Source organism: Glycine max, chromosome 12, assembly GCF_000004515.6.
Source record: "Glycine max cultivar Williams 82 chromosome 12, Glycine_max_v4.0, whole genome shotgun sequence".
Lineage (NCBI taxonomy): Eukaryota > Viridiplantae > Streptophyta > Magnoliopsida > Fabales > Fabaceae > Glycine > Glycine max.
In genome coordinates, this window is record NC_038248.2 from 37,099,260 (window position 1) to 37,170,394 (window position 71,135).

The following is a 71,135-nucleotide window of genomic DNA, read 5'->3' on the forward strand; positions in this document are numbered from 1 at the left end:
ATAGACATCGTATTAGATCGTACGTGGACAGTAGTTTACATAACAGTACTGCAAAACATTAAAGAAAATGCAATCATGTCACATTCATAAATAAAAATAATTCCATCGATTAAGCATTTGTTGTTTAGTAATTAAAGAAATTTCATTCGTACTAATTAGCATTTTTCTAATTTCTAAAAGTATGTAATGTGTCAATCATGGGAGGTACATTAGAAAAATATAAAAAGTTAGCTAGTTTATAAAATGTCAAATATAACATCACCTTTCCTTTATGTTAGTATATGAAAAAATATCCTAATTATTACTTTTTAAATTACATAAACTCTTCTCATATATTTGAGAGAATCGCTATCTATTAATCATAATATGTGATTCTTTTGATGAATTGATTAACAGCTGCAAAAAAAAAAAAATTATGCATGGTACACTATTACTATTACACATGTGACATTTAGTAATATTTTTATATAACACTTAACAAAAAATTATTAAATTTTTTTGACAACATTTAAAAAATAACATCAAATATAAATAGATGTTACTAATATATTTTTTTTGATATTTCATCAAATATTATATATAATTTATGTTGTTAAAGAAAATTTAAATGTCGTAAAACATATCAATAATATTTATTTATATTTAACAATATTTTATAAATGCTAACAAAAGTGTTTAGTAACATTTTTATTAAATATTAGATAAAAAAATGTTATTAAAGATCACAAGCATAACAACAGTAAATCACATGCATTTATTTTAAAAAATCATTTAAATTAAATTTAATAATAAAGATAAAAGAGAGTAAATGAAAAGATATAGTCAATTAAGAAAATCAAGTATATAATAAAAGATAAAAAGAGGATAATAAGTTGATATTGTTAAGAGATGTATTTTTTGGCTAGTTACGAAAGCAATGTGTCAAATACATATTTAAAAGAAAATAAATTAAAATAAAAAATATTAAGAATGTTTGATAAAAAAAAGAGAATGGAAAGAGCAAGAGTCTTATTTTCAAGTTTTATATTCTAATTTATAACAAAGAAATAGATTCTTTGAAGTTTAAACAATACATAGAAAATGTACATAAAAATATACACGCCCGTATATACGTGTGTGATAGCAAATTAAGCATGAATGTTACATATATCCTATGAATTTGCTGTCTGATTATCCCTGGAACATTAGTGTCCTTTTGAGGCTTTCGTATCATTTTTTAATTGAAAAGCTCAAGGCAAACAATTAATATATTTGTATGGCAAATAAACTAATTATTGAGATAATACTTTATTGTTTAGTAATTAATATGGTATGATACCTACTATAGCAGAGAAGAAAATCAGAACACTGAACCACGAAAGATAGATATGCAGGCTTCCTTGAACCCTCGAAAGTCTTTAAATTATAGTATATAACATATCAAAATGATTCAAATGGAAAAACAATTAGATGGATAGATTTAAAAATATATCTAGTTTCGTCTCCTACCTCATTTAATAAAGAATATTCTGAAACGGCTGCAACAAAAGACCCCGCCATGTGCTCTAGCATTTAGAACAGGTAAGCACGGAGGATCACAGAACTTCTTTAAAACATTTACTAAAAACAACACTCCATAATATAATGATAATACTGTCTTAATTAATTTCACCCCCTCTAGCATTAATTGTTCTTTTACGTAAACTATTTTTTTTTTAAAGATAGCGCAAGTTATATATACTTGAAGGTATTTTTTTTATTATACATTTGATAATAGTAAAACTCAATGGAAAATTAATTTGAACTTCACAGCTATGTAGGTTGATACAATCATAAACGCTTAAGTATTTGTTTTTTAATTTACACCTCTTTTACCCCATGCCATAATAATGACCAAGCTTTTTGTTGATTAGTACATGTAGAAATAAAATTGAATATAATTTGCATGAGCAACACTTCTAATTTATAGTTAACCTATGCACACGGCAATATTAATGATGCTTATGCCAGGAATTCTCTCTCTCGGGTCGAAAATAATTGTAGCCTTGTACCAAAAACAAAAATGTTGCCAATTTGGTCAAATCAAGTTCCGGTTCAAAGCTTCCAAATGAATCAATGTATGTGCTATTCAATGCTGAAGCTCAATTCAACCGATTCATATATATATGCTTTGTACATAAGCTTTGCATGTCGCCATCACAAAGCAATAATACAAATGGGCAAAACTGTTGACAACGATCTCTGTATAATTGCATGCCATGGCAAGATCAAAGTTTTGCCCATCGACAAGGTAGGATTGGACTGATGCTGGATAAAGAAAAAGAGAAACAAAGAGCATTTATGTCAGATAGTGCATAAGATTAACTTTTTTTATACAATTTATTTTGGATAAACTTTCTGCTAGTTTTGTTTTATTATTGTCATAAATGTAAAATATTTAGTGAATTAGTCGATAATTAATTTCTGGCCAAAAATTTAATTAATCAGTAGAATTTCTTTTTTTAATCACATTTTTCTATCAGAAGCTTAAGTTTAAAAAATTTAAGCTCAATTATACTCATACCGATTAAAGTAATTAACGTTGGTACTACCGCTGGTTTGAAAAGATAATTAGTTGTTTAACCTTAACAAAAACTGGTTTACATCACTGATTTGGTAAACAGTCAAATACTTAACTGCCACTAATGATGTGATTTATGTTATGGGATGGTAGATCAAATGTCCAACTCAGCCAAAACCTGACAATTATAGGATTCATCTTCACCTTTTATAACATATACATTCTACAATAATCGATCAGTTAGGAGCACTAATGGCGATCAATTATCATTCCCATCTATGTCTTCACTGCAGTACTCGACATTACAATATAATGCTTTTTTGTTGCAATGTATCTCTATGCACACTAGCTTGCGTGATTTGAAGTGTAATGATTTAGAGCTTGTTTCAGTAGTGGCTGTACCTAATTAATTACCATGGTACGTATAAAAATAGAATTGAAAGCATGAATCACATCATATTCTTTTAATTTTCTTTTGGTTTAATTATACATTGGAATAAAGTCTGAGGTGAGATCTCACGTGTAGGAATGAGATAGTTAAACACCATATAAATAAATAAAAAATTATCATAAACTTGAACTTTAAAGTTTTGAGTTATAGTGTGGTATCAAATTCACGTTTATTTTTTCTCATACATACAATAATTGGTATATCCTATTATTTGATTTGGTGATTAATTCGGACGAGTAAGATGACGACAATAACTCATAACTCATTGATGTAAATCTCTCTCTACTTAATGAATAACAACATGCATTAATTCAACAAGTGAATTGAATATGGAAATCGTTTCAACTTGTTCTACGTACCCTACAGGCTACAACCTGATGAAGACCTATTTATTTGTAGGGCCGGGGAGGGAAGAGGGCTCTTAGGCCACAAGAGATATACGGACGATAACTAGGTCAACAAAATTCTGTTTCAAGATGGTCAGGTAGATATAGTAAACATCTTAGATTTTTATTTGATTGGGTAGAATTAATATAAAAGAATATATAATGACTTAAGCTGTTAACCGTCTCTAATGAAAACAAAATAAGTGTGTTAATATAGGATATTTAATATTTTAATTACACAAGCATTTTTTTTCTCCTTTTCGTCCAAAATAAATGGATTAAAAAAGTAGTGAATTACGATTCCTTCCTTCCATAGATAGTGTAAAAAACAAATGGAAGAAGGGTTTGTTTTTTGTTTTTTTTTTCGTCCGTCTATTTCCATATTCTTCTTTATTTATTTTAGTGGTTCCAAATTGTGTGTTAAGGAAGTTTAATAAAAAAAAATTTAAAATGCATAAATATAGGTATATGAATCCTAGGAAGCCATTTCCCACATTAATTTACCCCGAAAATTTTCAACAAACTAGCAAGTATGTTAGAAAACGATACTTTCTTGTCAAAAATAGCAAAATTATACTAGTATATATACCTTGTGTTGGACCCGTAGTTACTTAATTTAATTTGCCCGCTAAATATATATAGAGCATTGGTTATTTTTCTCTGACCCTCAAAAACGAATAAAATATTTACAACTCACGTCTTTATTTCTTCTTTTTTTAAAAAAAAAAAATGATACAACTCACGTCTTGGATTGCTTATTTGTGTAATATATGTGTCTTTCACAAAAATCAATGTATAAGCAACCTCCAAGTTACCCCCAAGGCCACAACAAGTTGACCTTATAATTTAAGCATTCTAGTATTCTACTAATTTTTTTCTTCTTGTTTTTATATGTATATCCATGGTTCTTCATTTGCTATATTCGGAAAGTTATAATATCTTCGTGATTTTCGGTCTATATGGTCATCCAAGTGCTTAGAAAGCCAAATTAAACAAGTGAATGAACCATTTAGCTACCCAAAAAAAGAAACATATTCGTCTTCAAATTATGGTCCCCCCACCAAGTAACTGGACAATAATTAGCATCATGTGTTATCCTCTCACATACTTAACCTAGTCACATTCGCTTGTGTAAATGTAGTTTTGTATTGCTTGGTGATGTGTACTGTATTGACTTTTGTAGAAACATGGTTTTCATGTGCCTCCACACGACAAGAATAAAGTCATAGTGATTTAGGCCCCGTGAATTGAAGCAGAGTGAGAAGCAGGTTGGTACAAACTGACAAGTTTATATGCTTCTTACGTTGAACTTTCTCTAGAATACAATTTTGGAAGAACTAATATATGACAAATGGTACTCAAATGTCATCATTTGATTTATCAGCCTAGCTCATATCATATGACAGTTTTCAGTTGATTTATTTATATTTGTTGGCAACATATAGTAACATTTGTTGATTGTATAGGACCATATGCGCATAATTCATGCATACTAAAATTTAATAAACGGATTTGTTTGTGAGCACAGTTTATAATAGATTTAGAAAAGGTCATCTAATATTTCATTGACGATAAACAAATTTACTATATGGGATGAAAAAGTGAGAAATGAAGATATATAGATGAAATAGGATGGAAAGAGAGAGTAGAAAGTGAAGTTATTTGATTAATTGAGATGAAAAGAAGTGTAAAAGAGATTAAATATTTAAATTAAAGTAGTATATAAATAATAAAAGGAAAGTGTAAAAGAATTGAGATTGAGCAGATGCCCATTTTACCCCTATAAAAATGTTTCCTAATTAGCTGAGACGAAAAAATAATTTTTTTAGCACATAACTGATTATACATTGCACATAATTGATTATGGTTCAGACATGCAACCTGAGGCATGCCCCTTTGATCACCTAATTGGTTATGGTAAAGACATAATTTATTATGTTAGGAGAAGTGAACGGCAATAGTAGAGAAGATACCAAAAGAAAATGAACCATACACAAGGGTCGCAACAGATAGAGATGGTAAGCACTCTTATGTTGTATTATGCAACCTCGTCATCCGCGTGCTTTCACTCTCTTTCATCTCATTTTGGGATGAGAGTTTTAAGCCATGGGTTCCACATTCTTTTCAAAAAATGTAGTTGCAATATATTTCCACTGAACATTCCTTCTCACAAATTTCATTCCAAAGCAATTAAAATCAATTGCACTCAACATTCATCCCCTTGAACCAAACACTATTTGATAATTATGGGTATTTTTGTTCAAATAGCATGCTGTATTACTTGACAATTAAGCGATAAAAAAAAAAGCAACAAGAAATAAGACTCTCTTTGACACTATATTTGGTAGAAGAGAAACAACCAGGAAGGAGCAGGAGAGGAAGGAGAAATTGTAAAATCATGTTCTCTTCCTTCCTTATGAAAGAATAAAAAATAAGTGATCATCAACCCGACTTCAAGAATAAAGTAACTAAAGTTTAAGTTTTAGACTTATTAGTAAAAATTATTTTCTATTATATTTTGTATAAAAAAATTACATATATTGAAAAAAAATTAATATATAACTATCTCGTTTAAAGTAAAAAAATGTTTTTTTTTTTAATTTTCTTTTTAAACCTTACTCATAATTAGGTCGGGGAAAACTCACCAAATATTATAAAGAAATATCTGAATAAATAAATTAAGTATTCCTAAATTATTATTATAAACCGGTTTATTTAAACTCTTTTCAAATGAAATTCTCCCATTGAAAGATATATTTAAGCATTTACAGTAATTATATATTTTATATATAAAAAAACTCCAAAAAATTAATACTTTATAAAATTTGAAAATAACAACCTTTAAAAAATTCTAAAAAATCTGTATCACAGAATTACCATTGTTTATTATTTATTAAAGCCTAAATAAACGGGTCTCGTATCATTTGTCCAAGTCATGAACTCACAACAGTCGGAGCTTATTCAACAAATATGTAAAATAATGTTTTTTGTCTTATCTAAATTTCATGTAGGTAAAGAACATTATTCTTTTCTCTTGTTACTTGCATCACTCACTTTTTTTTATAAAAAAAATAGTCTTTACTACTTTCATAATTTGGAGGACAAGGAATGTTATTCATGTATTTTTGTTCCTGCTGCTGATATTCTCTGTGATTGTATATGAAAATGGCTGGCAACTAACAACCTCTGCATAAACTTAACAACTTTTTAGGAATATTATGAGAACAATATTCAATCTAACTTATCACGTATCTCTCTGGACGGCGAAAGGGGAGCTTAAGCTTCGGGATTTGGACCACATGTCCTCTTTTGGGTTTGCTTATTTCTTCATTGCATATGTCACAAAGCTAACACTAATATTTTAATCTTAAGTATCTAGTGTATCCATCTTATTAATGTTTGTAACCGTGGTAGGTAATTGAAGACAACAAAGTGGGGAAGGTTCTATGAATCAACATTTGGATCCTGTCTTAGGCTAGCCATGTGCAACATTCTCCATGCTTCTGCACCCAAATTGTAGCCTATGATTAGTGCCGTCATTCTTCACAAGTGTTAAAGTGCCCTAGTTAATATATAGGCTAGGAATTCTTGTGAAATTATCAAGAATAATGCAATATATATTATAGATACCAAATTGAAAGGTGAGAAATTAATTTTTTTTTAGCTTAATTTGTAAATAATTCATGTAATTGTCTCTTGTAGTTTGTGTAACTAAAGATTACAAACAAAATAACCTGAAATTTGTGTTAATGTTCTCTTAAAAGACTTATTTGTGTGATATGTGTAAGTCTTCCAAAATATAACAACTGAGAAATAAAAAAGTTAGTAAGATGGTAACCAAAGAATTTAGAAAGAGAAAGAAGAAAAATTATTGAAAATTATAAAAGTATATAAGAGAGTTATTAAATGAGTTGTGAGATCTATTAAAATTTATAATTTTTTTTATAAATTTCAGTCAATAATAAAAAATTTATTTAAAAGGATGTGTTATAAAGTGTCTTAACGACATTTCTCTTTGACTGGACAAATCATGCTATATATAAGATTAGTGAACATTGAGGTCCTACTAACTCATATTTACGAATAAGACTTGGTCAAAAAATTCTTGCGAAATAATTTATTAAACCTTGAAACAAAAATTCTTTGAAGCCCAATATTAAAGGAATTGCGTTGCCTTAGGCCCAGTTACGAACCCACTTTCTTTACTTGCTTGTTTGAAAACTCTTTAAAACAAGATAATACATAAACACTAAAAAAATGTTAAGCAATATAAGACATGTGACTTTTAAAATATCCAAAAAAAAAAAACATCTCTTGAAACTGTAAATTTTTCACTACTTGTACAAGATACTGCCATATTCTTTAATGCCAAAGAAGACATATATATACTCCAATAGAAATATACTTCCTGTAAACATAGCAACAACATAAACAAAACACCAGTTATCAATCAATTAAAAAGAATAATAAGGCTACTAGTACATGTGCTGAAAATCCTGGCTCGAAACAATTAAAGCTTGATTTTGTAATTGCAATTGGTATCAACTTTCCTAGAGCTTATATTAACAGAGATGTCACATGAGCTATAAGACGTGGCCTTCAATTTGATAATGTTGAACATACGGGCTTTCCCAGGAAGTGCAGTTGTTGATGTGAAATTCAAAGTTCCACCTAGAACATCTGACAAAAAATTAGGATCATTGATTAACTTTTCTACCATAAAATCTGCTGAAGTGTTCACATTAATCTGGCCACGTGCTGGAACTAACTCTGCTTCTATTGGAACTTCGGCTACCACGGTATCATGAAAATTCACATAACCAGTGGAGTTTTTGTACTCGAAGCTTCCATAGTTTGGATTCCTTATAGTAATTATCATGCCTAGAGTCACATTTATGGTCAAATTGGGTGAAAGGGAAAATTGAAAGTCTTCTAGACCAACAGGGTGGACAGTGATTTCAGGATTTTTGGGCTTAAAGATGGTCATAAATAAAGTCACAATCATAATTGTAACGATGACCAAGAAGAGTAGAGACACAGCCAAGCAAATTTTGAGGCCTCTATTAGCCATGGTTTCTGGTTCCGGGTATTGGGCGGGTAAAAAAATTGAAGATATGGGAAATTCAACTATAATCAAAGTTTGAGATATATTTAGTGTATGAAATGATATTAATGAGGCTAATATTTGTTGACCAAAACCCTGTGATTCTGCCGGATTAAATTTGCTCCTTGTGACTTGTGAGTACTTGAATATTGATATATATAGATTTGATACAGGGAGATTTTGGAATTGAATTTTTCTTGACTCAGTATTGGCATGAAACAGAACAAATATTAACTCAAAACAATAGTACTTGACTCCTAATTTGAGAATCACGGCGCACGAACAAATGAAAATTCGTGCTATGGGTACATGATCCTTGTTTGATATCTAATTTGGCCACTAGTTACTTTCCACGCCAATTCAAAATTAAGCATAACACAAAAATTCATTTATTTGACCATTATATGACCACAAACGGTGGCTGAAGCAAAGCAACAGCAATTAAAATCCTCAAACTTTTTATTTTATTTTTGAGGATCCAAAAATCCACTAATTTGCGCTGGAAAAAAATGGCAGCATTAAATTGATTTTATAAGTTGTTGGATTTTGGAATCACTGGCATTAATGCTTTCCATTTTTTTTATAGCCATTTTTATTTGAATTAGGTATGAGCTGGTAAGTTACTTTAATACTACTGGGGACTTTTGTTTTACGGCATACTTTCAATCTATCACAAAAGAGAATGTTGAAAAAAATAATTATCGCTAGTATTTCTCTTCTTGAAAATGTTATGCTTAGGAATATTATTCTCATAAACATGTTTGTTTGGTATATATGGAACTTTTGTTTCATGAAATGATATTATATTCCCACAAATTATATTTCCAAGAATCATATGACTAGGAACATTATTTTTGGGTATATTTAAAAATATATTTGTTACATTTTAAATATTTTTAGGATTATTTTTTAAAATTCAAAAACAATTTAAATAAAAAAGTAAAAAATGAACTTTTTTTGTTCAAATTTTTTTTTAAAAATGAATGATATATGTATAGCTTCTCATATTTCCATGGGAATGTGGCATTCCCATTCCTTTTCATGGGAATAAAACATAAAAAAAAAAAACATAATAAAAAAAGGAAGATATGAAATTCATAGGAATCAACCATATCCAAGAATATTATTTTTTTAACTTGTAAAAAATGTGAGAATATTTGTTTACATTTCTAGGAAGAGACTATTAATATATGAAACAAACACACTCTTAGTATTTGTAGAAAATTTTAAAATTTATTTAATTAATTTTTAAAAAAAGTAAAAGTAAAAAATAGTAAAATGTTATGGGAATAGGTAATTAGTATAGAAAATAACTTCTATTTTCATGATAATATAATATACTCATCCTCCGGTTGGAAATAAAATTTACTTTAAACAGGAAAATATAACATTTCTAAAAATACAACACACTCGAGAATAAATTTTCATGAACCAGTAAACATGAATATATATAAACTTTCATTTTACAAAAATTTCAAAATTCATTTTAATTAATAAAACTATTTTAATAAAGATTCACAAATAATCTCTATATAAACATGTAAGACTATTTGTTTCTTCAAGTCTTCTCTCTCCTCACTCTCTTTCACATTAACATTTGAATACTTTTATTTCATAAAGTGATGATGGACTTCACTCTCCTTATATTTTTTTTTGGAAAGAATGTAAATTATATTAAACCCAAAATGATACAATAATAAATGGGGCATACCCCACAGTTAAAAAAAAATCAAAAGTCTCCCTAATACAAGAAGACCTATATCAAGATGCTAAAACAAATGCAACAGGTGCGTTTGTCTATACATAAGAAACTTAATCTTGCTAATAACCTCTACTAGAGAAAATTGATAATCTTAAAAAATCAGCTTGTTCCTAGACAGCCAAATGCAGTAATTGCTATAGCCAGACAACGTAATTTTACTTGAACACCTGATGTGGATCTGCTCCTAATTAAAGAGTCAGTAATGCGCTGTAAAGAAGTGAAACGCCTGCCGAAAGGAGCCAAATCACGAATGTGAGCCCAAACTTGGAGAGATTTCCTGCAAGAAAAGAACAAATGAACATTTGACTCAAGCTCATTTTAACATAAAGGGCAGAGAGAACCCTTATTCAAAAAAACAACTTTGTCAAGAGTAAGCAGCCGATTCCTTTTAGCAAGCCACAAAATGAAAAACATCTTAGGGGAAATTGCTGAGTTCCATATAACAGAACACCAACTAACAGTAGGCTTGACACCTCTAATGTATTCATAGACTTTGATTGAATGGTTTAAAACTGTATCCGAATATTAAACTGCAAAACATGTGACCTAATTTATCGAGAGGTCTCGGGTCCAAGTCTGTTGTGTTAAATATTTATCGTATTTGATAAATGATACATGTGATCTAAAAATAATAATTTTAATGTGAAACTGAATACTAAATCTTAAAATACTATTTCCTTATCCAACAAATTGCCCATGATTCGTGCCACAATATTACAAGTGTCAAAGTAACGTAATTAATATAGCCAATAATTCCCACGGAATTATCAAGAACAACGCAACATACACATATATATACCTGATTGAATGGTAAGAAAATTTCCAGCTTAATTTGTAAATAACTCATAAATTTAAACGTTTTTTTCTCCTCCTTGTAGCATAATTTCCAATGCCAAAGAAAACATATATGCCCATCATAATTACGGTAAAAAAAAACATTTATCAATCAATTAAAATGAACAAGGTTACTAAGAAATCTCCCGACCTAGAAACTATCAAATCTTGATCTTGGATATGCAATTGGAATCAACATTGCGAGAGGTTATATTAATAGAGATGTCACATAAGCTATAAACTGTGGCCTTGAATTTGATAATCTTTAGCATATGCGCTTTCCCGGGCAGTGAAGCTGTTGATGTGAAATTCACAATTCCACTAAGAAAATCTGACAGAAAATTGGGATCATTGATTAACTTTGATACCATAAAATTTGCCGAAGTGTTCACATTAATCTGGCTACGTGGTGGGACCAACTCTCCCACAATTGGAACTTGGCCCACAACGGTGTCAAGAAATTTGACATAACCAGTGGCGTTTGGGTACTCAAAGTTTTCATAGTTTGGATTCTCTATAGTGATAAGCATGCCTAGACTCACATTCCCAGTCACATTGGTTAAAAGGGCAAAGTTTTCGAGGCCAACAGGGTGCACAATGATGTTAGGTTCCTAGGGTTTGAAGATGGTGAAAAACAAGATCACAATCACAATGGCAACAATGATCAAGAATAGAAGAGATATGGCCAAGCAACTTAATTTTGAGGCCTTTAGAAGCCATGGTTTCTGATTGTGGCTGGGTATTGAGGGATGAAAAAAATTCAATGTTGATTATCTTGGTTCAGTTTGGTTACATTATCCGTGCCTAAAAAAAGTTGAATTGTCCGTTTTTAAATCTCATTTGGCCACTAGTTACATTGCACGCCAAAACAAAATTAAGCATAACACAACAATGCATTTAATTATTTGGCTATTACTACTGTGATAACCACAAGCGGTGGCGGAAGCAAAAATACGAAAAATCGACAAACATGCACTGGAAAAACAAAATATAGCAGCATTATATTAATTTTACCAAATATTAGCTCGAACGCACTTGACTCTTAATTTTGAGAAACAGTGTACTAACAAATAAAAATCCGTATTTATGGTTATCAAGTTACGTGATCAGATTCTGTAAAAAAATAAAAATAAAGTTACATTATCAGATCCTTGTTTGACACCTAATTTGGCCACTATTTCTTTGCACGCTAGTACAAAATCAAGCATTACACAAAAAATCATTTATTTGACTATTCCTATATATTATGATGACCACAAACGGTTGCGGAAGTAATTAAAGACAAGAAAAATCCACAAACATGCACGGAGAAAACAAAAAATAGCAGTACTCTTTCTTTTTTTTTTTTGGTTTTTTATCTACCAATTTCGCTCTCACCAACAACTTGTTAGCATTTAAAGGAATCATTTTATAAAAGTCACTTATATATTATTTTCTCTTTCCCAAAATAATTGTTGTCATATGTTATTTTACATAGACAAAAAAATTAATTGATAGATAAAAGAGAGAGGTAATTGTATAAAATTAATCTTATATTATCATTAATTCATTTATAGATTTTGTATATATCATTAATTTATAAGGAGTATAAGTGAAAAAATAAATAATAATTATTTTAAAACTTATTTTTTCTTCTTATACAGCTGACTAACAATACATGTATTTAAATAAAATATTAGGTATGGGGCAAACAATTAAGTACTCATTCCTATTCTCATTTAAAGAATAAGATAATATTTATAATTTGTCATTCATAATAATATTGAACATTATTGTTTTCCATAAATGATATTTGTGATCTTTACCTTAATTAAAAATATATGATTAAGAAATACTTTTTTTTGAAACATAACACCCAATTGGTCTCTCAATTCACACCTCAATCAAAGTTGTTTGAAATTAGAAGTATTTGAGAAGAAAAAAAAAATCTTAAAAATGGTTAGCTGTCAAAATTTAAATTTAAAGATAGGTTAATGATGTAATTTTGATAGTAGATTATTTTATTATTTAGAGATTAGATAGAAAGAAGATAGAAGAAGATAATAAATACCCTTTACTACTCAAATATATTTCTCTAATGATATCAATATAGCACACGCCAAACCTTTGAAAAACATACTCACAAGTCAAAAGTCAAATAAAATATGTTGTTGATTTTTGTGATATAAAATATTGAATGTCCAAAAAAGGAAGAAAGAAAAAGAAACCATGGAAACAATGGAGCCAAGGTCATTTTTGTTTTAAACAATTCTAGCTGGATACATAGAATCTGGACAAATAGAAAAGTGAGGCTCCTTACATTGCAGAGCTTTAAGGGTAGTCCAAAAGCCACGATGGGCCTAAGTCCATATCTATTGGTCACTCTATTTCGTACTCCAAGTCGCAACTGTCGCTAGTGTAGCTTTTTACATGCGTCTTCTGATACCTCTTTTCCTAATAACCTAAAGCAAATTAATTACTACATTTCAAAATAAAACCAATTGCTAATTTGTAATTATATATGCAGTCATTCTTTCTTTAAAGTACTTTAACAATGGCCCAAAGCTAGAAAGCCAGAAACCATTTTGGGAAAAATTGCTCGAATAAAAATATTCAACTTATTCTTCGAAATTACAAGGACGGAGCATTTTTAATATCTAAAATTTTATAAATATTTGCTAATTTTTAATTTTATAAAACAGTATTGGCTTTAAATTTTAGTATAAAATCATAATAGAATAGTGAAATATTTACAAAATTAATACTAATAAATAATGATTTTAATTTTCATGAGATATTAATATATATTTTTTATATTATCAATCAATTAAAAATTATTTTAAATAACTTTTAAAATAATTATTATAAGAGTTAACACACTTACGAAAGTTTTCCTAAACAACATTGATGATTCATGTAATAATAAACATTAAAAAAAATAAATAACGGACAATCTCAACAATGAAATGGAAGCATTTAATATTTTTGTAGAATTTATTGGAAACATAAAAACAAGACAAAGAACAAAAACAAAAAGCATTTTGAGAGTTTGTGGGTTGCCTTGCCTTGCTTCGCTGTGGTTTCGCCGGCCGAAGATACAACAATTGTTGCCGTTTTAGTGTCTGCTTTGGACACCTCTCTCTCTCTCTCTCTCTCTCTCTCTCTCTCTCTGTCTCTCTCTCTCTCTCTCAGTTTGATTTGATAATTCGAGATGAACGACCTTCTCACTGTAAGTTGATATCTGCAATTCCCTCTTTCGATGCCAAAATTCTATTTTGATCACTGGGCCTTGTAGTTCTGTTGCTGTACTTTCTGTTTTTTCTTCCAATTTTATGCCATCTTAGTGTCAGATTCATACTCTGTTTTGTTTTTTAAAATAGAAAAAAAAATAAGCATTAAGAGGTGACCAATTTTTATCCTTGATTTGTAGTGGGTTACGAATTGGACTCATCGTGTTCTGATATTTTAAGCCTTAAAATTCAGTTCATCGCTGAATCGCAATTGATACTGGAAAATTTCCTAAAGGCGGTGTCTTGCTTTAACTCAGATCACAGTTAATCCCCAGTTAGATTTCAGGTTGTTGTTATGTTTGTGGCATAATTTTTGGTGTTTGGATTTTTTCTGATAGTGATTTTGGTGTTTGGATTTTTTCTGATAGTGATTTTGGTGTTTTTCTTTTGTTTTGTAACTGTTAATTTGACCGGGGTTAAGTTTAGTACAATGTTGTTATCTTATAAGATCAAAGTGTAAGGATAGTTTATTTTTCTGTTGTTTTTCTTTTTTATTAGTTTGAAATTCTTTCTCGCAGGATTCATTTGTTGGTGAGGCTAGTAATGGCCAGCCTGCAAGACAAAGTGATGTTGAAATGGGACAAGTTCCTAGAAGCAACTCTGATATGGGAATGGAAGCTTTTAATAAGCAGGTACACAATGTGCTTGCAATTTAAAAAAATTAAATCATTTGATTTTTTAAAATGTGAATTTTAGTATTTTACCCTAGGTGTTTTATTGTTTGTGATTGTGTGGATATTATTTTAGAATAGGATGGAAGTCAAAAGATATTGTTAAGTCTAAGGGGATAATAGAACTGATAAGTTTAGTTGTTTTCATCGTCAACTCTTTTTCATGTAGTTTGTTCAATACTATTTCAGTTGATATCCTACATTTACTGATAGTCTTTGTTTCATTATTAGATACATGAGGCTGATAAACAAATCGATAAGCTGTCTGTGCTACTTCAAAAGCTAAAGGTAACCATTATCTTCATCATTTGTTACTTTTTAGCAGCAAGGTCTAGTTTATAAGCTAAGTGTACTTTTTGCAGGAAGCTAATGAGGAATCGAAAGCTGTCACAAAAGCATCTGCCATGAAAGGTGTGTTAGAATGCTGTGTTATGTTTTAATCAAAGTCATCTGTTTTGAATTTGGTTGCAACATTTTCTGATATAGGCACTGACGATGTATTAAACCGGGTGTGTTGGGCAGTTATAGCCTGACATGACAATGGTCTTGTTGCTGGCAACAATGATGAGATATAAATATTTATGCTTCACATTTAATTTTTATTAATACACTGCACTGCATTTAATACTGACATTATATGAGTAAAATTTAATACTCTTTAAAACAAGGAATCAAATCTGTTGCTAAAGCATCTGCCATAAAAGGTGTGTTACAATGCAATGTTATGTTTTAGTTGAAATCATCCATTTTGAATTTGGTTGTAAGATTTTCTGGTATAGTTTCTGACAATGTATTAACTTGGGTGTGTCAGGCTGTTATAGCCAGACAGGCACATGACAATTCTGTTGCTAGCAACAATGATGAGTTATATAAATATATAGCTTCATCTATTTTTTTTTAATATACTGCCTTTGGTTCTGACATTATACGTGAGCAAACTTAATGCTCTTTATAAGACTAATAAACCTGTAACATTACTTTCAGCTATCAAGAAGAGGATGGAAAAAGATATTGATGAAGTTGGAAAGATTGCACATGGTGTCAAAACAAAAATAGAGGCTATAAGCAGAGATGTATTGAGCTACTGGCTGAATATTGTTTTTAGTAGATGACAATTTGTTGTAAAATTTCTGACGAATATGAAAATTATTTAATCAGGACATGTTTTGTGCAGAACCTATCCAATAGACAAAAGCCTGGATGTGAGAAGGGAACAGGTATTGACAGAGCAAGAATGAATATGACAAAGTAAGTTGGTAGTACATGTCTTTATTATTGTACTTGATAAAATGATCCAGGAAGCTTAATATATACTATTCCTTGAAACCACAGTGCCTTGACTAAAAAATTCAAGGATCTCATGACAGAGTTCCAGGTATGTTTAGTTTTTAACACCTAAAACCAGAAGCTGTTTTTCCAAGTTTATGTCTATCTTCTCATCAATGTGTTATGTTTTAGACTCTTAGACAAAGAATACAAGACGAATATCGTGAGGTTGTGGAGAGAAGAGTTATTACAGGTTTGAACACTTCAGCCCCGTGATAGAGTTAACTGTGTTGTACTGTGGCAGTACTACAGTTTCTTTTTATTACTTTAAATTTATCTATTAGAAAGTATAAGTTGGATCATGTTCACTTTGTGATTACTTGATTTGATTTTACAGTTACGGGAACTAGGCCAGATGATGAGGTGAGCTTAACTCATGAGTTTGTGACTTGAGATGAGATATCCACAACATATAAATTTTGTTGTAATTGGCCATTTAATGACTGTGTTAGACAATTGATCGCCTGATAGAAACTGGAAACAGTGAGCAAATCTTCCAGAGAGCAATTCTAGAAGCAGGCCGAGGACAGGTACTTGGTTTGTGATTTTTTACCGGAACTTATTTTTTCCTTTTGAAAAATTAACAACACATTATCTAATTTTTTCTGTCTATCTGTCTTCCTCTTTTCCTGAAAAGAAGGGGGAAACAGAGGCTTAGTCACACATTAATCATTGATTATGGTAGTTATGATTTGTCATTATGCTTGTGTGGAGAATTGGACTTTTCTTCCTGCAAAAGTTTATTAAGAAAATCTGGGTATTTGCAGGTAGTAAACACAGTAGAAGAAATTCAGGAGAGACATGATGCTGTAAAAGAAATTGAGAAAAAACTTCTTGATTTACACCAGGTTTGTTTGCACAAAGATCTTAGTCTTGAATATTTAATTCAGTTGATAATTATAGCAGGTCTAATCCTATTTTATTATTTCAGATTTACCTTGACATGGCAGTCTTAGTTGATGCTCAAGGAGAAATCTTAGACAACATTGAAAGTCAGGTTTGTTCACTCTCACTCACACACCCTTGATTTTCTGTTTGTATGCATGTGTATGTAGAATGCAGGGCACATTTAGTTTGATTTGCGTTAATGAGAGGCTTGTTCAGGTCAACAATGCAGTCGATCATGTCCAGAGAGGGACATCTGCACTTCAAAATGCTAAGAAACTCCAGAAGAACTCTCGAAAATGGATGTGCATTGCCATCATTATACTGTTGATAATAGTAGCTATCATAGTTGTGGGTGTTCTCAAACCTTGGAAGAGTAGCTAGGGTGCTTGAGTGTGGCCCTTTACCTTTTGTCCTTATATAAGAGTTGACTTGGTTGGGAAAGCATATGCAATTATGCATGTGTGTCAAAGGGACATCTTAGAGAAGGATTTTTAAGCTTTTATGTTGTGTGATTGAGATGCTTGTTTTGTGTGGTGTGACTGATTTCTGGCTATACATTGGTGTGTCTCACAATATAAATTCATATTCTTTGTAGCCTTCGAAAGTTTCAGGGTCTCATATTTCCTTGTACTATTTTATTATATTCTATGAAACTGTTTTTTCTGTCATTTGCTTGTTGCAAATCTTGCATTGATGTTCTTGGAAAGAAAGTACCTTCTTCTCCATTTTTCTAAATTTACTGTTTTAGGCCCAGGTTGTGGTGGGCTTTGGGCCGACACATCCTTAGAGAACATCCATTCTCACCTTCTAGTTCTCATTTTTTCATTCTTGATTTAATCTATTGGTCGGTAGATTACCAAAAATATAAGGTTGTCCAAACAATCTTATTAGCATACATAACCTTTGTATAAAACATGAGTAGTGATGAACAATTCCAATTTACCATGAACCGTGTAATATCGTTGGTTAGACCCTAGAATTTAGATGCATATAAATCTGTTCATCCCTATGGAAATATTTGTGGTGATCTTTTAGTACACATAATGTCAGTCTAACATCCATAGGTATTTGAAACATAAAGGTTAGAAAGTTTTACTTTTTATTTTTTTTAACTTCTATAATTCCAAACATTCAAACGCCGCCATCTTATTCCTCACCCCAATTCCTTGTAAAATGCCATGTTTATGTTCATCATCATCTTATTATTATTATTATTATTTAGGCATTGACGTGCTTATCAGTGTACTTTTCAATTCCAAAAGAAAATGCATCTATTATAATGCATTTATTCAAAGATTTATTAATTTGAGAAAGTATTAGCATGATTATTTTAGTATTTTGTCCCCTTTTTTAGATGCTTTTGAATAAAATATATTGACGTTTTGAGAATAACCAAAATCTTTATTTATATAAGGATAAGATAGACCTTGTTTTATCCTACTTAGAGAAGGAGAAAGAACCAAGACATGGGTTGAACAGCTGTCTACACTCACAAGTAGAAGGTGAAATGGGGTATTTTCCCAAGATATCGAGCTTTCTGTCTTATTATGTTTATGTTTGGATTAAAGTTTCTAAATTTTAAGACATACGAGGGTAATCAAACAGAATTTCAAGTCTTCGCTTCTCCAAAACTGAGTTTTTTTAAGAAAAAATATATTTTTAAATATACTTTTAGACTGTAACTAAATATAATTTCAAACTAATTTTATTTTCAAATATATTATTTTGATCCTCCCACTAGCAATCTAAACATACCCTGTATGTTTTGGCTAGGGTAGGGAGAGGTTTGTGTAAGGATGGGGGAAGGGAGGGAAGAGTGGGATGGGCATTACTTGGTTAAAAACATCCCCACAATGTGAGGGGAATATAATGAGGAATCGTTGTTTTTATTTTATATAATATAAAAAAATTAAAACAAACTTTTAATTTTGAAAAACATTATAACTAAAAAGTTTGAAACTTTATTAAATTAATTTATTATTTATTGTAAAATTTTCTTATACAATCTACCTTCTCTCTTATCTACTTATCAAAACGAGAAAACTTTTTTTTTTCACTTCATTTTGTCTTAACTTTATTTAGAGTAAATTACTAACTTAAGTTTTGTATCAATTTTCTCTTGATACCTCTTTTCTTCATCCTTACACTAATTTCTTAATTGTTTGGAAAATATTACATTAACATTATTTATGCATTACATTAATATTCTTTAATTGTTTGAAAATATTACCCTACATTTTTATAAGAGAAATTGTTGTAAACGTTAAAGTATGGGGATGTACGAAATCTCAATAAATTTCACAAGTTAGTATAATTAACTCATTTATTAAAAAAAACATATTTTCACCATGTTTTTGCTCGATTTTTGACTCATGTTTTTTCTTCTATTTTTTATAATTCCATTTCATGTCTATTTTTTTATTATTTCATTTCATGTCTAATCGAATGTTAGTCGCATTTAAGCATTAAAAGGTTATAAAAAAATATATTTAGAAAATAAAAAAGCTTAAATTATCATCAATTTTTGCTTTAGATATATTCTTTTTTTCTCAGCAAAATTAAACATAGCCTAAATTTTACATTGGTACCTCAAGATTTTACCATGGGTATACAAAACTCATTAGTTATATAACCTTGCAAATTCATTATATTTGTCATACATTTTCGAGATTATACTCTAGTCGTCTACTGTTTCCTCTGAAGTAGGATAAGATTTCTATTATCTGAACATCAATTTTCAAACATTTGTATTTGATACTGTTTGTATAAGTCCATTTATTAATGTTATATTTTTTCAAATACATGCATCTCAAAAATATTTCATAAAAATCAACGCAATAGCATATTTCCTTAAATTGTCGTACGAAAAACTTTGCTTTAGGATAATGACTAGGTCATATATGTTTAGTATGAATAATAATTTAAATAAATAGAAGAAAAATCTAAAATTTATTCAGTTGCTTAAAAGAATTATGCCTATTTAAGAGTACCGATCCTCTTGGCTTGACTACTTATGACCAACTCCTTTTACTTGTTTAGAAAATCATTCCTCCCATTATTATCTATAAATTATGCATAAAGTGTGAATAACCCACTTCCATCATGTCAGTATTTGATTATTATGAAAAGAAAAATAATTTTCAGAAGTTGTTTCAAGGTGCCTTTTTAATATTACTATTTTTTTTTATCATGATGTTGATAAGAATAGAGTCTTTCCTCCCAACTACCTTTTGAAGCTCTTTTGAATATAAAATAGTTAATTTATACATTTTATTTTAATTTTTTTAACAGATTTACTTAAGAACTTTAAAAACATTATTTTGCAAGTATATATGTGGAAGTAATTAACACCTGAAATCTTTTCAATTACTTCGCAAGTATATTTGTGGAAATAATTTGTGCTAGTATCATCTGTATGTTTGTTCAAGTTGTTTGGGCAAAAAGTGCTTTTGAGAACTTCTATGCTGGAAACATAGGACTTTTTCCAGCAGAGAAGCTCCCAAGAACACTTGTAGCCTTCTATGCAAATATTTACCACTTCAGACAACTAACCATCTTGTCTTTTTAAAATGGCATTCTGTAATGAACAGGTGACAAACGCAACTGATCATGTGAGACAGGGTAACGATGCTCTCCAAACTGCAAAAAGTTTGCAAAAGAAGTCAAGGAAATGCATGATGATTTCCATTATATTGGTCCTCGTCATTGCCATCATTATCGTACTCTCTGTTTTGAAACCATGGAAGAAGTGACCAGAAGAGGAAAGTGATTTACATCTATAAAGAACAAAAGAAATATAGATATTTCACATTTAATTTAATTTTTTTATATGCATGAACACTTTCAGTTGTTACAGTAGCGTGACTTTGATCCTAGTACTTCCACATTGTCAAACTAGCATTTAGTGTGCGTTTGCACGGCTAATGCATAATAAGTTGTCCACTATTTTTTTTACTCTCTGCATCATGAAAGGAAATATTTACTTTTTTAACTATGGCTATCATATACTCTAGAGCTTTTTGTCCATGAATTTTTCCGTGAATATTGCTACTCACACAATGTTAAAGGGATTGTACCAAGAATCGTCATTAAGACATTAACTACAGTTAGTCAGGTGGTTGAGTATATTATTGGCTAAATAGGTTTGTTAGTTGCTCAATTATAAGTAATTGAGGTGATGTGTGAGAAGTGTATATCACTAGCATTCTTCTTCCTGTGTAAGCAATTTATTGATATGATTTCAGGAGAATTAAAGCATGGGTAATGCATTCAAAAGTTGAGTATGCAAACATTTGAGGTAAGCTTGCTGTCAAATTAGTAATTGTATAAACAACAAATGGTTCAGAATGATAAAGTTGAATACATGGCAAAAATTCATACTACATAGATAATATACAACAACTTACAAGTTGATTGAAGAAATCTTATGGTCATTATTTACTGTTTAGAAACACATGGCTCAGTGGTGGAGCTTCTTTAGGTTAGAGGGGGGAAACTCTGTTATACCATCATTGCTCCTAACTTGTCACCTCTTTCATATTGATGTTAACTAGTTATGTCATAGTATACACAATCTCATTGCCAATTGGGGTAACTGATGTCAGAGATCGAATAGCCTCATGGCCTTGAACATAAGTTAGCTTAGAGATAAGTGCAAAGCCAGAACAACAGATAATAATCCCCTACTTTCGTACTGGCAGTTTCTTTTTTATAGTTTGCTAAGACCAACTTAAGAACTTCCCATGGACTCCATGTTTCTGTCATCGAAAGATGAAGAAAGCCTTTCCTATCTTTGAAATCTCTGCAGCTTCATTACAGTAGAACCCCCTCTAAAGTTTGTCTCTAAATGAACAACTAAGGATGTACACACCCTTAAATTTAAGTAGATAAAGTTCATGATGCACTTTAAATTAAGTAAATGAAGACATCCTTACCTATTCAGTTTAGAGACAAGCTCAATTTAAAAGAGCCTTATCTCCTACTTAAATATCAAACTTTGACGAGTTATCCAAACCAGGAAATATATGTTCTTATGACTTCTAAAGCTCAGAATTGTTCTCTGTCTTGCAATTGAACCTGCCTTCTTCTAACAGTTTAAGTTATTTTTCTTTTATATATGTACCCATCCACAGTTCATCATTCCCCCAAAATATTCTGCCACCTTTTACTTTCATCATGTTATTTGTCCTCATTAAATATTTAGAAATTTTGACATCTTGGGGTCACTATGACCTCCTAGGTTGGATTTTTCACAGTATACAGTTCATTTGCTAAGATGGCATTTACTAGACGTCGAGTACATGAAGCTACATGAATAGGACTAATTTCATGACAGCAGTATGACTGTATGAGTATCATCAAACTACGAATACCATAAAAGCCAATAAGCCATGTCAAGTAGATATTCCTTTTGATTGTTAGGGGACAGGAAGATAGCATGCAACTTCACACAAACATATGTCAAAGATCAAGCAACCAATATCCAATATTTGAATTTACTCACATTAAAATCATAAAGATCCACAATTTCTCTTAATAACAAACATGGGGGCAATAAAAATTCAATGTTTGGCATCTGAAGAAGTTGAAATACCTGCAATCCAGCACAGCAAGAGCAATCCAACATAGTAAGAAAAAACTCAAACATCTGACATGTTTGGATCTATGATTGCATAGCTAAAAAATTCCCGTATGCTAAACAGAAATGGGATTTTGCCAAAAAAACTGTTCAACTTAAAAACTGTTGGCATTGGATTGAAAATTTCATACTAAGTTTGATTACAAACTTACATTTAAGAAACAAAATTTGAAACAAAAACTTTACTACAAATAGACTTTTAAGCAAAACCATTTCTTTCTGCAGCCAAAGTAAAATTTGCATACGCTAACCCAAAATCGACGCCTTTGGGTTCTCCAGTGAACTTGTTTGCTCTTACAACTTTCTCTTCTTTTATGGACGAAATAGTTCTTATGAAGTTAATTCACATGAAAATAATCGAAGCCTAATAAACCCAAAGACGGAAAAAAGGGATGCAAAAGCATATTTTACAGTTAGATAGTTAGATTTCTGAAATATTGGAGAATCCATAGCAAGGCAAACATTGCATATAATCTCGAGAGAGGGAAAAAAAAGGATAATTGAAAGATTATAAAAAGTTAAAACGAAAAATAAAAAGGAAGGAAATAAAGTTTCATACCTAAAAAAACATGGAATTTGAAGATTGGTTAGAAACAAGGGGAGGAAGAAGGCGATGGTGATCAGCTGCGAAGTTTCACATCTCATCCACTCAGATCGCCCTTGCGTGTGATTTGTGAAACACTGAAACAGAGAGAGAGAGAGAGAGAGAGAGACAGTGGATGTTGTGTTGTCGAAAGAGAAAGAAGAGAAACGGGACAGGTGTGCGTGCCACAGCATACTTTAATTAACGCCTCTCAATATTTAATGCCTATTTTTACTTGATCTCACAATCTTAAACTGTGATAGTTTTTTTTTTTATAAAAAAAAACAGCTGAGATGCTAATAAATTGATCTGTAAAAGATTAAAAAATTTAAATTTAATTTTTAATTTAAAAATGTGATAAATTAATTTCACATATAATTTAATGATAAATTAATTCTTAAATTTTTATAATTTAATATTAAATTAATCATTAAATATTATAATTTAATAATAGAATGATCTCTCGAATTTATGAGTAAAATTAAATTGTATCTTTTACGTATTAAATAATTAAATTTATTTTTTATTCTTCAAAAATCAATATATAAACACATCACACTTTTGGAATCAAATTTAATCATTTTTCTTTTATTTATAAGAAAATTTATAATAACTTATATATTTTTACTCAATTAATTGAGTTATACTCTTAAACGTAAACTAGAATATATATATATATATATATATATATATATATATATATATATATATATATATATTATGATTTATGGACATAAAATATGAAATGATTTTTATCTAACTAATATAATTGAGTTTGAATCTGAGTCCATGTCTGGAACATGTTAGACCATCTGATTGTTGGATGATTTGTTAATTGATTCAAGTTTAAATAAATAAGAGGTTAAAGGTCCTTATCTTTCTTCTAGAAAAAAAATCAGATTAATTTTTTTATATATTTTTAAATGGTTTAGAATGTTCCTTCTGTCAATAAAGATTTAATGTTATTAATAATTTTAAAATATTTTAACCGCCACAAGACGCAACTTTTTTCTTAAATATTCCATACTATAATTAACACTAATTCTAGCTACCGTGTTTTGGAATCATGTGACTTAGAACATAGTAGTATATACCAACTCATCCGTGTTATTGTCTTTTTTGGTCCTATATACGTGATTAAACAAAGAATGACATACTGAATCTGTCTCTAATTAATTCTCATTTCCATAGTTGGACTCTTCCAATACAGATTGCAGACACAAGATAAAAACCCAAAATGGTAAATGAATAAGAAAAATACACGAAGGTGAACATCAATAAGTACAATTCAGATAAGACCAACCACCAAGTAACATTTCAAGATGGAAAATATCACACCAGGCAACATTTCAAGATGGAAAATATTACACAAACCAGCTTCTATAGTTGCTGCCCCACTTTTTTTTTTTATAGCCAATACAAATACAAATACCTATAAAATAAGGCCAACTTTAATTCAGTTTTTATGTCCCACAAAATCACACTAATCTTGCACCCAAAATCTTCTTGCTCATCCTAGACTGAACACCAATCGTAGTAGAACTCTTGGCACCTCATTCACTAGAACCTGAGAATCTTGAAGTCCAATACTTCTCTATTTCCTCTGCTGTTCTTCCAGGAATCCTTCCAGCAATTAAAGACCACCTAATTGAAAAATAACATTGTTTTACAAGCTTGGTCTACACACTGTTTAAAAGGGTTATAAGAGCTAAGCATTAAAAAGAAAAAATTCTCACCTCTCCCCTACCAGTTTATACATCCTGATGATAAGAGTTTCCTCATCTTCAGAAAATTCAACTTTGGAAGACCCTCGCTTCCCTGAATCTAAATAAAGTGTTATGATTGATTAAAACACCATGTAAAAAAGTAGCTAACTCCAAAGTTATTACTCAGGCATAATTTATCATGTCAATTCTAAAAGACTCAAATTATTACTATTTGACACGTGTAAAAAACTTTTTTTTACCGGAAGCATATTTTTATATCTGATCATTTCCACTTTCATCAGCCATAAATACGCATGTCAAATAGTAATAAGTTAAACTAATAATTTGAGTGTTTACCATAAACTCTAGAGTGTGCTTAAGTGTTCCTATTCCCCGTGATTACATTTCATAATATGTGTGCAACACAAATAAAAACCTTACAATAAAAGCAAGTTAGCAATAAAAGAAGGGCCACAAAGAATAAGATTAAGAAATTAAACTACGAATTCCAAAAGTATTGTTCCATAAGAAAAGACTGAAAGAGTGACCCACAACAAGCATTAGAGTAGATAGAACTGCAAAAATTAGTGGTTGTGTATTACTCTCAAGTTTTTCCGGTGTATATCCTTTTAATTATTCTACCAAAGCAAAGAAACTTTTAAATGAAAAACTAACTATGTTGAATATCTTATAAATATATAAATGTATAAAAAATTCAAATATTTTTCTTGTATAGTAAGTAAAATTTCAAAATATTGATAGATATAAAGAAGGAATAGAGTATACCAGTAGAATGTGTAGAAACTTCACTAGAAGAGCGATCCGAGTCAGCCATTGCAAGGAGCTAGAAGAGTGTGGTGTATTGAAGGCGTGGAAAAATTAAGTGTGTTTGAAGACAAAGGTTATTTGGGTGGTATTAATAGAAGCAGGTCATTGCTATTTGCTCGTGAAAATTGGGTGGCAGGCATGGAGTTGAAACAGAGAAGAATGGTTGTTGAAATTAAGATTGAAATTTAAGTTCATCTTTGCTAGGTAGTTGGAGAATTTATTGTTAGTTGAGTTGTACTTTCGTACTCCACCATATCGGCTAACTGTAAAATTCTCTCACACCTTTTTTTTAGCATATTTTTTTATTATTAACTAAAGTTTATTAAATTTATAGAATTTTATGGATCCACTTTTTTATTTATTGAGATTTACTCGTGTTTTTGTAATTTATATTAATTATAATCAATAATTGAGAAAAATGTAGAAAAAGTGTGCTAGAGAATGTATTGTTAGCATTATTCTTAGAGAAAATAGTATAATGTCAATAGTATAAAGTTTTTGTATATACCGTGGTTTAGATACAAATTATTGTCTGTGATAAGTTTGATAGTTCTGTATAATGCTATCTTAAAATTTATATAAATAGTGGTTTCTAATTAGTTAATGAATTAAAAACTTTTGTATTATGAGTATATGTCGATTAAACTCCTATTAATATGTATAAAAAATTCAAAAGAAGAAAAAAATGCTAATAATATATTTTTATTATTAGTTGAAATTTATTAAAAATTATAAAATTGTATGAGTCTATCCCCACTTATGATTTTATAATTTCTAATCAATTTTAGTTAATAATAAAAAGTGTATTATTAGCCCTCCAAGAAAAAAAAACTAATCCATTCTTTAAATTCTGAAATAAATGTAGTTTTAAAGTGTTTTATAAAGATTAAGAACTTTTTAAACTTCGAAAAATTGTGAGACTAGAGTATATGCATTTTTTTTTATGAATAATAGTGAATTGAATCGAGTATAGGAAAATTTTAGATCAGAGCCGATCAAGAATGATGGCATCAAGTCTAGTTTATTCAGTTTGAAAGCACCAATTAAACTGATAACAATAGGATTGAAGTGGATCATCAATCTAAATATTAAATATAATTAAAATGAAAAAATGGAAGAAAAGATAAAAGAGGGGGGAGTTCAAAATTAAAAAACTTGAAATAAAAATAATATATTATTTCAAAAGTTTTTTTTTTTACAGCAATCTTATTTCAAAAGTTAAGTTTATAAAAGAATAAATAAATATATAAAATATCAGACTAAAGGTAATTAAATATTAAGTAGCTTTTATATTTTATTTTGACCAGTCGGCGTGTAAAATTCTCAATATTAATTATTTTCAAGTTCATTCATCCTTAAACTAATTATAGTGTGTTTGAATTGATAATAGGAATCCAAATTGAAAAAATAAATTGTGGTATGATTACCACAAAACAACTATTTGTTACTGATCACGATCAATTCAATGTCTTATCAAACATGCAATTAATATATCAAGTTATCAACTTGCTATTGAAAAAGATGATATAGAGTAGAAAGTTTACTTTTGGCCTATGGTTGCGGGCATCTCCATTGAAAAACAGTGGTTTCTGCGTCAACACTATGGTTTCTTCCTTTTTATGTAACTATTTTAATAGCTATATATGTTTTTAAATAAGTTAATAATCGAATTCATTTTTATAGAATATTTAAATAGTTACATAAAATATAAATTTAATAGCCATTTTATACCACCGTATTAAAGATTAATTTAATAATAAAAAATATTTAAAAACAAATATTGTGACATTCATATTACAATATTAAAATAAGGTTTTATTTATATTTAGATTAAAAAAAGACCTTGTTACGGAATATTTTAAAAAAACTAGTTAAGTATTAGTTTTTTATGAATTGAAAATTTTAATTTATTGTTTTGTAAACAAGTTTTTTTAAATAACTTCTTATTGTTTTTTAATATTTTTTTAAATGCTACTTAATGTTTTTAAATATTAATTTTTAACTTCTAACTTTTCATATATATATATTTTTATTTTTATCCTCTATATTTATCCAATTTTTTATTTATCATTTTTAAATAAATCATAATTTTATTATTTTTTGTCATTTTTTATTTTTCAACTATTTCAACAACTAATTTTAAAACACTTATAATTTAATAAACTAATTTTTTAACTATTAATCAACTTTTTAACTTGTACCTAATTTTTCAGTTTTTAACAAAAAAAAAATTAATCTAATTTTACCCAAGATTGCTTATTATGTTTTGCCTTGTATTTAAACTTTATTTTCTCTTCTATAATCAATAATCTTAGGCCAATCAAAACTCAAAAGCAAATTCTTTACTTGGTAACATTTTTCTTAATATTTCTTATGTGAGACACCAGTTTTCGGAACAAATTACACTTAACTCTGTTATTTTTTGTGAGTGTAACGAATTATGCTTCAAAATTAGTAAAATATAATTGCTTGACTTATTAATTCAATTATGCTATTTCACTTAACTCATTTACTGCATAGTTATTTTATTCAACAAAAAAGAGGAAAATGTCATTAAACGCATCTGAAATCGATTTTAAGAAAAAAAAAACACACACACACACACATTTGAAATCTCATCTGTCTATTTATCTTCTGTAAAGTAAAAAACACCTAAAATAAATTATTTGAACTCACTTTGTACCTTACAAATACAAATGTTGTAATAAAATATGGTCATATACAATAGAATTGAATCACTATAATTTCTGTAAAATGATAATTTGAACATTTATTGTGTAAGGCTAATTATTTTAAATTGTGTTATCCATAAACTATTCATATTAGAACACTTTTTATTTTTATTTTCTTCATCATATTCATATCATTTATCACATTTTATATCTTTCTCTCTTTTCTCTCTTTCTATCTCATTGTTGCAAATTTTTTTTATAATATACAAATAGTATTATTCAATTATTTTCAGTAAAAAAACCATTGTTCAATTATTTTGGACATAAAGCGAAACGAACTTTTCACAGGGGATGTCTTCAGTTAAAACCTTTGTCCTCCTATTGGCTATTTGAAGTATATTAAAACTTGTTAGTTTAAAAAAAAGTATTAAAACTTGTTTGCTAATATGTAGCTAACAAGAATTTAACTCGGAAAGTTAGAATGTTCGATGGCGGGTTAGATTGGGTTTAACTTAATTTAAACCGGGTTAAACACAGTTAATTTTTAACCTATGATAATTTTGTAACTTTAGATTGAATTCATAGATCATTTATAGGTGGTTTATATACATGTAGAGAGTGTATTAAGTGAATGTACCGCTTGTAAAAAAAGAAGTGAATGTACCAAAAAAAATAGCGTATTAAGTGAGATATTTTTTTCCTTTAAAAACAAGAATTATAAATTTAAATCACAATTGTATATTCCTTTAAAAAAAATCACAATTATATATGAATAATGACGATTAAAAATTAACTAGACCAATGGACCCGCTCTGCATGGCTGCAGAAAAAAAAAGTTACTTGTATTTAAAATATGTAAAAGAATGCAAACGAAAAGGGTTAGAATATAACTACACGTGTAGTTATATTTAGTGGTTGACCAGTTTTATATATACTATTGCTTAATGATTACATATACATTTTTCTTTAATTATAACTATTCAAATATAATATACTAATGATATACTAATATATATTTATATTTTTCGTTTTTACAAAAAAATCATAAATTTCCACATTAGATTTTTTTATTATTAAAAATCATATTAGAAATGCATTAAAAGTTATGATAAAAAATACATTAATAACATTTTTGAATAAAAAATATATTTTCAATTCTTTAATACTTAAAGACATTAATTAACATTTAGACATTTGTCTAAATGTTGAGAGTTGAGACATTAATAAAGTAATAACAGTTTTGTCTTAAGAAAAAATCTATAAATTTAAAAAATATATTCATGTCAAATATTTTTTTAAAAATTATTCAAACATCGAATAATTTACACTATATCTAATATTATATGAAATTATTTTTTCTTTTATTTTTTTTTCTTCATATGTATATGTTTCAAAAATATTTATCCTAATTCCTAAGATGAAATAAAGATGTTTCATAGTCTTATTGTCAAATGTTTTGTAGCCTGCAAAACATTTTCCTATGCGTATGCTACAGCTACACACCTCTGATATAAAGCAGCACATAAAGAAAGAAGCATCGATCCGCAATACGGCTACTCCATCTGGTTCAATCCACAGACAAAGAAGAAACGATCCGCAATACGAAATTGAATTGGGGCTTTTGATTCCTCGTATCTGGTCTGTGTCGTAAGAGGTTGGTCCCAACTTGCACTGGTTTCGGTGATGACATCCAAGTGTTCGATGAAATGATTTGTGTTTTATCATTGTAGATTGAATGGAGGGTCTAAGAAAGATGATGCGGTATGGTGTCGTGTGCTCCCGGCACCCTCGGCGTTTGTACGCCACGAAAATGGACCTGAGAAAGCCCCGGCCAATGATTCTGAAGAGAATCGAGAAACGGGCACAGACTTACCCGGTTCGCGGCATGGTTCCGGTTGCCAATGAGGTCCTCCAAGCCAGGAATGATCTCATCCATGGCGTTTCCACCCTTCTTAACTTCCTTCCTCTTATGGCTTGCTAGTGAGTTCTTTATTCTTTTTTTGTTTGGGGGGGAGGGAGTGGTTGTAAATATATTTTGATTTACATTAGCGAGGCACTTTTTTGTCGAGTAAAATTTGCAAGTGTAAAGATTTTTACATTGTCGACTAGTTAAATACTCAGAGGGAGAGGGAGGCTTTGCTGTCTATAGTTATCCTACCTTGGTCGAGCAGGATTCTCTTCCATGAAAGAAACCTGTGGTCTATACCAAAAAAATGATCTCAAATATGACTTTTATAGTAATCTTACGAGACATAGTAATTCATGTTAACATTTGATGATGCTGAACAAAATCTTTACATTGTTTGTGTATTTTAGTGAAATTATTTTTTCATTAAGTATTGATACTAGTAAAATGTTTTGAATTTATGCTTATGTCCATAACCATTTTCAATTTGTTGGTTTTATTTGATTTTAAGTTGAATTTGAGTGTCACAAATAAAACCAAACAAAATAGAACAGAAAGAAGTTTCTTGGTTTCTTACTCGTGATGGTTATTATTTAATTTGGTACAATGGTACTTATAATTTATAGCAACTCCATACTGATTTTACTGAGTTATAATGGCGAAAACGGGGTTAATGAATTTAAAAACAATTTTATATGTATAGGTATTAAATTAAAAGCTTTTGTCATGTAAAGATGATATTGAGCATATATATTAAGAACAGGGACCAAAAGTTTATATGTTTTTTAATTTTAGTAGTAGTATTTGGGATAGTTGCTCTAAATTTGACGTGGGTGCTTTTGCATTAGGAAGCTTCTTCTGCATTGACATTATATAAATTTGTAATCTTGTTGATACTTGGTTTAAATGTCCATTTAGATAGTAAAAGGATGGAAAAGAAAGGCTTAGGTTTTCTTGGTGAAAGAACTGAAGATTGACAACATTAGCTTGCTATAATACATGTGAGAAAACACTTGTATTTGTTGCTGGCGCTTATAAATGATAAATGCTGTCATTAATGATGAGCTGCACATTTCTACTTAAAAAGCTAAGGTTGTTTTCTTAAGTATTTTTCAAGCCTTTGATCTTTAAAATTTATTATCATTCAATCACTGTCAGTCATTAATCTAACTTATCAGGAACAAACCAGTGCAGTTGTATTTTACTTGGGCTTGTTTTCCTTTCCACATGTTGTAAGCTCAAGTTGTTGAAAAAACTACATTCATCTTCTTATTTATGCATTTACAGATTCTGTCCAGAGGTATATATTGGTGAGCAGGGGCATTTGATTCAAACTTGCTGGGGTTACAAGCATTGTGCCAAGAACTGGGTTCATGAGTGGGTCAAAGGTGGTTTGAATGATATACTCGTCCCTGTTGAATCATTTCACCTGGACAAGATGTTTCAAAGTGTTATTAGGCACGATGAAAGGTTTGACTTTGATCACATCCCTGCTGTTGTTGAGCTATGCTGGCAAGCAAGGGATGATCTCCATGAAGAAAACCTTAATTCAAGTAGTTGGAACTTGGAAGTTGCCAATGGAAGTGTTCCAGGAGCTGAGTCTTTGTCACCAAACAATCTTACCTCTATAGCTAATAAAACATTAACTGCTTGGGAGACTCTTAGGTCTGGGGTGGAGAAGTTGTTGTTGGTTTATCCAGTAAAAGTTTGTAAATATTGTTCCGAGGTTCATGCTGGGCCATCTGGCCATAAAGCTAGGTTCTGTGGGGTGTTCAAGTATGAGAGCTGGAAAAGTGCTCACTTTTGGATGAAAGCTAATGTGGATAATTTAGTGCCCCCAAAGATTGTGTGGAGACGAAGGCCTCAAGATCCTCCTGTCCTTTTGAATGAAGGGAGAGGCTTTTATGGGGGTGTTCCAGCTGTATTGGATCAGTGCTCAAAAGCTGGTGCCGTTGTGCCTGCAAAGTATAATTGTATGATGAAGGTGCAAGGTTTGTCTGGTCAGGTCAATAATAATTTTTTTGGGATCACTAGAGAATCAAACTCTTGAGAGCAACAGTAAGTTGAATTGCAGGTCTGATCGGAATGAGGCACCCAATCAGGGACAGTTTTGGGGGAAAATCAGACAACATGTCCTTACTTTAGGCTGCAATTTTTTGCATAATTATAAGGTTGTCTGGCATATCTGATTATGGATCCATGCGCCTGTTCTTGTCATGCTGTAATCTTCTGTGGCGTACAGCAAACTAGAAATTTGGCTCCTGTATCTCATATCTCCCAAAATGTTTCTGCGGAGCAAATCACTACAAATGTGTGGCAGGACATAATGGACCTGCTCCTGAGGTTAGCAGATAAGGTAATTTTTGTTTTTGGTGAAGGAAGTAAAGGTAATTTGTTGTCTACTTCTCCGATCAAAGATCCCATTCATTATTCTCTTTTGATTAATTTTGTCCCATGAGGAATCATAAGTCCAGAATTGCTGGAAATATTCACTCGGGAAATACTGCATTATTGTAAATGTTTTAACAGTTCATTGCTGTTAAAAATTGAAAGAGCAGTTTTTTTTTTTATCACTATGACATTAGTATGAACTATCCACCAGTTTTGCTGATGACTAATTTTTGTCGAAAAACTTGATTGACCACCTTTAATGAGATCTCCCCTCTCAAACATATTTTTTTCCATCCACAAGACTCAAATTTGAGACCTTGCTTTAAAGTATTGAGTCTAGAACCACTTAGACCAATGATTTTTCGGCATTGAAAGAGCAGTTTATGACTGAAATCCCAGTTTTCTTTAGATATCAAAAGGAAGGATTGCTTTCTTGACAAAAGAGTTCATTTCCTATCCAGTATCAATTATCCCCTAGAGTCTAGTTTTCAGTTATAATTGCTGATTGAAAAATCAAGGAATAAGATCGTGATGAAATATGTATGCATGCCTAACAAATAATGTTGAAATCTATTCCCTTGATTTTTTAATCAATAGTAATATAACTATACTTTTTTCCCCCTAAAGTTCACCCTTTAGAAGTGTCAAATCAATAGTTTTTTGGTATGTTTCTGGGTCTTGTGGATGATGTGCATGCATAAGTTCTTTTTTATAAATAAATTGCTTGAATTCTAAACGAAATATTTGCGACAGGAACGATAAATATTTGGCAATTGGCTATTTGGCTTGACTTTTTATTATTGCCCAAGTATAATGTGATTATCCTCGTTGTTTGCGTTGTCTAATGTAATAAAGTGTTTGGAGAAAGAAAAAAGTGACTATAAGTTAATGAAAAATCTGTGGCTAGTGTACCCGCCAGTTTTTCATGTTATTCTTAGCTTCTGTTTGTTTTGGTTTTTGAAACTAAACTTTTGTATCTCTTTATTTTAACCAAAAAACACATTCTAATTAATATATATATATATATATATATATATATATATATATATATATATATGTTTAGATACACATCTTAAATAGCCAAGGTTTATCTCACTATTCACTTCCTGTTAATCAGTTGCCAATTTTTATTGTAGTATACACTGATGAGTTACAATTATGAAAAATAGCTGGTAATAAGTTTAATGAATTAGAAATATGGAAAAGAAAAGAAAAATTGAATTATTTCATCTTCTTTACTATTGAATGCTAGATGCATGTTATTTTGGACATCGTGGAAGAATAATGATATCTAAAGATGAACTCAAGAGACAAGAGGTGTATTAGAGTTCTGAAATTTTAAAAAATAAAAAATATATTAATGTTTTATATTGTTATTAAAGTATCACATCAACGAAATATTCTGAGTGAGTGTTAAATTTAACTATTTTATCTTCATTTTTATTATTCTTAATTATAGTTATTATTATTTTTTTGCATTAATGATATCTCTTTACCGATACTAATTTCTTTTAAGGTGTAAAGATCAATGAAGTGTGTTTTGTCTCATCTAACAAAGTCTTTTTAGTTATGGTTATTATTTGTTACATCCAACCAAATGAGAAAAGAAATCTAGCCTTCATTCCGATTCTTCTTTAGTTTGTTCTCAAACATAATTAGGTAAAAGAGAAGCCTATAAATTGTTGAAAAACATGGTACAAGTTACTTTGGAATTTTAGTTTATACAATTCTCAAATGAATCACTTGCATTAACTTTGATGTGTGGTTTACGTGCTTGGTTTCACTTTTCAGATGTGATTTTCAAAAGTTGATAATTACAACTTTCACATTTCAAAGTGATGTATCCATTTTCAATGAGTTTTCAAATACGGTTCAAGTCATTTAGGATTCAATTGAATGGAAGAGATTCCCACCAAATTACATTATTTGTCATATCTTAAAAAAAAAAGAAGAAGAATATTGCAGTTCAAGCTCGCTACTATTCTGAGGGTGTGTGTCAGCCATGACTTATCATCTATTTCATCAATCTCAAAAGGAAAATTTGAATTCTGAAATTGCAAATTTGATTAAACATCTAATGAATTAGGACTTTCAACCGATTAAGTTCTTGGTGTTATTTTTTCCTTGGGGGTATTGATGCTAATTAAGCTTTTGATTGCTGTTAATAAAGTATGGTAAACCAAGTGAATATCATTTAATTTTTTTTTTTTATTTGCCAAGAGAGTCTTAAATTGATAAAAGTAGCAAATGGCAGATTGTTTCAAAAACATACTAAGCACACAAGTAAAACAAGATTTCTGTCGAATGTTGTTTCATCGTTTAATTCTAAACGTAACAAACAATAACAACGTAAAAAAAAAATGTTAAAACAATTCATAGTTATTATACCAAGAATTAAGCTCATGCATAACCACTGCGACTAACTGTCCCCTTAAACACATAGAGACAGTCTCCATTTTCAATTCCATGCCACCTGAGGCTACAGCTATCACGCATGATCCTCTGCTTGTGTATGAACAAATAGTCATCAACTGGAAGAATTTTTCTGCTTATCAGTAACTGCTTCAGGTCTCCGACTGTGCTTGCATCTCTCATCTCCAGTGGAATGGTGGCAGCATTAAGCAAACTAGAGGAAGTTTGTACTACCAAGCTTAACTTCCTTGTGGGAGGTTCTTCTCTTGATCGATTCAAGGGCTTAGGAATACAGCAATTTCCGAAAATCCGCGTATGCCATACTCACTCAAGATTCTAAAATCTTCATCCAATTCTCTCCCTGAAAAGTATAGTGTCATTCTTTTGATGAGGGTACTATCAATGATGTGAATTTTTTCTTTCAAGCTGCGAACAGTGTCTGTTCTGTCCACCTCAATGTCAAACTTTCTAGCTGAAAATTTTTCCGTGATTTGCATTTTGTTAGGGTGTGGCTCCACTGGTTTGATGGTTAGGTCAACTTTTGTACCTTCAGTCACTATTGGGTAATCTTCCATGCCTAATCCATCCAATAGTTCCCACCCAGAAACTGTTAGGATTTGTGAGGGCACTGGAATCCCATGGATTTTGTTCTATTTTCCTCTTGATTGCTGCAACTGTTTCTTGGGTTCCTACTTCAATGAAAAATTGGTTCTCATCGTGGAACTTTCTTGTGGAGCCTGATGTTTTTGGACAGGAAAAAGGGAAACAAAAGCAGAAAGTTTGAGCAGTTTTAATTTCCACAAACAGTACGTCCAATGTGCCAGTAACAAACTATGAGGGCAATTAAAATGATTAGTTAGCCTCATGGGATTCTGCATGCAAATGGAATAATGGATGTATATTGTTAAAATCATGTTAAAGATATGTGAGCATTTCACATGTTTACGAAATGTGGGGCTCAAGCTCGATTCAGGCAAAATGTCTCTGTATCTTTGAAACTCCATTTTCTGAAATTGACTAGTAAGTAGTAAATGTGTCGTTTTAATCTACAATAACAGCATCAGAAAAAAGCAAGGAAACTAGAATTGGGATTAATTTTATCGCATGTTTGCAATTTTAGAATCTGTTTATCACTTTGGGATAAACACATGGTTGTAGACTTGTTTGTAGCATGTATTGAGATTTTTGCACAATATATAGTATATTAATCATTCTGCAATATTTTACAATTTAGAACTTCCAAGCCAATCAATAATCCCTAAATACTATATACATCCTTATCCGACCTATGCTTACACAGTCCAATTAAGTCATAATTGATTTTGAAGTCAATTATAATACCATAATAATGGCATAGGTCCTAATTCTGTTATAAAAATACTTGGGTCATACTTTAATTTTTACCTGTGTCAAGTACTCAAGTGCAAATTAAGATCCAAAAAAGGGGAAAAGAAAGAGAATATAACTTAAAGGTTTAGACAAGTGAAAATAATGGGGTTGTTAGTATATGTCTGCAAGTGAAAATTGCAAGAAAACTGCATAATAAATATAAGATTTCATAGCACCGAAAAAAAAAAAAACATTTTGCACGAACTCGGGGTTAATGATCATGTTGCTGTTAGCTGTGAGAGAGTTATTAAGGAGTTTTTTAAAACATAGTAAGTATAATAGAAAATGAGTACAACAAGTGTGTCACATGCTAGTGTTGTCACACACACACACACAGATTTATGAAAAAATGAGTTTTAAGTCACGATAAGGGTCAGTAGGCCTCCAACAAAAAAAAAAAAGACAGTTTATAGTGGAGGAAAAAACAAAACATAACAGGGTATTGTGATGATGCCTATGACCTTGCTGCCACTCTGTAGTTTAATCTCCATTCAATTGTCTTAACTCTCTTGTTTTCATGTAACTTACTTAAGTTTGTTTCCATGTTTTTGCCCCACATAATAATGTAGCATGCATGCTCCACTTCAAAGTTCAAACCACTCAATTTGAGGGCCAACATATACATTACAAGTAAAATAGGGTTCATGTATGCTCAAGACATGACAATATATTTATTGCAAGTGTTGGAAAATTTGATTGCTTTAGTCTTGCCGAAATTTTTAGGTTACGGTTAAGCATTTATATGAGATAAGATTTTACAGCTTGTAAGAGGTAAGATTTGTTCATTAACAAATTGATCTCCCAGCTGAAATTGGAATTGTGGGCACGTAATATTTTAGCCAAAAATTGAATAGTTGTGTTGTGGCCAATTTGGAGCCCAATACTTACCTTACACTTGTTATAATATTATTGCATAGTGTTAGAGAAATATTAGTAACATACTTATTAATATAATTTTTAAAACACACTATTTTTAGTGAATTTCAGTATCAATGTACTAGGTACAGAAAAGTTGTGCATCTAAGAAGTAAGAACCAATCATGCAAGTGGCTGTTTATCGTCCAGCTCAACATATTTGAGAAATATGGAGTTTTGATGCATTAATGTTACTTTAGGAAATTTCTCAAGCGACCGATTTTTTGGGTATCATTCACTCGTAATAATTGAACTCTTAATTTACACCTACCTAACACTTATTTGACTCTTCATAACGATACTTATTATGAAGCTCGTCTTAGAAAAGATCTTAAATCTGATCCGATATTACTAAGCTTTTATTACAAAATAGGAAAATGTTACATCATTTCTAATAATAAATAATAATTATGATATTTTACTTTTAAGAAAAGTTTATTCTTTTGTTTTATTGGTCTTCATTTCTGTGGGACTTCAATATTAAAATGATCATTTGAATATGATTTAAATACTTTTTTATTGTAATTTAATGTTTTTTATTTTTTTCTTGGAAAATTATTTTTTTGCTAAAATATATAAATAATTCTTTAACTTATTTTTTGATTCTAAATTGGTCTATTGTGTTTTAAAAGTTCTAAAATGACCCTTACTTATTTAATTCATGACAATTTCTTTCAAAAAAACTATTTGTTTTCAATTTTTGGATACAAGTTTGAACCTTTTTTTTTTATAGATTCAAGATGTTAAATTTATCTATTAGATTTATCTAGATGAAAATTATGAAAATCAACTAATGTTCAAACTAAAAAGAGACATAAACAAGGTGAAAAAATACATGAAAAATGAGTCTCATGAAAGGACTAATTTGTCATGAATTAAATAAGTCATGAAACCATTTTAAAACTTTTAAAAATTCGGAGATCAATTCAGAACAAAAAAAGAAGATAAAGGGACTATTCTTATATTTTAACCTTATTTTTTTTTTAATTTTTGTAAATTATGTTTGTTTTGTTTGTTGTTCGTATAATATTTTAGATAATATTTTTTTATCGTTCAAAGGATTGTCTAAAGTACTTTACGGTCTAAAAATAAAACAAACATAATTTATAAGGAATAAAAAATAATTTAAAAAAGACAAAAATAAAAATTTTTAAATTCAGGACTAAAAATATAATTATATTTAAACATTTGAATATTGAAGTTGCCTTCTTCGTGAGTTTTTTTTTTTACAGGTACAAACTCCTCATTAGTCATTTACTTAACTATTGAACTCAAACTTGACAAAAAAATCAACCAATTTTATAAAGACATCCTCATATGATAAACTTATAATGTAGTCATTTTTAAAGTAAATCACTGGTAGAAATTATCAATAACAAAATAAAAGGTTTCTTAATATTGAAAGCACTATAAGACTATACAAAAAAGAAAAAAGAAAAAAGAGCACGGCGCCATCCAAATTAAGCTACGCAACCCCTCATCAAGATGTAGTTAAATTTAATTTGAGTTTGTGTAGTATCCGAGTTTTCTTGGACGAAACGCTCTTCTAAGCGAGGATTATATTTCGCAAAGAATATATATACGTGCATGGTCATCCTAAAAAATTTATACTCCTATTATTCTGAGTTGTATTAATATCTATCTTAGTTGGAGGACAATCCTTTATGTTCCATCCAACACTTTGGCTGTCAAAGTGACCCTTGTCAGACTTTACAGCCAGAATCAGTTTGAGAAAATCATGCAAGTAAGCACAAAAATATCAGACTTATTGGGCAAGACGGAGCAAAATATATGGATTTTATTTCATAGTTGATGAATTTTGAAGATGAAACAGAATAAAGAAAAAAGAGTGTACTAAAAAACGATTTGTTGATCTGCTCATAAGTACTTAATCGCCACTTAAGTGTCTAAAGTTGCTGTTTGCCAAAGGAGTAAGTTTTATTTTATCCTGTTGGTAAATAGAAAATTATTCTAAATATGCAATTTGTTAATTTATACATAGTTTAAGTATTGATTTTTTAATCAATTAAATTATGATAAAATAGTTAACATGGTGTGATATAATTAACAAATAATCTTATCCTTTAAAAATATAATTAAGATTTCAATCTTTGATATACACATATGAAAAAAATATTTATTTAAAAATATCAATTTCTTAAAAGGATTTATGTATCTCGAGAGATTAGTTTCAACTCTCGAATGAGAAATATTCCCGTTCACCCAAGTTATGATAAAATAAAAGTACAACTAAGAATTTATTAATGTATCAGATGATGAAAATACATTATACTACCTCCCTCCATATTTATAAAACATAGTTTTGGTTTTTTCCCCTTTTTATAATACTTCAATTTAATGTCTTGTGTATTGATTATTTTTTTATTAAAATATTATGTATTATCTCTCCTATAGAGATCGGAGAAAATAGATAGATTTCCAATGAAATTAAAAATAAATTTTAAAAAATATTATAATTATAAATAAATTCAATACTGATAATTAAATTAACTAATTTTCTTAATAAACATAAATTAATCAACTATATCTTACCATTAGAAACCAACGGAGTATGATATTTATGCATTGGTTAAAAAACCAGGACATTTACTCATAATTGAGTAATGATAGACGGATCACAATTTATTTTAAATATCTCAGTAACATTTTTTTATATATTTTTCTCTTTCTATCACATTATAAATTCTATTATATTTATATATTTTTTTTCTTTTATCTTTCTCTCTAGGTATATGATAACATATGAGGTGTTTGTCAAACTTTTTTCTTACAAATATACATTTCCATGTACTCTCTTAAGAAGAAGAAAAAAACTCCTTGCAAACTCATGATGCCGTTACCTTGTGTCTGGTGCTTGAAATGGAAAGAATCATAATTCTAACTTTCAAGGCAGGTGATCTAATATAAATAGCTGCCTTGAAAGATATGCGCATTATATGATTGGTTGAAATGGATATGTTTTTAATATATACTTGTGAATTTAGCAATAATAATATGCCATAAATCTAAATAGCTGCCTTGAAAGAAAATTCGTCTGCCAAATTCCCATTCTTTAGCATTTTCATTAAAGCCCTATGTGCGTCTTTACTTTACATTCTACACATGGGGACGAGCACTCCTTTAATTTGCCTAAATGTCATTGCTATATTATGAAACAACTGTTTACCTTATGCTATTGCTATTCCTTTTATTGGACCTATATGCTCTTTATGTAGTATGTACTTTTGACTTTTCAAAGTGCCAAGCTGGAAATTATGTCTCTAAACGAGGACAAAGAATCATTGCAATAAGTCGTAGTATCACTTTCCTTACATGAAATATGGAATGGAGTATTTGAAGGGTCTCCTTATTACTTGACATAATGGTCCCCCAATCTGGCAGTTACTGTAAAAACTTTGCCCAAGGAAGCAATGCTTTTCATTTTTCAATTGCTATTTCTTTTATAAAATTGCTGAGGTTTGCTGGCAATCATCTTCTTCTGGTCTTCAAAGATTCATTCTCATCAACAATGTTGAAGGAAGCACTTGAAGTATCGAATGTGAGAGGCTATTACATTTCTGAAAATATATAAACGGGTAAACTAGAGATTGTGAAAGAAAAAAAATAACACATTAGAAATAAAAATGAGAAGAAAACATTTTCAACTAAGAGATAAGAAGATGGAACACTACTTAGAGATTGTTTATACAAATTTTTTAGCTAGTAAAATAATTTTTCATGTAGTTAAAAAAGTATTACCAAATATGCTTTCCACGCTTTCAACTGAAAGCTTACACTTACAAATTAATTAAATTAAAAGTATTTGATATAATTAATTTTTGAAGTAATGGACAAGAGTAAAATAACACAAAAGAACATATTTACATCACTTTCCTTCATATAACTTCATAAGTTATGGTGAAACTTAATGGTGTGTCAAAAATTGAACATAATCTCAATAATCTTAAGGTGAGATGAATCATGAGAATTTTTTTTTTGTTTTTTTATATATTCTCTCAATCTCTTTTCCTATATTTTTTTTTAACTTTGTGTTTCAAATATTCCTTTCTTTTGGTTTCACAAATAGTTTTGATAAGAGTTGTTAAAACATAGTTTGTCTTGACATTTTTAACCGTCTTACGAACAAACAATATAAATCTTTTGAAAAGATTTGCGAAAATCATTTGAACTACAATTCAACATCCCTTTTTGTATTTCACTGTGTTCTATAAATAATTTTTTAGGTAAACATAGTTTTCAATTTTTTTATTTTCAAATTATTATTAAATTTTATAAAACATTAAATGCTGTATTAAAAATTAAAATAATAAAAAATGTATTAAAAAAGATAGAAATGGTTAAAAATAATTAAAAAGAAAATAAAATAAAAATGAATAAAAGTTCTTCCATAAATTAAAATTAAAGCTGGAAAAATTAGTCCGCCCTGATATTATTTACTTATTTATCTTTTAAAATTTATAAAAAAAATAATAAAAAAAAAGTAATGCCCATTTTGACACTTATAACTAAAATCAATTTATATGTCCAATTTTTTAAGAAATTAGATTAGAGACATTTATAAAAGTCGAAGGACATAAATTAATTTTAACTTAAGAGAGTAATTTAATTTGTTTTATTTATAAGTATTTATTGAGAAATTTATTTAAATAAAACCTTTATCAAATATCATAATTTAGTCGAATGAACTTGTAAAATAATTAAGGAAAATTAGAACTCATTTGATATATATAACACTTAGTTGACTCCTTGAAAGAAGATGTGTATTATTAAAGTACATAGGATTTTTTTTTTCCTATGGTGTTGGTGATTCAGAAAACGATGGTCCTTTTATTTACTATATAAAATTTTTCTCAGTCTTTACTTCTAATATTATAGAATTTGAAGGATAATTTTGCATACAATATTGGAGCACATGACAAGCATTGCACAACAGCACAAGGACATAATTGGTGGCTTCATCCTGCTGCCGACAGCTTTATACCCTAATAAAAAAAAACATGAAAAACAATGGAATATAATAGGCTTCAGCTCTCCCAATAAAACAAGGTATACAAAAAAGCAATTATTCCTTTTGCTATTAATTAAGGATTTATTGTTAACAGACTCAGTTTACATCCAACTCGTGTTATGAACTGATGGTAATAAAACTTTTGTATTGGCCTTTTAAAAAAAGATTAAGGATTTATAAATTTATTTCGTGTTAATTTAGATCAAGAGGTTGTCTTCTTAAGTTTGAAATTTAGATGATTAGATATATAATAGTTCACTAGGCCAAACAATAATAATCAAAATTGACTCTAATATTATTTTAAAATTTGAATTTAGACTTAACATCAAAAAGTTAATTCATGATACGAAGGTTATTTTTTTTTTATTAATATATACTATTTTAATCTTATTAGTAGTCGATGTAAAATCCTTAACATTATTAACTAGAGAAAAAAAATTAATAATTAGGATATAAGGCTAAAGGAAAACTATAGCTTGTAAAGGAAAATTTACAATGTTATTTAACAACTCTTGCTTGTATTTTTTCATTGTTATGATATTATTAAATAGATGACATATTTTACGAGAAGAAATATCTTATATAATAAAATTAATTTCAATTGTTTATACTTAATTATAAAATTCAGATTTAATTATCTTATTCTCTTATAAAATATGTTCCTCTCATATGATATTTCATCTTGTTAAATAATACTGTAAAATCCAAAACCTTGAATTAATATCGTGGGATATTATAAGACTAAAGGAAAATTAAATTAGAAGCTAAATAATATCGACCACCTACTCATTGAAAAACCTGGCTTAACGAATTAATCTTTCTTTTTCTTCCTTTTCCTGATTTCATGTCATCACGTTCCTGCATTTGAAACCGGGTCATTTTTTATCTACAAAGACCAATCATTGATTTACATGAAAGTAATCAAAATGTTGTTGATCCAAAACCTTGCATGAATTAGGGGTTTTCTGAGCTTTACTTTTTCAACAAAGCACAGCCTCCGCGTTCGATAGGCACATGATTTGGAATCTGCTTTGAATTAACTAACATGCATGCTTTATGGCTTTATGCAATATGGGACAGAAAAGACATGAAACTGGGCCTACTACACTTTGGTTACGTTGGTTACGTGCAGTGATTTCCACAAAATTTCACATCAATTTAAATGCACTCAGCTCTTCATTATTTTTATCCGTTTGAAATTTGACCAAGTCACTCTTTAACACATCTATGCAAGTTTTGTTAGCCATGTGTTCCATTATCCATATATTCTTCTAACTATTTCCCCAACAATTTTGACTTTTAAGGCTTATTATAGTAATTTTATTTTGGGTCACTAGCTACAATAATAAGAATAGTACTGATAGTTAATTAACTACTTAACTTCACTTACACTTGCCGTAAGATAACACCAATGTAAAGTTCTCAATATTAACGGCGAAATGTAAATTAAACGAGTGTTTCTATTTTTTATATATATACTTTCTTTTACCTTACAACACCAAAATAAGAAATGAAAACCAATTCGTTAAGCATTTCCTGACTAGTTTATTGTTATACTACCCGAAAGTAGCATGTGGGAACCACTCTGACCTTTCTATACATAAAAGGATTTACCAAAATGTTTGTCTCTATCTTTATATCATTAACACTTTAATTTATGATTATATTCATGATGAGATTTACATCATATCAACTTTTTGGTAAATGTTTACATATGTTCTTGGAACATTAATTAAGAAATGAAAAAAAAATTATTGAGCGACAAAATATTACATTTTCTTTTCCTTTTTTTTTGTTTTTTCCTATAAATTTCACAATAAATATTTTTTTTTATTTTTAATTCCTTAAATAATATCCTTAAAACGCTATTTAACAAAGTAGAACTCTTTTCTACCAACTATAATTCACTTGCACGTCATTGGTCCATAGTTGGCAGCAGGTAGCCACCCTTAATTTATTTTGATCGATGGCTGGCTCAATGTACAAAGCGACTAAAGTAATGGACTCATAGTATATAGGAGCAGGTAATTAGTCTATTGTTTATTCTTAAATCACTCTTTGAGACTAGATTAAAATTGAAATTACGAGATATTCAAGGAATACTTTATATATAGAGTTAAGCCACCGCATATGTTCAATGCATGTATTTATAGTTTATATACATTGTTTTTACAACAAGATTTGACTATTTTACCATATAATCCTATTCATCTAACACATGACGACAAGGTAAATTTCTATTACATGTTTATGCAAAAATATTTTTTATAAATTAAACTCGTGTTTAAAATGGTACTAGTATATATATAAGCAGATTAAAGCTATAAACATATGGCGTATGGCTTCCTATGGTTGAACAACGTATCAACATTCAGTATCCTGTAATTAAATTGCAAGCAAAAATCAATTGACGTGTGCTAAAGCATTCACAAATTCAGCTATTTTGAACTCACTATATTTGTCCTATAAGGGCACTGCCAACTAATTATTATTTTTTATTATACAGGACACAATTATTATATGCAAATGGATGGTAAAGCAGAAGGTATAGCATCACCTCATCGCACGTGTTAGTTAGCTGCATGGACCATCTCTATGATTTGTCATGTTACTTTTAGCTCAACCTTAGGACTATAAATCACTGACCACTGTTGTGGAAACAGCAAAGAGAAATGAAATTGCCTCTTTCAAGAAGCATCTGAGTGCTTATTATTTGTAATATATATAGTCACTCAAGCTTCTAGGATTTGTGCCAGCTACATGAAAATGGGAAGCAACTTCAGGTTTTTGAGTCTTTGCCTCTTGGCATTGATTGCATCAACCCATGCTCAACTTCAGCTTGGTTTTTATGCCAAGAGTTGCCCAAACGCTGAGCAAATCGTTTTGAAATTTGTCCATGACCATATCCACAATGCTCCATCACTAGCAGCTGCATTGATAAGAATGCACTTCCATGACTGTTTTGTAAGGGTATGTGCTACAATCTTTAAGCTCCTTCCATTTTTACTTAACAAGTACAATGTTAGATTAAAGTTAAGGAGCTAATAAGATGAAGCATTTCAGGGATGTGATGCATCAGTCCTTCTGAACTCAACAACCAATCAAGCTGAAAAGAATGCTCCTCCAAATCTCACAGTAAGAGGCTTTGACTTCATTGACAGAATAAAGAGCCTTGTTGAGGCAGAATGCCCTGGTGTGGTCTCTTGTGCTGATATCCTCACTTTGTCTGCCAGAGACACTATTGTAGCCACAGTAAGTGCTCAATTTCTATCTAGAAAAGCTTAAATATTAGTACAACTTCTGCTTCATCTTTATCTTAAATCTTAACACTTTCTTTTTGAGAACATAAATGACCAATTTGTATGTTTATGCCATTACTGACATTGGCTTACAGGGTGGACCATTTTGGAAAGTTCCAACAGGTCGAAGAGATGGGGTCATCTCTAACTTGACGGAAGCCAGAGATAACATTCCTGCTCCATCTTCTAACTTTACCACCCTACAAACACTCTTTGCCAACCAAGGACTTGATTTGAAGGACTTGGTCCTGCTCTCTGGTACTATTTATCAAACAATTTTCCAAGTTGAAAATAAATAATTTAATTTTTAGGATTTTATTAATTATATTTCAAATCTTCAGGATGGTTGATTTGATAAATATAATCATCTAGTTCTTATCATTTAGACTTTAGGACACTATCCGTTTGTTTAATTTTAAGGTTAAAATGTGTTATTACTTGAATTTTGTTGCACTTTTTTCTTTGAAAAAATATATCAACAAATTGGTGTGAATTATGCATTGTTCTTGTCCTTGTAATCACCAAGAGTTCAAATTGTTTCAGGTGCTCACACAATTGGTATCGCTCATTGCTCATCATTGTCAAACCGCTTGTTCAATTTCACTGGCAAGGGTGATCAAGACCCGTCATTAGACAGTGAATATGCTGCAAATCTGAAAGCCTTCAAGTGCACGGACCTCAATAAGTTGAACACCACAAAAATTGAGATGGACCCTGGAAGTCGCAAGACATTTGATCTTAGCTACTATAGTCATGTGATTAAGAGAAGGGGTCTATTTGAGTCAGATGCTGCATTGTTGACAAACTCAGTTACAAAGGCTCAAATCATTGAATTGCTTGAAGGGTCAGTTGAAAATTTCTTTGCTGAGTTTGCAACCTCCATGGAGAAAATGGGAAGAATTAATGTAAAGACAGGGACAGAAGGAGAGATCAGGAAGCATTGTGCATTTGTAAATAGCTAAGAATCTTGTCTTGTTCATGGATGAATCTTGTATCATTTATTTTTTGGGTTTGGTTATTTATGCTATGCCATGTTTTTTTATTAGTTATGCTATGCCATGTGGTGTCTGTCTACATATGAGTGATCCCGTATGGTATGGTTGTTGTATGTGCGATGGAATAAGTGGGTTCCATTGTTATTCTTATAATTTCCAACTTTGCTGGTAGATCTTGTAATAAGAAGCAGAATTTCTTGTGCTACCCACAGCTGAGTTAATTTATGTTTAGTTTTTTATTTATTGATGTACTTTTTCACTGATATTCTCAATTTAATTTCTTTTTTGGTTTAATTGAAGCTGAATGCTTGTTCATTATTTTTAAACTATACAAACAGAGAATGTGAAGAAAGTATCCAAGGCAAAAGCAACACAATCCAATATAGGCAAAGTTGTACTTGTGAGGTTGTGTTCTATAAAATTATTTCTTCTAGATCAGAAATTTTACTTGGTTATTGATAAATTGATTATTGATTAATAGCATCTATCATTTGGGAATGAACTGATATGTTTTTTAAGCAAAAAAGAAAAACTTTGTTAACTGAACAACAAACTTTGTTGACCAATAATTATTTCTCGTGTTACTGGATGTGGATGCAGGGTCCAGTATTAAATTTAAGATAAAAGAAAAGGGAGGTGTGAACATTACTTTTATATTTTTTTTAACCATGTTAACATTACCTTTATATAAATATAAATTAACTATTTATCTGTTTATAATATATAAATCTTAGAGATACAAAATATATTGTCACATCAGATTATTTATCTGTGTTAATATATGAAATCATATGTGTTAATATATGAAAATTTTTATTGTCTATTATATCTCTCCTTTATTAAAAGATATATAAATATACCTATTCCACTGTCCATCTAAATTTAGATTAAGTTGTCAAATGTAATATTTATTTTCTTCTCTCCTAAATCCTCTGCATTTCCCAATGCTATAATTTTCACAAGAAATCAAATACAAGTGATATTTATAATTCTTTCTGTTATATTATTCTTTATAAGTGTTTTCGTTATCGGTAATTGAAACACCTTTTTGAAAAAAAAGTCTTTTTTATTAAAATTCTCTTCATTTTTCACTCTGAGTTTAAGTATTGTGAATTTCTCTTTTAATGATTTGGGTTTTGTTGGATTTTAGATGATTCAAAGATCATTGGAGAATGGTGCTAAATGAGTTATAACAATAAACCAATTAAAAAAACTACAACAAGATTTGGGAGATGTTGAGATCATCAAATTTGGGATACATCCAACTAAGGAGCTATTCATTACTAATGTAAGTTTTAATTTTGTTTTCCTATGATAATGTTGAAATGTTGATTTTTCCTTATTCACATTAAGTTTTTCATATTTGCTTATGTGAATCCTCTTCTTAATTTTCACATAATCAACTAATAAAAGGTTATAAATTTGAACAAAAAAATGCCTTCTTTTTTTTTTTCCTGGGCTAAGAGTGTTCGCTTACATATATAAGGTCGGTTAAGTTTTCTACAAGCATAAAACCACAATGAAGCTTTGCTTTGAATGGAAAGGAATGTGCATTAGCATGCTTTTTTTTTTTTTTTCATTTTATTATTACAATTTAAAACTATTAGTTGCTGGTTATAAATTATAACATTACCATTTATTATTAATATTTTGAAATATCACTTACTCAATACAAATTCTAATATAATTATTACGTTTTGTTATGATACAAATGTCTAAATTAATTTTAATTAATAAAATGTTTATATTTATTACAAATTTTAATATATGATATTATAGAAATATTTAAATTTACTTAAATCATTATTGTATTAAAAGTTATAAATTCAAATTAAAATGACATGACAATGAGGACAGTTACATAAAAGAGTTATAACATATCTATGTCTATATTACAATGATATATGTCTTTTAAATAAATATTGTACATTATATATATATATATATATTATTTATTATTTTTTAACTTTTATGTTTCATATTAGTATTGCATTAATATTATTACTTGAAAAAAAATTATAGTAAAATTCAACGGTTTCAAGAAAAAATATGTTCATTAAAAATATAATATTTAACATTATTTTTCAATTTTAATATTTATATATTTTTTTCATTACTAAAATTCTTTAAAATGGATAATTTTAGTTACATACATTTATTTTTCAAAAGATATCGCATCACCATTGTTATCTGGATGAACAAAAAATTGCAATAAGTTTTCATATACTTAATTTTTAAGATAAAATAAATTTAATTAAAAATATAATTAATTAACTTTCTCATTAATAATATAATTATGTTTAACATAATATTAAATATTTAAAAATTGTTGTTTTTATATATATAATTTAAAAAAACCCGTGCCACGCACGATTCGAAAGTCTAATTCTTGTATTATTAATTTGAATTTCTATTTTAAAACGTGAAAATGTTTTTAATATTTTTTATGATACATGATTTTATCATTATTTAACACTTATTTTTTACTTTTAAAAACTCCCACTTTATAAATTTTCTTTTCACATCAAGATCTTAGTTTTAATTACCTTTAAGTTTCTACATTAAAAATTTCTTTTTACACCAGAAACTTCTGCTTTTAAGTAGACAAAAGCCAAATAGTTAAGCTAAAGGTTTAAAATTAGATATATTAATTAACCCCAGCTGAAGAGTTAGTCAAAGGAAGTAAGACTGAGCCTCACTTCCAACCACTCACAGTTTGAACTCTTAATATTTTTTTAGAATAAGATAAATGTAAGTCTTGGAGGCGCCATCCACCTCACAACAATTTTAGTCACACACAGAAAAAAGAAGAATTGGGTATATTAAGGCTTAACTTTTCTAAGAAAAGTAAAAATTCTTATAATTAGTTTAAATAAAACAGTGAAACTGGACCAAACGGCTGAGTGATTAAGTAAAGGCAAGTAGAATTCAACTTTTAATTTAGACCTCTGCAATTAGGCATGGCAATGTAACTTTGGAGAAAGACAAATTAGTCACTTATAAAATATGTTGCAATGTTACCTGATTTTCCCTGCTATCCAAAACTGGTAACCCCCCTTTTGTTTCTCTTTTATCTAATATGCTGCAATGTTACCTGTAAGTAATGTAACCCAAATCGATTCACTTATGAAATTAGTCACTTCTTGTTGAACTTTGATACCGAGTGAAATATAATTGTTTTCAAAAGTTTTTTTCTCGATTAGTTTTTAAGTCATAATTAGCTAAAATAATATTCAGATAATCCGTGTTTAAATAATATTTTTCATTAACAAATAGGGAGAAGTGAGGTTAGTATTTAAAATAGTAGTTTGATTGAGAAATATAAATTGTTTTCAAGCACAAAAATGTGCATGATGACGTTAGAGTAGTTACATCTTCAAGTGTAAAATAATAAAAAAAATGTATAAAGGAGTTATTTAACGGTTGGATATGCCCTCTCTTCTCCGTGTGTGATTGCATTTATATTTGTTAATTAAGGACATAATGGTCTAATAAAAGTAAACACTAAAAGTAGTTAACAAAAGTAATATTTCCTTTATTATCTATTGTTGTAAATATTGATAGGCAATGACAGTTGATGGAACGTGAACTAGATTTTCTCAGCTAGTCAGCCATGTAAGTTTTATGACTATATAAGCTATATTTTTTTATATATATATATATATTCCCTTGGTCCCTGTTAGTGAAGCAAATGCAAGAGAAGCCAGTGAAAAAAAATCATTGTTTAACCTTGTGATCGAGACATGATTTGTTAAAAACAATTTGTGAACCAGTATCTATATCTATATCTATATTCTTAATAAATAATTCGCTGCAAAAGAATTTTTTTAGTGTGCATATCACAATTAATTACTTTTTTTTTTAAAGACGAAGAAGCCATTTTTATGTATAGGCTCTTGAACTAATTTTTTAAAAATTAGAACCCTAAACTAAAAAATAGGTCCCTAGGTTAGTTTATGATAGCTTGAAACTACCACAAAATGATAATTTATACCGATTTAAAAATCTTAGAGACTCAATTAAATTTCTTTTATATAGATTTGGATTGCGCTGCAAAATAGCAGTAGAACTGTTCCATACATTTTTAATTCATGGTCTAATTTAAAAGCATTTTAATTCAAACATACCAATTGCTAAGAGTAAAATTCAATAAAAAGAATCGATTGTATGCAAAATATTGCAAGAAGTTATGAAGGAAATCTCATGTTGCTTAATAAACCGCCTACTCTGCATATAGGCATTCCAACCCATTTTAATAGAAGGGCATGCTCTTTGTTTGCATTCATTAGTGTGTAAAGGATTCAATGCAAACTTTGATGGGAATCAAATGGTTGTTCACTTGCCTTTATTTTTAGAAGTTCAAGCATAAGTTTATTTACTTATGTTTTCTCATACGAATCTCTTGTCTCCAGCTACTGGGAAAGACCCAATTAAAAAATAAAATTTAAAGACCTATTTGAAAATTCTCAAATAGTTCATACCCAAAACTTTAACTTAGATAAAAAAAAAAATCATAGTCAAAATGATAGTGACGATTCTAGTTTTAATTATTTTGATTATTTAGTACGTGCTATGAATTCATTATCAATTCAAATGTGAAGAAAATAATATTGTTTCAAAAGGATATTAATTACTAGATTCGAAAAAAAATATATATTTTTTATAAATACACTACCGAGTAATTTAACCAAGTTTAAATTATAATTCTATTTTTTTCACTGAATAAAATATATTTATATAATTCTAATGCTCTGTTTACTTCAATGGCTAATTGGTTATACCTATATATTCAAGCATTGTTTTAATGAAAGCAAACAAGAAATAACATATATGGCTAGGAAGAATAGAACAAAAACAAATTAGCCACATAAAGTAAGCTCTTACATATTATAAAAACATGCCTATGATATGTCCATAGATTTCAAGGGAGCTAATACCGGAAAGCGTCAAGGATTTTATACTTTACAGCTAAAGTTTCAGTCTCAGAGAAAATGATGACACTGAATCATTGAGCATACACAATGAATTACATCACAAAATCACTTTAGGGATATATGACTCACATTTGTTGTCAAATATCGTTGGCTCAATGTGCGAAGCGATTAAAGTAATGGATTCGCAGTATAGGAGCAGGTAAGTCAATTTTTTATTCTAAAATTCCCCGTTGAGAATTTTTTTATATGTAAAAGATAATATTAGAAAATTTATAATAACTCACATTTAGAGCTCCTGAGATTTCACATTGAGACTATATTATATATTAGAATCACGAGATATTCAACGATTACTTTGTTGATATATATATGTTAAGCCGCCACATTGTTTAAAGTATTTAATTTATATGCATTGTTACTATAAAATATTAATACACAAGGTAAATATTTCTACTACATGTTCACGTAAAAATATTTTATGTAAATTAAACTCTTGTTTAAAATGGTACTAGTACCTATACAAGCAGATTAAATCTATAAAAATATGGTCCAAAGAGGTAGATTTTGTATAGCATCCCATGCTTTGAAGAACGTATATCAACATCCAGTATAGTATCTAGTAAATTACTGACTAAAATCTAGTGACGTGTACTGAAGCTTTCAGAAATTCAACTATTTGGAACTCGCTATATTAATTTGTCCTATTTAAGTGCACAGCAGTCAACTAATCATTTTTTTATTAGAGAGTTAGATACAATTATTGCATGCAAATGGATGATAAAGTAGCATGTAGCATCACCTTATCGCACATGTTAGTTAGCTGCATGGACCATCTCTATGATTTGTCATGTGTCTTGTAGCTCAACTTCAGGACTATATATGACCACTATAGTGGAAACAGCAAAGAGAAATGAAATTGCCTCTTTCAAGAAGCATCTGAGTGCTTATTATTTGTAATATATATAGTCACTCAAGCTTCTAGGATTTGTGCCAGCTACATGAAAATGGGAAGCAACTTCAGGTTTTTGAGTCTTTGCCTCTTGGCATTGATTGCATCATCTCATGCTCAACTTCAGCTTGGTTTTTATGCCAAGAGTTGCCCAAAAGCTGAGCAAATCATTTTGAAATTTGTTCATGAACATATCCACAATGCTCCATCACTAGCAGCTGCATTGATAAGAATGCACTTCCATGACTGTTTTGTAAGGGTATGTGGTTCAAGCCTATACTTACCTTTCATTTTTACTTAACAAGCATACTATGTTAGATTAAGGAGCTAACTAACATGAAGCATTTCAGGGATGTGATGGATCGGTGCTTCTGAACTCAACAACCAATCAGGCTGAAAAGAATGCTCCTCCAAATCTCACAGTTAGAGGCTTTGACTTCATTGACAGAATAAAGAGCCTTGTTGAGGCTGAATGCCCTGGTGTGGTCTCTTGTGCTGATATCCTCACCTTGGCTTCCAGAGATTCAATTGTAGCCACAGTAAGTGCTCAATTTCTATCAAGAAAATCTTAAGAGTATAAGTACAACTTCTGCTTCACCTTTATTATCTTTATACTTTCTTTTTGAGAACAAGAATAACCCATTTGCGGGTTTGTGCCATTACTGACTGATTTTCAGGGTGGACCCTATTGGAAAGTTCCAACAGGTCGAAGGGATGGGGTCATCTCTAACTTGGTGGAAGCCAGAAATAACATTCCTGCTCCATTTGACAACATCACTACGCTACAGACACTCTTTGCCAACCAAGGACTTGATTTGAAGGACTTGGTCCTGCTCTCTGGTATTATTTGAAAGGCTTAAATATGTTTTTAATCTCTCAAATTTAAAATAAGTTTAATTTTGGTCTTCCTAATTTCAAATTGATCTTTTTATTCCATATAATTTGAAGAATGTCTTTTTTAGTGGCTCAACGTAAATGTTCTTAGAGACTTGGCTTATGTAGCTAACAAATTATAAGTTGTTTACATGACAAAAGATTAATTTTATATTTGGAGGAAAAAAACAAATTCATTTTGATTTTGCATTTTGAGCAGAGGGACTAAAACACACTCTTTTTTTTCAAGTTATATGGACAAAAGATTAATTTTATATTTGGAGGAAAAAAACAAATTTATCGAAATAACTAAAAACATATTTAAGCTTGATTGAAAATACACCTAAATATTTAGAGTTTGAAGTGGATAATTTTGTTTTTAAGGAATTTGTTAATTATCTTTCAAAACTTTAGAATGCTGTTTAGATAAAGATAAAAATAAGTGTCTTGTTCCTATCATTCATGCTTGCCTATTTGCTTTTAAGGTTAGAACGTTGTTAGTATTTGAATTTTGTGTCTTGTTCTTGTGCTTGTAATCACCAAGAGTTCAAATTGTTTCAGGTGCTCACACAATTGGTATCGCTCATTGCTCATCATTGTCAAACCGCTTGTTCAATTTCACTGGCAAGGGTGATCAAGACCCATCATTAGACAGTGAATATGCTGCAAATCTGAAAACCTTCAAGTGCAAGGACCTCAATAAGTTGAACACCACCAAAATTGAGATGGACCCTGGAAGTCGCAAGACATTTGATCTTAGCTACTATAGTCACGTTATTAAGAGAAGGGGTCTATTTGAGTCAGATGCTGCATTGTTGACTAATTCAGTTACAAAGGCTCAAATCATTGAATTGCTTGAAGGGTCAGTTGAAAAATTCTTTGCTGAGTTTGCAACCTCCATAGAGAAAATGGGAAGAATTAAGGTGAAGACAGGGACAGAGGGAGAGATCAGAAAGCATTGTGCATTTGTTAATAGCTAAGAATCTTGTCTTGTTCATGGATGAATCTTGTATCATTTATTTTTTGGGTTTGGTTATTTATGCGATGCCATGTTTTTTGAATAGTTATGCTATGCCATGTGGTGTCTGGCTGCATATGAGTGATCCCATATGGTATGGTTGTAGTATGTGTGTTGGAATAAGTGGGATCCATTGTAATTCTTATTTTCAACTTCGTTGGTAGATCATGCTCTTGCAATAAGAAGCAGAATTTCTTGTGCTACCCACAACAGAGTTGATGTATGTTTAGTCTTTTATTTTTATTTTTTTTGTATTGATGTACTTTTTCATTGTTATTCTCAATTCAATGCATTTTTTTGTTTAATTGAAGCTGAATGCTTATTTATTTATGTATTTTAAACTATTTAAACTATACAAACAGAGAATAATGAAGTATCCAAGGCAAAAGCAACCCAATCCAAATAGAAATTTTACTTGGTTATTGATTAGTTGATTATCGATCAACAACATTGATATTTGGTGAATGTACTATTATGTTTTTTTCTTCTAAGAAAAAAGACTGCTTAATTGAACAATAATTAAAGCATTAACTAATTCTAATGTGACTAGATGTAGGTCAAGTATAAAATTTAAGATAGAGGAAAAGGATGCATGAATACTACTTTTATATTAATAAAATTAAATCTTGTTATAAATTTAAATTTCTATTTTTAAATGTGGGTACATTTTTATTATATTTTTTTATATTATATGACTTTATCATTATTTAATATTTACAATTATATTTTTTTAAATATCATATTATTATCTGTTTTAATTTTTGTGTTTACATCGAGATCATAGTTTGAATTACCTTTAAGTTTTTATATTAAAATTTTCTATTTGGCCCAAATTTCAATTTATCTTATAGAAAAATATTTTTGCTTCCTAAATCTAAGTATTTTTTTTTTCATTTTTTATTTGAGTTAATTATGCATAATTTTCTATTGATGGATAATTTTAAACTTTATTTAAATTAAAATGTTTTGTGAAATGCATAAGATACTTGATAATATACTTTTATATTACAAATTTGAGCTTTCACTCTTAAGAATAAGATAATCTTTTAGCATATTTTTCCTCTCACACAATCATTTGCCTTTTTTTTTTTGTCTAAATTCTAGTCCCTTTATATGACATTTTATTCAAAGATAAGAAAATAAATCAGTAAAACACTTGTTTTAAGTTAATTTTATAAATATTATTTTTTATGTATCATTATTCAAGAGTTATTAATCTTTTTTGAATTATAAAAAATTTTATGTTAAAAATATTTAATATATAAATATTTATAATTTTATTTTATATCATTTTATATGTTTTTATTTTGAGTAATTTACATATTTTTATTTTACTAATTAATAATTAAACTTTATAAATTATTTACATCAATTAATATGTAAATTATACAAATTGGGTAAATTTATTTTAATAATTAAATTCTTTTTATTCTAATTATATAAATTAAAAAATTAATATTTATTTTTTAGGAAATTTACATGTTATATGTTTGTTTTAACTATAAAAATTTATTTATGAAATAATCTTTTAATACCAATATATAAATTATATTATGTAATTTATAAAAATTATTTGATTATGAAAAGTAATAAATTTTTAATTTGTAATTTTTAGATTATTTAAATATTATTTTATATTTACTTAATTTGTATAAATTACATAAATATTTTTTAAATAATCTATATATTATTTTATGTAATTTTTTCAAATTATAATAAAAAATAATAAATTTTTATATATTATAATTTATGAATTTATATTAAAATAAATTTTATAATAAAAATAAATATACATAAAATTAAATATTAAATATTTTATTTTAAGTTATAAATTTTTATAATTTGAAAAAACTAATAAATCTTGACTAATGATTCATATAAAGTAATATTTATAAGACAACACAATAAATCCTCGATATAACCTATGCATACTGGAAAAAAAAAAAAAAAATTGGTGTATGACAAAGTAACTTTGGAGAGAAACGAAGACGGCTTCTGCATTAGAGTTATTTCCTGGTTTGTTGCAAGGTTACCAAATCAATCCAATATAAATCGTGGAAAAAAAAATCAAAAACCAATCAATCTAAGGTTTATTGGATTAGATCTATAATTTAAAAGTTATTAGCCTATTAGATATTGGTATCAACTATCAATTATAAACCAACCTCTTCTCCTTTACAAATGGACTTCTTTTGCAATTATTGTTGCTTGTCCATCTTTATTATCCTGAATGCAAAATAGTAACGACAACAGCGCTAAGAAACAATGCTCTGTATGATTTTCAAGGTTGGAAAGTAGCAACGAAAACAGAATGTAGACAAGCTACATAACAGAGAAGTACAACAAAAGATGTTGAATCCAATAACGACAAATAAATGTGAAATTAATAACAACGCAAACACCAAATGAGTAGCTTGAACTATATTTTGCACCTACGATGTTAAGTAATTGTTACTGTAATATTAATATTCTGCACCTAATGAGAGACATCTTAACAACATTATCTAAGCTATTTACAGTGGTATGAAAAAGCCTCATGTTCAACCATCTAAGCAAGCACAAAAGGAGAACTTCAACCCATCGAAGGGCTAGGAGATCTTGTAAACACACATGGCATTGGAAGCCACATGGATAAAAGGAATTATCATTTTCATTTTCATGCTAAAACAGAAACATGAATAATAAATATACAAGACCAAAGAAATTACTCTAATAATAATCTTTGGCATCAAATGAAGTCAAGTAATTAAGTAATAAACTCAAACCAAATTCATAGTAGATAAAATGAAGTTAGTTTTACCCCCACATACCCCATCTCTTTTGAAAGCCTTGGCATTAGGACAACAGGAATGGTTCAAGCAGCTTTGCAAAGGAAAAATATGTAGTTCCTAAATTAAAATTCAATAACTAAATAGATTTATCACTCAATAGTTAAAATCTATAACAATAGATAAAGAAAATATCTGATAGTGGTAATCACTTCTTGATCGCTCTTTTTGCAAGACGATTATTCCCTTAATAAATAAAAACAACTATACAAATTTAAAAAATTCTTTTATTTTTTTCCACTGTTTTTTTTTTTTGGGGGAACCTTTTCTTTCACTTTTACTCACTCTCTTACTAACGGGAATATCAGCTTTTGGTGTACAAATGGATAGTGTATATTATATATCATCTTTATAATTTGTATTTTTTTAGAATCTTTTGTAATCTGTCTTTACAACTATATTATTAAGTGATTTTTTTAATAAATTAAGAAATTATTTAAGGCAATGTTGCTTTCACTAATATATTGGCACTAATTAGTAAGTCATCCACCACTGGTGTGGAATTCAAGTTAAAGTTAAGTTGCTATAAACACGAAGGAAAAAGAAATATGAACATCCACTTAATAAATGAAAGAGGCCAGCTAGTTTATGACAGTTAATAAGCCAGAATTGAAGTAATTTCTGCATATATAATTGAAGAAATTTGTTATGAAACAAATTAAGTTAATATGATGCGCTCTGTAAAAATTTAATACATCTATGCAAACTAATTACAGCTTATTAATCACGCAGTCAAATTTTATATATATATATATATATATATATATATATATATATATATATATATATATATATATATATAAAAGAGAAGATAAAACGATTGGTAGGCTATCCCACAACACAACACAGAAGCATACTGACTTAGTAATTTTAATCATGTAAAGGTGATTTTCTGACATTTTTTTACCACTTAAACTCATTTCTATATCCTTTTACCGATAGTAAGAAATTCATCAACAATACTACATTGAGATTGAATTAAATTTTTAACTTTTTATTTTTTATTAAAAGTTTTCAAACCAAATCCCTACTTTGTGTTGGATCGTACACCTTGTTCTCAACTTGAGTCTTATCAATAAAACTCTGCTTATAAAAAGAAAAAACCCTAGAATAAGCACAACATGTGCACGGGGAAGAATAAAGGAAGAAGGGAAGGGAGAGAAGTCACCTTTAGGTGTTTGAAATTTCGAACTAAGATTTCTAACAAAACTAATCTACAAACATTAGTGATAAAAAATAATAATAATAAAAAAAAGCACAACATGTGCACGTGCAGTGACAAAGAGATACTCGTGAAGACTTTGCGCATGCTAACCTCTTCACGACACAGTTTTACCCATAGAGAGACCACGAATCGGAGAAAAGGGGGTCACATTTGGAAGCTATAAACAAAGTACAAGTTCATTCCTCATCTGAACAACATGCAATCTCAGCTTAACCTAAGAAGAATGTCAATATTTTCAGTAGCAGATCTGAAGTTTTGAGTTTACGTAGTGGCTGAGTAGAAGAAGACCAGCAGAAGCCACGGCACCGATACCGAGAAGAGAAGCAAAACCCTCGAGCAACACGAGAATACGAAGGATAGTTTTGGTAAAAGATTAAAAAGAAGCCACTTTTACCACACTTTTAAGGTGGCGTTTGAGCGTTTATTTTTCTGTTTTTATTTTTTATTTTTTAAAAATAATTTTATTTTTAAATTTTTAAGATTTAGAAAATTTATATCAAGAAAAGGTATTCTAAGATAAGGCAGCATCGTGTTTTCACTAAAAAAAATGAAAATATTGATTCTTTATTTTTAGTTTTAGGTTATTTTTTAATATATTTAGAGAAAATATTTTCAAAATTTTAAACAAAAATATTTTTATTCATATTTTCTGTTTTAAAATAGTAAACACTCCGCGCATGTCACCTTATTCTTTTTAGTATTCCTTTTTCCTCTTTTCTCTTCTTCTCTATCGGGTCAAAAAATCAAGTTTATAGTAGTTAGTTTTTTCATCTTCTAGGGGAAAAATATTTAGTTGACTTAGATCTAGGGTGGAAATGAGTCAAGTCAAGCCAAACTCTACTAGGCTTGAACTCGGCTTGAGTTGGATACGTAAAGCTTGAGTTTGACTCATTACCTGTTATAGACTTTTTTTAAGGGCTCGGCTCGGCTTACATAAGTCTGGCTTGGCCTACGAGCCTATTTAAAAGCTTGCTTAAAGACGTCTTTAACCAATTAATTGTTTTAAAACCTAGTAAAATACAAACTAAAAAAAGAAACTTATAAATTTTCGTATAAGTAATGTACAAATCCAAAAATAATTGATAAACAAAATCATTCTAAGTTATTTAAACACAAAATATATCAAAAGAAAATGAAAAAAAGAGAGCATAATATTAAAAAATATATGGATTAGAGATTATTTATACTAATATAGCCAAATAAAAATATTTAAATTGTGTGAAAATGTCTTTACAAAATATTCTTTTCTTTGAAAGTATTAATCTGGTTACATTATCCTTTTAACTTGAATCTTTTTTTTTTTTGAAGATTTTTCACATGCAAGTGAACTCTCTAAGCATTTTATGTCACTTCATCATGTCGTTCATAATATCATAAAAATGGTATAGATAATAGTTATTATTATTATTATTACTTAAACAAGTCAGCTTGTCAAGCTTAACAAACTTTTTTATAGTTTGACTTTGGCCTTTTTATCTAAAAAAGTTTTTTAAAAAACTTGGATTTGACCTTTATAGTAAATAAGTCAAGTTGAGCCTTAAATAGGTCAAGCCATAGACCCTTGACAAGCTGCTCAGCCATCTTTTTTTTTTATATATAATTATAGACCACAGAAATAGAGTATACATTGAATGGATTGTTAATTTAGTTTTATATTTTTGAAACTGAAATAACCATTGCACTAATTAACGGCAAGTTTTAGAAATATAGATAGTGAGTTTAAGTAACGTGAAGTAGATTTTCAAAGCTAATCAGCCATATAAATTTTGTCTATATAAACCATGGTTTTATTCCTTTGGTCCTTGATAGTGAGTTTAATGCAAGAGAAGCCAGTAAAAAACAAAATCATTGTTTAACCTTGTGTCGAGACAACATGATCTATTTAAAAAATTTGAACAAGTATCTATTTTTCTGCTGCCACATTACAATTGTTTCTATATATATATAATATAAAATGAAAGAACTGGAGTAACAAATGTGTCATGCAGGCAATTGTGGACCTATTTGAAAGGACATAAATTTCTAAATAGTAACAAAATCCCCTAATAATTGTTCCCTTTCAATTCCATTCCTCCTCTTTTCTTAGCATATCAACTCAATCACAGTTAAGAAAGCCTCATTGTCTTCTAAAACACTTGGATTCTGCATGAATGTTTACTAGTTATAACATTATGGCTCTTCTTCAATGCACTTTGAACACCTGCATCTGAAACCATAATCTGCAAGGGATGCTTGTCGCTCTTCAAATGTAAGGTCCTCATCAACATATGATATGGTTATCTGAAAGTCCTTCCATATGTTAATTAGTTGAACATGGCAATGTATCGGAAAACATTATAAATTTAATGTGGTAAAATTCCACATATGCTGTCTCTTTTTCAAGCTTGGTGTCATAAACATCATCAATCATTGGACAGTATCAAAAACCAAAATCTAAGTAAAATCATTTAGTTAAAAGTTATTGGCCTATTAGATATTGGTATCAAGTAGACAAGTATAAACCAACCTCTTCTCCTTTACAAATGGACCTCTGTGCAATTATTGTTGCTTGACCATCTTTATCCTGCATCAAAATATGGAAGGTTTTAAAGATATTTTTGATTTAATGTTACATACAGAATTACAGCAGAGGTAAGAAAAAATGCCCTGTGTGTTTTTCATGGTTGGAACCAAATGGTAGCAACATGAACAGAATCTAGAAAAAATTAAGAAGTACTACAAAACATGTTGAATCTAATGAAGACAAATAAGTGTGAACTAATAATGACGTGAACACCAAATAAGCAACTGATACTATATTCTGAACCTAAGTTGTTAAGTTATTGTTATTATAGGATTAATATTAGAAACAGACCAGACCAATCTTACTCTCAAAAGCTAACTAGGAAGGAGAATTGTCCAAGTCTTATAAGGAGTGTTCTAACCATATTGTTGGCTAATGTGAAAAGGCCACATGGATAAAAGGAATTCTCATTTTCTTTTTCATGTTAAAACAGAAACATGGATAATAATATACAAGTCCAAAGAAAATATTCTAATCATAGTAATCTTTGTAGCATCAAATGAAGTCATATCAAATAGTAGATAAAATATAGTTTTGCCCCACATACCTCCTCTCTTTTGAAAGCCTTGGCATTAGGACAACATGAATGGTTCAAGCAGCTTTGCAAAGGAAAAAATGCAGTTCCTAAAATAAAATTCAACTGAATTGATTTATATCTCAACGTTTAAAAACAATGATTGACAAGAATGGGGATATATAAGTTATTAGACAAATGAAACTGCATGGTTCATACAATCAGTAAGGTAAACACTATTATGCTTAGTTTGGAGAGTCAGATAGATAATGAAATATAGCAATCACAAATAAAACTTCATCAAGATACATTACATCTGCAAGTAAAACTAAATAAATTCTAGTAACAGAAGCATAATTTCCTGTTCATTCAATTTCTGTTTTGGGAGGGTTGGGGAAGGCAGAAATTTTAGCTGTCAAAGGTTGAAGAACAGATGAAGGCTCTCTCATCCAAAACCAAATGATATAATTACTTAATTAGTCTATAAAAGGCTAACTGCTAACCCCTCATCAAACAAAACCTATGAGGCCATTTAACTTGAAGATCGCCTTGCTTTAAGATAACAAAGACACAGAATGAACTTCAGCAATGATAAGACAGCTCAACATTAAGAAATTAAAGATGAAGAGAGAACCCCAAGTTGAAGTACAAATTTTACATCATGGAGAGAAGACAAGGACTTGTCTGCAGATGCCACCATACAAAATGCACTGAGTAAAATGATATAGGTCCAGAGATAGAAGGAAAATAATAGAACAGAAATGAAATTGCACTATATTATTCAGGGGCTACATTCTGATCAATGTGATTGAGATTTGAGAGGTAGGAGATGATACAAAGGTTACTTTCAAACAAGGGTATTTGAGAGACGCTGATCTCCCCTAACAACCAAAATCTTATTCCCAAAATACAAGCTATCCTCATCTTTTGGTTCCCCTCCCTTTTTATAATACCATCCCCCTTTGGTTAGTTACCTACTAACTACAGTTACTATTCTATTACATTTAATAATGTCTATTGCCTCCTTGCTTCCAATCTATTCTTCCTCTTATAGATCTTCTTTATTGGAAGTATTTTAATAAAAATCAGTACCTTCGCAATAAATAGAATACTCTTCACCAAGAGCATCCAGAACCGGTTGCGTAATTTTCTCAGCTTCTTCCTGCCATTTATGTCAGAAAAAAAAAAAGTAAAAACAACCTATTCTTTTTTAGATAATGTAGTAAAGCAAGGTGAACCAAAGTCTAACCTTATTAGGATATGTCAGATCATCAATATATAAAAAGTAATCCTCCACAGGAGAAGCTACAACCAAATCACTGGCAATATAAACTCATGATTAATATATATATCAGTATGATCTAAAATTTAAATTATAATTCTAGTGCTCAGTTTACTTCAATGGCTATACCTATATTCTAAAGCATTGTTTTAATAAGAGCACACAAGATATAACATATGGCTTGGAAGAATAGAACAAAAACAAAACTCCATACAGTAAGCTCTTACAGATTATTCAGCTCAAACATGCCGATGATATTTCCATAGATTTCAAGGGAGAATACTGGAAAGCGTCAAGGATAAGGATTTAGAGCTAAAGTTTCAGAGAAAATTATGACAGTGTCACTGGGAATCCACATAATGAATACATCACAAAATCAACATCTGTAAGGATACATGGCTCACATTCTTTGTCAAATATGGCTGTCTTAAGAAGTTGGAGAGACTGAAACATCAAATCAAAAAGCATAAAATTAGGAATACCATATTAAAACAGTTAATATAACATTTTCTACTATGCATTCTGAAGAATCTCACCTCAAATGCCAACATTTTTATTTGCAGCCTGAATGAAGCTTCATCAGAAGAATCAACATCATCTGGCAAAGCAATACAGTCCCACCACCTACAAATACTTTGAAGTGACTTGTCTTACATAGTTCAAATAAAACCATACTACAATGTACAACATCAAAAGGAACAAGAAGATCATGGTATTCCCTTTCCCAAAGTAGCATATTTGAATGATAATAAAACCAGATTAAATTATTCTTTTCAAATTTAAAAAATGAAGTTGATACTTTATTAGATCAGTTTTACAAAGTATCTTGATGGAATGAGAAATATAATTGCATGAAACAATGATAGTAAAACAAAGTTTAATATTTTTACAAAAAAGAAAAACTAAATGCTGCTTTTTTCAGTTAGAAGTCTTTTCAAAAAGGACATCTTTCACTCTCTAAACAGTTTGATCAAGTGGATAATTTAACAAGAGAACAGACAAAAAAAAACAATAAGAGCAAATCATATATCTAGGATTTTCTCAGACCCAATGAAAAGTACACAATTTCAACAACCCTGCAACACAAGAATGTGTTGTAACATATATATCACAAATATTTTAAAAACCTAAATTACTTGAAACCATGGTGCAGTGTATTCTTGAAATCATGCATATTTATCAAATACTTTTCCTCAAAAGTTTCATCACACATTAGGAAAGCATTAGCTCTATGTATTAAGGTCTCATGTTGACAGGTAAAGTTAGTAACTAACTACCTTCTCTTGTGTCCCATTGATATAGGCTTCCAAGCTTCCAAAAGAATAGATAAGTTACAGTGGTTCGAAACACAGGATGTATTGTGTTTCATTTGCTCTTCAAGACTGACTGCTTTTAATTTGCGGTACATTAGCATGGTAGAAGAAATGGCCTAGTCACAAATTCAACCAGGCTTCCAATGTTAGATAAATCTAGTAGAGATGATTTATGCAAGACTAACGAAAATAACTTATTTAATAAGCTGAGCATCTATTAATACACATATGTCTATGTCTAATGCCAAATTAAAGGCTAGCTTAGACAGAACAAAAAGCAATATGTAAAATAATTAGATAAAAGGACCATAAGGTTTTAAGGAAGAAGCAATCTCTTATGTTATGAAAGCAAAATATTCACCAGTTTTTTATTCTAATTGATTTGCTTCATGTGTCGGCATTTACTACACAGTTATCTCTATTGAACTCCAATGATAGCAATACCAGGTGATATTATCAGATATACATGCATAAAAAGTATACACATGCATGTGCATTCTACAAGCAGCATTTGATAGACATCAAACTCAGAAAAATTAAACCTAACCTTTGCAGCAAGGAGGAATATATCATTTGTTTCTGGGGGAAAAAAGAAAAAGATGAATAAGCAAGAAATGAAACAAAAGGGTTCAAAATTAAAAATTATTCAAGCTCATAAGGAAGGAGTCTTACCATTAGCATGTTTGATGAATTTAAGAAGTGCCTCTCTACGAGCTGAATCAGAACTCTCACCAGTACAGAGTAAAGAATGGGAGGATCCCCAATCAGCCTCTGCACATGACATGCTACAGGTATTGACTACGCCATCAGAAGAGATTACATCATACTTTGAACGCAAAAGAATGATGTGCAGCAGTGCAAGAACAGATATCCATTATCCCAGTAACCACATGAAGCTACAGTTAAGGACTAGGTTTTATCTTTTTCTTTTTTTCAATCTAATAGACCTTGGAAAGTGTATGTGAGAAGGGATAAAAAGCTGACTGAGACTCAGTAGGCCAGAATTGTTAGTGTCTGTGCAGTATTTGTCATTAGGTAGTTATAGAACTGAGTTATTATTTTTGGGTATTATTTATGTCTTTATGCAGTTATTTAGGCACTTATAGATGGTGTGCCAGTTAGGGTGTGATCTGTGATGCTTTATGTCTATGGAGCTTGGGAGGTGGTTATTCGTTGGGTAGTTACTAGTTTTACTAATTGCTGAATACAGAAAGAGACTCCTTGTTAGTGGGAAACCCAGTGTTGTCTATGTCTTGTACTGTAATTCTGGCCTAAAAACCAGATTGTATCAAGTGATAAGTACATAATTCAGTGTGCTTGCTCTTCAGTTTAACACAATCCCAAATACATGTACAAAAATCAATGTTGTGAGTAGCTTTCTTCTTATATTCTTCTTTTAGACTATATAGAGGAGGTTTACTGGTAAGTGGTCAGTGTAAAGTTGCAATGTGTCAAACTATCGACTTAAAATCAGTAGTTTTACTCTTCTATATAGTTAAATGGCAAGAATCAAGAAATCAATATTCGAGTTTGGAACTTTGGATCCCCATCAGCATTTATTTCTGACCAATTTTCAACAACGTAATAATTTATTCCTGTTCCTAGGCAGGAAACATTGGCAAAATAAAAACATTATATATACTCTGTTTTTTCTTCAGGCAATCATAGCCTTACCTGCAATAGTAAGCTTCTCCACATCCACCAGGGCATGGAACAGCTGGCGGCAAGGAAAACTTCTCGGAGAAAGGCAACACCAATTGGCCGTTCATTAACGATTCCACAATACCTTCAGGGAGAGGAACTTTAGTTTTGGAACTACCAGAAGTACATTGTTGTGTGCTCTCCTCTTCATCAGAAGAATCCATTTCATGACAGTGTTTTGAAGAGCTTCCCACTTCACAACCATGACTCTCATTGGCCCTTAGATGTTGCATGTAAAGCCTCCTTCCAATTTGAAGTTCTATGGAACCAATAAAACAAAAGCAGAAGCTACACACCAAACAATCAATCTGCGAAACAAGGTAGAATATAAGAGAAAGGAGCAAAAAGCTTTAATATGGCTACACAAGAACAAAAACTAAAAACAAACCTTGTTGAGGGGATGTTGAGCTCCTACAAGCATGGGGTCCTTCAGAACCAGTTCCCCCTCTTTGAAGTCCATGTCTGCATATAAACCTGCAGTTCTCCAATTGCAGAAAAAATACATACTATAATACATATTAAAACAAGATTAATAGAGGATTTTTACATTCTCATTCAATCTACAATAAGAGTAACAGAGGACTTTTACAATAACTTTCTTGAAAGTCATACCAAAGTTAGTTAGTTGACAATTAGAGTATAAAAATTAAACTCTTAAAACAATTTTGAAAGAAGCATATATAAATTTAAAGCTTTAATGCAGAAATAATAGAAAAACATGCAGCACCTTGAATCATTGGCTTGCAGAACATAAACAAAATGACAGAATTATTAAAAATAAATAAATAAAACCTTTTCCAAAGTTGCCATCCTGTTTGACTTTGATACCACTGCACCCTCTTGCAGTCAAAAGGTCGTGATAATATTTCTGAAGAGTGAGTAAAATCAAGAGCAGAGTAAAATGAAAAGGGTTGAGAAAGGTACATAATATGAACGAAAAGATTACCTGAACTTGAAGAGGAGAGGGAGGAGAGAGAAGAGCAGAGATTTCAGTGGCACACTGCAACCCAATAGGGCAAATGGAGTCCATTGAAGGTTGGAAGAGTGTTAGCGTGAGTTTGATGTCAGCAACGCAAAAGGGTCACAAACACAAACAAATGACGGCGCTCAATAGCAGCACCAACATTAACATACGAAATCATATAAACTTACTAATGTTTTCGTCCATCCCATGTAATTTAACTTTGTGTTTTTTAATAAATTAAATGACCTAAACTAAAAATTTGGGTAAAGTATGATGCTGATTTTTAAAGTCTTCGTGTTTTCTTTAATTTTCGTTATTATTGAAAAATATTTTAATTTAATTCTTACGGGTGTGTGTTCATTTTCAATGTCTTGATACCAGTCTTTTTAGGTTAAAAATGAATATTATGGGTAGCAACTAGCAACATTGTAATTTTCATATGGGTCTTGCTATGGAGTGTCATTAGAACATTAGTCAAAAAATTAAAAAGAAAAAAACATAAAAAATTATAAATAATATAATTTTTTATTTTTTAATAAAAATATTTATACTTTTAAGTATTTTAATCAATACCTTAGGGTAGTAGTTAGCATTTCTCTGTTCATATTTTATACTTTACAATTGTTTTAAATTTGATTCCTGCATTTTACGGTAAATTCATGACAGTCTCGTAATATTATAACAACGGAAACAGCCTTTGAAAATGATTGTTGAGTTAAGAATTAAAAAGACCAAATTAAATTGTTTAAGGATAAATAGTAAAAGTTAGAAAATTTTATTTTCAATTCGGTCTTATTGACATTACTATCAAACCAATCCAAATTAATTTTTTTTTCTTCTAACTTTTTAAATTATTGATAACAATTTAACACAATCACCATCTTTGATTTAGATTCTGAAACATTATAAACGATACTTTTTGGCTTCCCAAGACAAGATTTGTGTATGAAAAAAAGTCATTCTTTCGCTTGTGGGTAAATTATAATTTTCATCCTCAAACTTAACTCTTTTCTTCACTTGACTTTCTACCAAAGTGAAATTAATAACTTCTTGTCTCAAGTTATTGTCGAATTGTCGATTGATTTTTTTTATGTCATGTAACCCTCTTCTACTTTATACATTAAAGTAAATTTGTTAAGTTTTTGGGTAACTTAACTACATGCATAAAAGGTTTTTTTTGTGAAAAATTGTTTACGAATCTATGACATGTTCCAATGTTAAGAATTTGGGTAACTTAACTACATGCATATAAGTTTTTTATTTAAGTAACTAAGAATATGATTACGTTAATTCATTAAAAGGATACAGATTTTCTTGAAAACTTTCCCCCAAGCTCTTATATCTTCATATGAATACCCCTACTTGACATATTCGTTCTCAAACTTTGATGGTTAGTTGGTGACTATTAAACATTGCAGTTGCATTGGCCAGTGTAGTTTATTTTAATGTAATCAATAACCTAAGGTGTTATTTGAGCCATGCTATTCATTTCTTGTTACCAGCGATTCAAATACACCAAAATGTTTCAAAAGTGTACAATCAAGAATCAATAAACTTCTTTCATAGCCACCTGACATTTGGAAGATGGTCACTAATATTATTCATGATGGTATAACGTAATGAAACTTGATCAAATATCTAATAAAATTGTCACTTTGCCAGTCTAAAATGTCTGGATGGGATACAATGTAATGCACAAATTTCAAAACAAAGAAGAAAAAAGAAAATAGTAAAACTTCTTCAAAGCATCAACATACACATATGGTCTTTCACCTACCTAGAGTGAGAGAACCTTAAATCTTTAAGAAAAATCTAACCTTGTTCTCATACATCTAGTAAAACTGGAAAAAAACTTATGGTGAATGTGGAAATCGAGATGAACATAGAAACAAACTTGGAGACATTTATGAATAACATCTGATTTGTAGTGGTTTTAGTTTCATATGGATCCAAAGAACTGTTCCAGAGATGGAGCACTGAACACATTTGCAGCAGTTCTTTCGGTTTTATAAGGAGATACATGAAGTTGATACTTGATAAACCTCTGCAATATGATTCGTTGTTAAATCGTTAGAAGACAAAATAAAGCTTGGTGATCTTATAGCCTTAACAATATAGCTATTGTATCAGAACATGAATTTGATTTGATGGATGAAGCTAAAATATATAGAACATACAGCTAACTGAGTGACAATTTCAGGATTTGAATCAATATGCCAATCAGGTTCCAATTGCCGAACAAACGATGACCGTCCATTCTCTGTGCTGCAGAACAGAACCTGCACATAAGTAGCACAGATCAAAATAGTGTACAAAAAGGTTATTATTCAAAATTTGTTTTAAATTTTATAAAAGGAAATCATAAACTTTCATGGAAAATGCTTAAATTAAACATATTTTCATTTTCTGAAAACAGAAAATAAAAGTCAAACCAAACATATTTTCTAAATCAAAAAATTTGAAAATGAAAATAGAAAACGTTTTCTCAAACCAAACGCCCCCTAAAGATTCTCTCTCTTGGTGTATTCTTAAATTAGCAATGATGTCCCTAAGAACATCTCAGAACAAGATGCCTGGCATCATAGATAATGTTGATACATTTTGAATAAAAAATGAAATAGATAATACTCCCATATTGTCCATCAACATATGTACTGCACACATAAGGGTGTTCACGCAAAGCGGAAAATACTTGTTTATATAGAAAAACTTGGCTGACAAAAAGCCCAGCAATACCACAGCAAGGAGGTAATTAAGTTCTACAAAGAAAAATAAGTGTAATTATGAACATCCACATACCTTGTCCTTGACCAGACGACCTGAAGTGAATACCCCTGCTTCTTCCAATGCTACAAGAACTCTCTTCTGCAAAAACAGTCCATATATAAAGAGTAAGCATTTCAGCAATCTGGTATACTACAACGAGGTGGCAAGAGAGGTATTAGTCCTCGGAGAAATTTTAGTGTGCACCTTATACTAACATCTTTAATATATACTATCTCAACAAGTTCAAATTAGCATAACCATGATGCAAACAAGAGTAAACCTAAACCGCCACTTTAGTTTCTGCAATTGTAAGCATTAGTCATTTTAGCCCCTAACTTTGTAAACTTCATTCACTTTAGCCTTTTCCATTGATGATAGAGACTACAATAAATAATATTGTGTTGAAAAAGAACTAATGATGACCATTAAAGTTTCACATGCTAGGGTGAGTTTTTGATTCAAGCAACTATACAATAACTTTGTTCATTTTTATAGAATCATTTTGATTGTAAAGAACATTTAGACAAAGTAGGAAGATTTTCATCAAAAAATGACAAGTATTGTTAATTAATTCCATCAAGTTCATCAGATAAGACACAATGAATGACACACCTCGCTTTCATCATCCAGAACTCGTTCCATGAGATATAAATCACAAAATTTTGTTACTTCCAATAATACTTCTAGCACAGAGGACCTCACAGTAGCTTGTTTCTGCCAAAAACAGAATAAGCCACAGTTATATCTTTCTCTGCATTGATGTCACAAAATAGAAGTATAAAAAAAGGACAATTTCACCACCTGCAGCTCCTCTGGACTACTTTCCTCAAGGATCACTCCAAGAAGGCGACAAGTTACCTACATAATATATACACACATTGGCCATAACAGTTAGGAACATTATCCACATGCCATGATCAGCATGTAATGACGAGAAACACAAACTAGTAACATAAATGCTCCTCATGTATCATCAAACATCGAACTTCAAAATTAAAATTAAAACGTGAAAGGCCGTTGATAAGTAGCACTGCTCATTCTATTATCAATTCATGTTTTTTTATAAGTAATTTTGATGTCCACCTCTGCATCAATAGAGGGTGCATATTGAGAATGAGAACTCCTTATTCAAATCACGTAAAATAATTGCAGTCATTTGATTCTCAATCAAGGGGTTCAGGAACTGACAGGGGGCACAAATTTAATAACACT

At 29.7% G+C, this 71,135-nt stretch overlaps 8 protein-coding genes, 1 long non-coding RNA gene and 1 pseudogene across 16 annotated transcripts in view; 4 read left to right on the forward strand and 6 right to left on the reverse strand.

Annotated features, from left to right (window-relative positions):
* Positions 1-7,886: 7,886 nt before the first annotated feature.
* On the reverse strand, positions 7,887-8,447 carry LOC100800442 (late embryogenesis abundant protein At1g64065). Its single transcript, XM_003539456.1, has one exon. The coding sequence runs from the start codon at positions 8,445-8,447 to the stop codon at positions 7,887-7,889; it is 561 nt and encodes a 186-aa protein (XP_003539504.1).
* Positions 8,448-11,237: 2,790 nt separating this feature from the next.
* On the reverse strand, positions 11,238-11,606 carry LOC100800449 (uncharacterized). The gene has a single exon (XM_006593218.1). It carries the CDS (start codon positions 11,604-11,606, stop codon positions 11,238-11,240), a length of 369 nt encoding a protein of 122 aa, XP_006593281.1.
* A 2,448-nt stretch (positions 11,607-14,054) lies between these two features.
* Positions 14,055-21,221, forward strand: LOC100800991 (syntaxin-132). Of its 5 annotated transcripts, none has more exons than XM_041007591.1 (14): positions 14,055-14,284; positions 14,864-14,977; positions 15,248-15,304; positions 15,379-15,427; positions 16,001-16,089; positions 16,191-16,264; positions 16,349-16,391; positions 16,475-16,535; positions 16,680-16,705; positions 16,795-16,872; positions 17,110-17,190; positions 17,274-17,339; positions 18,645-18,742; positions 20,821-20,958. In XM_041007591.1, exons 1-14 carry the CDS (start codon positions 14,267-14,269, stop codon positions 20,822-20,824), a joined length of 858 nt encoding a protein of 285 aa, XP_040863525.1. In that variant the 5' UTR covers positions 14,055-14,266; the 3' UTR covers positions 20,825-20,958. The 5 variants fall into 5 exon arrangements, with proteins under 5 accessions (XP_040863525.1, XP_040863524.1, XP_025980508.1 ...); XM_041007590.1 differs by having other exon boundaries at positions 18,645-18,732; XM_041007592.1 differs by lacking the exons at positions 18,645-18,742; positions 20,821-20,958 and adding exons at positions 14,486-14,631; positions 17,447-17,834 and having other exon boundaries at positions 14,058-14,284.
* LOC106795433 (uncharacterized) lies at positions 20,575-23,652 on the reverse strand. Of its 2 annotated transcripts, none has more exons than XR_001383967.3 (2): positions 23,428-23,652; positions 20,575-20,869 (listed from the first exon to the last, which is right to left on the reverse strand). It is a non-coding gene; the product is annotated as an uncharacterized lncRNA (long non-coding RNA). The 2 variants fall into 2 exon arrangements; XR_001383966.3 differs by having other exon boundaries at positions 20,575-22,823.
* A 953-nt stretch (positions 23,653-24,605) lies between these two features.
* On the reverse strand, positions 24,606-26,135 carry LOC100801532 (MYB-like transcription factor ETC1). The gene is made up of 3 exons (XM_006592756.4): positions 25,944-26,135; positions 25,188-25,275; positions 24,606-25,095 (listed from the first exon to the last, which is right to left on the reverse strand). The coding sequence occupies exons 1-3, from the start codon at positions 25,990-25,992 to the stop codon at positions 25,005-25,007; spliced, it is 228 nt and encodes a 75-aa protein (XP_006592819.1). The 5' UTR covers positions 25,993-26,135; the 3' UTR covers positions 24,606-25,004.
* Positions 26,136-30,121: 3,986 nt separating this feature from the next.
* LOC100801875 (APO protein 4, mitochondrial-like) lies at positions 30,122-33,828 on the forward strand (annotated as a pseudogene).
* An 11,396-nt stretch (positions 33,829-45,224) lies between these two features.
* LOC547871 (peroxidase) lies at positions 45,225-47,198 on the forward strand. The gene is made up of 4 exons (XM_003540268.5): positions 45,225-45,669; positions 45,763-45,951; positions 46,094-46,256; positions 46,542-47,198. Exons 1-4 carry the CDS (start codon positions 45,460-45,462, stop codon positions 46,958-46,960), a joined length of 981 nt encoding a protein of 326 aa, XP_003540316.1. The 5' UTR covers positions 45,225-45,459; the 3' UTR covers positions 46,961-47,198.
* A 5,516-nt stretch (positions 47,199-52,714) lies between these two features.
* Positions 52,715-54,970, forward strand: LOC100803114 (peroxidase 3). The gene is made up of 4 exons (XM_003540269.5): positions 52,715-53,135; positions 53,227-53,415; positions 53,554-53,716; positions 54,311-54,970. The coding sequence occupies exons 1-4, from the start codon at positions 52,926-52,928 to the stop codon at positions 54,727-54,729; spliced, it is 981 nt and encodes a 326-aa protein (XP_003540317.1). The 5' UTR covers positions 52,715-52,925; the 3' UTR covers positions 54,730-54,970.
* A 5,731-nt stretch (positions 54,971-60,701) lies between these two features.
* LOC100803651 (histone-lysine N-methyltransferase ATXR2) lies at positions 60,702-67,353 on the reverse strand. 3 transcript variants are annotated; one of them, XM_006592757.4, is made up of 15 exons: positions 67,140-67,350; positions 66,986-67,061; positions 66,582-66,667; positions 66,167-66,501; positions 65,165-65,277; positions 65,040-65,071; positions 64,457-64,608; positions 63,716-63,803; positions 63,584-63,623; positions 63,407-63,461; positions 63,147-63,216; positions 62,990-63,059; positions 61,931-62,007; positions 61,327-61,383; positions 60,702-61,100 (listed from the first exon to the last, which is right to left on the reverse strand). In XM_006592757.4, exons 1-15 carry the CDS (start codon positions 67,221-67,223, stop codon positions 60,990-60,992), a joined length of 1,446 nt encoding a protein of 481 aa, XP_006592820.1. In that variant the 5' UTR covers positions 67,224-67,350; the 3' UTR covers positions 60,702-60,989. The 3 variants fall into 3 exon arrangements, with proteins under 3 accessions (XP_006592820.1, XP_003540318.1, XP_040863527.1); XM_003540270.5 differs by having other exon boundaries at positions 63,575-63,623; positions 67,140-67,347; XM_041007593.1 differs by lacking the exon at positions 60,702-61,100 and having other exon boundaries at positions 61,332-61,383; positions 61,931-62,023; positions 63,575-63,623; positions 67,140-67,353.
* Positions 67,354-68,783: 1,430 nt separating this feature from the next.
* The window catches only part of LOC100804178 (peroxisome biogenesis protein 22), a 4,198-nt gene continuing 1,846 nt past the window's right edge, over positions 68,784-71,135 (reverse strand). Inside the window, exons 4-8 of the mRNA XM_003540271.5 lie at positions 70,725-70,781; positions 70,536-70,637; positions 69,957-70,022; positions 69,335-69,436; positions 68,784-69,201 (exon numbers count right to left, since the gene is read on the reverse strand). Of these exons, the coding sequence (XP_003540319.1) occupies positions 69,097-69,201; positions 69,335-69,436; positions 69,957-70,022; positions 70,536-70,637; positions 70,725-70,781 (432 nt within the window). The 3' untranslated portion in view covers positions 68,784-69,096. The remainder of the gene's footprint in view (positions 69,202-69,334; positions 69,437-69,956; positions 70,023-70,535; positions 70,638-70,724; positions 70,782-71,135) is intronic.

What these genes read in the sequence shown, in the direction of transcription:
- LOC100800442 (XM_003539456.1), bottom strand. Translation starts at nt 8,447, where the DNA reads ATGGCTAATAGAGGCCTCAAAATTTGCTTGGCTGTGTCTCTACTCTTC.
- LOC100800449 (XM_006593218.1), bottom strand. Translation starts at nt 11,606, where the DNA reads ATGCTTATCACTATAGAGAATCCAAACTATGAAAACTTTGAGTACCCA.
- LOC100800991 (XM_003540265.5), top strand. An exon ending in TAGAAGCAGGCCGAGGACAG is followed by an intron (nt 16,873 to 17,109) that starts GTACTTGGTTTG and finishes GGGTATTTGCAG; the next exon opens with GTAGTAAACACAGTAGAAGA. An exon ending in TAGACAACATTGAAAGTCAG is followed by an intron (nt 17,340 to 17,446) that starts GTTTGTTCACTC and finishes AGGCTTGTTCAG; the next exon opens with GTCAACAATGCAGTCGATCA.
- LOC100801532 (XM_006592756.4), bottom strand. Translation starts at nt 25,992, where the DNA reads ATGGCTGACTCGGATCGCTCTTCTAGTGAAGTTTCTACACATTCTACT. An exon ending in AGTTTCTACACATTCTACTG is followed by an intron (nt 25,276 to 25,943) that starts GTATACTCTATT and finishes CACTTTATTTAG; the next exon opens with ATTCAGGGAAGCGAGGGTCT. An exon ending in TATAAACTGGTAGGGGAGAG is followed by an intron (nt 25,096 to 25,187) that starts GTGAGAATTTTT and finishes TTTTTCAATTAG; the next exon opens with GTGGTCTTTAATTGCTGGAA.
- LOC547871 (XM_003540268.5), top strand. Translation starts at nt 45,460, where the DNA reads ATGAAAATGGGAAGCAACTTCAGGTTTTTGAGTCTTTGCCTCTTGGCA. An exon ending in TCCATGACTGTTTTGTAAGG is followed by an intron (nt 45,670 to 45,762) that starts GTATGTGCTACA and finishes GAAGCATTTCAG; the next exon opens with GGATGTGATGCATCAGTCCT. An exon ending in GGACTTGGTCCTGCTCTCTG is followed by an intron (nt 46,257 to 46,541) that starts GTACTATTTATC and finishes AAATTGTTTCAG; the next exon opens with GTGCTCACACAATTGGTATC.
- LOC100803114 (XM_003540269.5), top strand. Translation starts at nt 52,926, where the DNA reads ATGAAAATGGGAAGCAACTTCAGGTTTTTGAGTCTTTGCCTCTTGGCA. An exon ending in TCCATGACTGTTTTGTAAGG is followed by an intron (nt 53,136 to 53,226) that starts GTATGTGGTTCA and finishes GAAGCATTTCAG; the next exon opens with GGATGTGATGGATCGGTGCT. An exon ending in GAGATTCAATTGTAGCCACA is followed by an intron (nt 53,416 to 53,553) that starts GTAAGTGCTCAA and finishes ACTGATTTTCAG; the next exon opens with GGTGGACCCTATTGGAAAGT.
- LOC100803651 (XM_003540270.5), bottom strand. Translation starts at nt 67,223, where the DNA reads ATGGACTCCATTTGCCCTATTGGGTTGCAGTGTGCCACTGAAATCTCT. An exon ending in ATTCATCAAACATGCTAATG is followed by an intron (nt 65,072 to 65,164) that starts GTAAGACTCCTT and finishes TTTTTCCCCCAG; the next exon opens with AAACAAATGATATATTCCTC. An exon ending in AGGCTTTCAAAAGAGAGGAG is followed by an intron (nt 61,384 to 61,930) that starts GTATGTGGGGCA and finishes ATTTTGATGCAG; the next exon opens with GATAAAGATGGTCAAGCAAC.